A 72,089-nucleotide genomic window follows, 5' to 3' on the forward strand; every position below is an offset into this window, starting at 1 on the left:
TCAATGATAAATTTATTTGCTGATAAGGTCATTGAATCGATCATAGAATTTACGATGACATGATGACATTAAACGAGACTGCTGATATTTTTGTCTCGGCAACTTGTTTGTCAATAACGTGTTCTTGCGTATCGAATCATTTGAGAGATATAAACCCTGTATGCAGGTATATTGCTGCATATCAAGTAAGGGAAGTTGGCAATTGAAATGTTAAAGTCATCTCGTGTGTCATAAAGCTTGGTTGTTAGAAAACCATTGACGTCCTTTTCAAGCAAAATATCTAAATATGAAACAGATGTGTCAGACTCTGTGGTATATTTTATTTCAAGCTTACAGTGATATATCGTATCGACATACGAATGGAAATAACCATTGTCCATGGCACTACGTAGTCGAAATATTAGTATCTAAATGTCGGTTGAAGGCCACAGCAAATGTTTTTCCTTTTCACATACAAGATTTTGGACAAAGTCTGCATCAAATGAATACAAAAATAGGTCTGCTAAACACGGGGCACAATTGGTGCCAAAAGGAATTCCAATAGACTGTTGGAAAACCTGGTCTCCAAAAACCACAAAGATATTATCAATCAGAATCTCAAGCATCTTTTAATATCAGTTTTAGAATACCTTTGTGTACAATCAGAATGTTTTAACAATTCTATTTTGCAAATAACCAATGACAAGATGAGTAAAATTACGAGTTCTATTTTTATCAATGATATCAATAAGCCTCTTAAGTTTTACTGCTGTTGATTTTTGGTAAAATTTTGTGACCTTTCCCAAAGTTTCTTGGAATATTTAAGTATCCGCATCTGATTTACACAACATTTCGAATATATTGTTGCACAGTACTCGTGTAGTTTCCCTTTACTACTGTTAATATTCTAGTGAGGAGTAAAGGAAGAGGCTTGGTAAAACATCTACTGGAACCCGCTATGTATCTTTGTTGGTAAAGATATTTATGAAGTTTCGGAATCCAATATATATAGATATGGTCATTCAAATTCATTTTGGTTGTTTGGAATATTAAAAATAATCAAAATTGACATATGATTTTGAAGAATTCCCTCCTTAGAAAGGGAGCTATGGGTATAAGTTTCTGTTTCATACTTGGATATGTTACTTGAAAAGGACGTGAATGGTAATCTAACAACCAAGCTCTATGATAAACTTGATGACTTTAACTTTTCTATCGTAAACGTCCCTTACTTATGCAGCTATAAACCTTCATCACCTGCATATGGAGTTTATATATCTCAGTTGATTCGAAACCCAAGAGCATGCTTTATGTATGAACAATTTTTAAAACGAGGTAAATTATTGACAAACAAGTTGATGAAACAAGATTATCAGCAGTCTCGTTTAAAGTCATCATTTCGTAAGTTCTATGGTCGATACAATGACCTTGTCAGCAAATACAGTTTATCATTGAGTCAAATGCTGACTGACGTTTTTAATACTACTTGGTCGTCCATTATTTATACACTGAATCGACGACAGATTTTTCCGTTATTTCCCGATAATGACAAGGAGCACACGGTGGGTGTGACCGGTCAGCAAGTGATGCTTAATCCGCCGTGGCATCCCAAGTCTGATGTTTTGGAGGTCCGTGTTTGCTCTGCTCCTATTTTGTATTGTTTTATGGACTTTGGTATTGAATACTGTTCGTCATCTCCATATCCTTCTTGGATAACCACAGGTAGAATTAAAATTAGAGTTCCTCAAAAATACAATTTATATAATGAGCCTTACAAACGAAGACAATGTTGTTACCTGCTTTGTCAGCAGGGACCGGTACGTACTGATCATGTAATCTACGTAATTCTTTTTTTCACTTCTGGTACTGAATACAGAATGGTAGATGGTTTTCATACCCCTCCCCCAATCTTTTAATGCGCAGTTTAACACCTATCTTATTCATTTAATCCATTCTGACAAAGTTTCAAAGTTTTTTGTTCATGTCTGACCCATCCCCTGGCGTAACCTTCTACAGAATCCATAATATTTATCAAATTCCGACGCCAGTTGAAGGATCGGGGTTCCATATACTTATGACCTTTTAAATATGTGATCTAAGGTCCATGCGCAGATCTAGGGGGGGGGTCGGACCCCCCCCCCCCTTGGAATTTGCAGAGATATTAAATTGATACACTAAACCAAGTAAAAAGTTACCTTGGAACCCCCCCCCTCTAGAAAACGGAGACTCCCTCGAAAACGCGGACCTGTGTTAAGTTAGTACTACCCACCACCCCCTCATGAAATAGGATATTCACGTTTGGACAAGGTTAGGTGTTTTTTTTCTTGCTTGTCAACCACTAAACCCCCTCCACACACACACACATATACATGAACACAATGGAGGATTATGTTTCGGATGTTCTATATCCAGCCCCTATAAAGTTTTCTTGTAATTTACAAGTTTGGAAGCAATAGACGATGAATACTTGTAGGAAATACAAGGTGTAGTCTTTAACTTGAACTATGCTGGAATACAAAAATGGACCCTTTTGTAATTAAGAATATCACTTATATTAAGCGCGTCAATTCCTTTGCTGACATATCGAAATTTAAGGAAAAGACGGATTGTTCTGATACATGCAGCTGCATTTTCTTCCTTAAAACGAGGTGGTTTCAAAATTCTCTGATTGGATATCCATGTCGAAGGGACAGATTTCGCATGTCGCAGTAGGTGTTTGTGTCATGTTCTAAATTTTGAATTAACCGGATGGGGGCACACAAAAGATTCCCCACTGCTCAAAGGCCATAAGTGCCAAGTACAGATTTCATTTTGCAGTCCTCCACGGGCAAATGGTTGAATCGCAATAAGAGTGAACATTTCTCAATAGACAAACATTAAAACGAACTAAATTAACATAATCTGATTTAGGATAATACGTTTGTCACTGTACACTTTTTTTAGTTAAACGGTTAACCTGCAGCGTTTAATTATAAAATATTTCAAGCCCCTGAAAAGGTTAAAATAAACTTCTAAGATTATACCAGTTTTTTTCTCTCTTTAAAACAAGAACATTAAAACACAAATTTTATCAACAGAAAGTTGGCAGTTGGAAAAAATTGGTTGATACTCATTTACCACTAGGTGTTGTTTTGATTGTTGTTGCCGGTTTGTGGAAGTCTGAGGTGATGTCTTTGTGGTGGTCTGTTGTGGTGTCTTTGTGGTGATGCGAGGTGGTGTATCGGAAATCACTACAGAGGAGGCCAGCAGGATCTGTGACAGCTGTCTGTCAGCAATATCCCGACACTGACTGAAGGACAACTATAAAAAAGAAGATAAAGATTTTAGGGAAATGTGACTCTTCTCCATTTATCAATTTTTAAACTTTCCTGAGTTAAGAAACTACACCATCTTTCTGTTCAAGCATATGCATAATGTCTATATCCAGTTGGTGCTTAATGTCTCTCAAGTTTGTATAACAGTAGAACTTTTTTATAATGATAGTTATTCTCACGGTTTTCATGGATGTGTGTGAGCATCGTCTTTACATGATTTCTTTTTATACACGAGACTTGATTTTTCATCTCCTATAAGTCATAGCTCCCTTTCTACGGGTAAATTCTATGTCAGTTTTAACGAGGTTGGCTCCTGATATTTAAAGTCTTAAACTTATTTTGTCAAGTATATTTTTAGTTTCTACACATAGCTTAATTGTTTCGCATAATCAATTATTTGACCTTTCTGCACTCACAAATGGGATTTTTCTGGCATCGAAAATTTAATGAGCAAGAAAATTATTTTGAAGTCCAACATTTGCTGAATTTACGCATAATGGTCAGAGTTATCTTAAATAATCAGAAAAGAACATGAAAACGGGGGGGGGGGGGGGAGGGGGTATATGATGTAAATTTTTAGATACATGTATTACGAATAAGGTGTCAATTTTATGTAAAAATTGGCTCAATTTTTTCCTCGACTTCTAGAAAATATATTTCCTATTTTTGCCATAATTCGTTGAAAGAATCCATAGGAAATAATTTAATATATATTTAGTCACTGAAGGAAAAAACAGCTTTGTGGGCAACCAGCATGGAAAAATTGGAAATCTGATTCTAAAATTAACAGTACTGTATAGAGTTCAAAAGGGGAAAATGGATCATTTTCTTCTTAAAAAAAAACAACCTCCCGCCACAAACCATAGTTCCTGGGTTAATCCTACTTGAATGGTATTTAATTGTCTTTTTTTTCATTGAATGTAGTTCAATTTGCATTGTAGAATCCAGATTTGATAATGTTAGAACTTAAAAATGATGCAGAATTTTAGAAATAAAGGTCCAAGCCAAAATCGAATCTCCTTAAAAGAGTTATCACATATACAGCATTTCTACATTTCATAAAAATCCTTAGAAATAAAGATACATAGCCGGTTCTAGATAATGATCTACCAAGCATACATGTATTTTTTACTCCTCGCTTGAATATTAACAGCATTGAAAGAGAAACTTCAGGGGTACAGAATATAAATATTTAAGAAGTGGATGGTTAATGTAAAATAAATATTCAACTTTTACATGTTTTTAAAAAATTGAAATTTTAAAAAACTAAACTAATAACATCAAATCTTGCTACTTTTTAGATCTTTATACAACCATTCACCACAAACTAAAAAGTCCAAGCTTTTTGACATCATTGGCAGCTGCTTTTGCAATAAAATTGGAACTTGTGAGTTTGCTTACCTTGTCATTGGTCATTTGAAAAATTATTTTGTTCAAAACAAATCATACAAGTACTCTGGGGTTGGCATCATAGGGATGCTTGAGATTCTTTGGTCGAAATAATGATATTCTCAGCAATTAATTACAGCTTATTCTATTGAGTCAATGACAATGACAATGACGATTTATTCTCTTACATTGTAGAGAGGAGGTAGGAAAAGATACAAACACATAGAAAAAAAAATATAATACATGTATAATAAACAGTACAAAATATCATGTTAAAGTTCAAGTCAATTATTTTCATCTATAATTTGTTTGACAATCAATAAAAATTTACATAATTTTTTCAATGCTGGACAGTTTGTTGTTGTAAAAAGTTGCTTAAATTTCTCTATATTTGGTCTACATGTGAGAGAGTTTGAAATATATTTTAACCTAGCCTCTTAATGGAATCCATCACCAATCTTATAAAGATCACATGAAGTACAAATACTTTGTTCTCTTGGAAGACCATTCCATCTCCCAGTTTCAATGGGGAGTTTAAAGTTGTTACATCTAAATCTACATAACAAAATTGAAAATTTTCTAGGTAGATTAACAAGATATCTTTCTGGTTCTAGTATTTCTTTATAAATATGATAATTTACACCCTTTGATAAGATAAAACATAACTAAAATTGCCAGTTTTGGATATTTTGGTCAACAAGTATTCTTTTTATTTCATTTTTTACCCATGCTACAGTGTACATCTGTTGTGTTGTCCATAAATAAGATAATCCACAATCATCTATAATGTTTTTAACATAATTAGCCCAAGGCAAATTATGCCTTGATGCTAGTACAAACATTTTTGTAGCAAATTTATCCATCGTTTGAGAAAAATGTAGTTTTGCTGAAAAAGAAATCATTCTCACCTTAATATTAATGATAAGTGGAAATCTGCCAAGTTCCCCAGATACCATGTAATTTGGCGTTTTAGTATTCAAACCTAGTATATATTTACAATATTTTAAGTGAAGTTTTTCAATTAAAGTATTTTTTGTAAATCCCCATATTTCACATCCATATAACAAAACTGGTTGTCAAATGCGGACTGACATTTTTCATACCAATGTTTAGATCATGGATTTTTTTTTCATTTAACCGATCATAACAAGGAGCACATGGCGGTCAGTGTGACCAGTCGGCAGCAGATGCTCACTCCTCCATGGCATCTGATCCCAACTCTGATGTTTTAGAGGTCCATGTTTGATCTGCTTCTGATAAGTAAATGCTTGAATAGACTTTTGACACTCATTTTCAGTTTATCCACCATCGTTTTACTTCTCATGCGTTCTTGACTGTTATTTGCTAAAAACTGTCTTGGTTTGAGTTGTAATATTAAATTCATTTAACTTTGTATAAATGTTATTGCTATATCATACAAATTGTAACATAATTCCTAAATTCAATCCTTTTGGCGTAAATCTTATACATGTAATTCATCAGATTCAAAATGAGTTAAGAAGAGAAACAATAAGTGTTTTTTTTTTTTGCCTGGTAGCGAAAAACAAGACCCAAAGTAACTTTTAAGATTAAATAAAATATTGCATAACTCTGAATGAAGTTCAAATTTATAGAGACAAAAGTGTAATTAATGTTTTTTTTTATTTTCGATCATTAAAGAATTTATTGCAGTTGCGACATTACTTTAAATCAGTGTTCGTGCGTCACAGTAAAACCCTCTATTACTGAAATTATCACCCAGAAGTTGATAATTGGATATTTCTAAATTGCAGAGTGTAAATTACAAACAAAACTATTAAAAGATATTCATATAAATTATTTCTTATGAAATCCTGCTTCTATAATAATTACAATGCCCTATAAATTATATTTATACCCCACACTTGAAAACTGGGAGGGTATACTGTAATCGGTATGTTCGTCTGTCCGTCCGTCTAGCTGTCCGTCTATCCATCCAACCCTCCATCCGTCTGTCTGATACGCTTTGGGGTACCATCTCTTATCCGCAACTCCTTCTATACCACTGAGTGAAATTTAATGAAACTTTCACAGAACCTTTATTACATATTGCCATTGTGCACCTCCTATTTTACTTTTTGATCTGACACATATTTTGGGTTTCCCGGCCACAGCAAAACATGGACTTTGCCATTATAACCATATGGGAGGCGGGGGTATCATTTAGTGAGCTCATTGCTCACAGTATCTCTAGTTTCATCTTTAACCATTAATATGAAGCTATCTTAATAAAAACTTTATTTTATAATGGAATCTTTATAAATATTTTGATATTAACTGTTATTGAAAACTTCGAATAAATTTTACAAATTAGAAAATATGTATATTGTGCAAAATTATAATATCAAATTAATTATTATCAACAAATAATTAATTTTAACTTCATGACTGCAGCAGCAAGAGGTCCAATTAGTGTTAAAAATCACAATAATTTGATTTGATTTTGATTTATTTAAATAATAAAATACAGTAGTGTTCTGATATCATTATAAAAAGAAAACAGCATACTAGTAATTTGAAAAGAAAAATTAATATCATTAATAAAATCAATATAATGTTCATAACTTCACATCAAATGTGAAGACTACAAAGGTCTATGTGAAAAATAAGAAGAATTATTGATGACTATTGAAAATACCTCAATCTGTTGAAATATAGTTCATTCGATCTCCCCAAGTGGAGGAAAGCAATATAATACAATTGCTTTTTTGGGTCAATCCCATGATTTTCACTCTAGCTATCATGGAGAACGGTACTCTCAAAACAAAAAAAAACTATAAAAAAAACCACCCACATTATACTTGTGCGAGGTTGTAGTTTTCGCGTGTTCGATACATGTATAAGGGTCACATGATTTGTCAGAATGTCAAATATAAGGTTTTGTCAAAGGTCAACATGTCCAAAAATTTATTTTTTCAATAGCTCCAAAACTATGTGAGGTATAAAGTTAAAACTTTTACAGTTTATGAATATATCATTAACAGATAGAAAGTATCACTTGATAAAAAATACTTAGAAAAATATCTATCGAGAAAAAATCTTTTTAAAAATGCATATATTTTCAAAAAATACACTTAAGTAATTCTGTGCTTTAAGTGAAAGCCATCATTGCCAAATATGTTTATCAATGAAGGCAAGTTGGACTTGGATAGCCTCTGGAAAGTTGTCAATTAATCATTGATTAATAGATAGAAAGCATCACTTGAAAACAAATATTTTAAAAAAGATATGTTTTAGGAAAAATTGTATCAAAAAAATATGCATATTTAAAGAAAAATGCACTTTAAAAACCTTTTTACTGTATAAATCCACAAAATATCACCTAAACCTACCTGTTGAGTAGGTATATTAGCTAGATCTTCCTGAGTGATATAGACCAGATTTATCAGCTGAACCTCCCTGAGGGATGTTGAGTTGAATGACTCAACATATGACTTGAAGGAGTAGGTTTATCAGCAAAACCTAGTTGAAGGATGTTGAGTAGGTTTATCATCTAAACCTACCTGAAGGAGTAGGTTTATCATCTAAACCTATCTAAAGGATGCTGAGTCCGTTTACCAGCTAAACTTACCTGAAGACCTTCAATAAGTTGATCAACTATACCTACCTGAAGGATATTGAGTAGGTTTCCATGGGCAACAGTCTTTTCAACACCTTCTTGCATTTGATAGGCATATGTCTGACTCCATTCTTTCTGGTACAGTTGTGTGTACATGCTTCTCATGTTGTTTTCTGATTCACCAAGGGTGTGGTGATCTCTTCTATAGGTAAATGAAATATCAAGATAATTAATGAATGGTAATTGTCAAATTAGACTTCTTTAGTTTTTTTTAATTTCACAGGAAATTAATTATGCATATAATAATTATCTTGCAAAGGGGGGATGTAAATAGCAGAATCTCTCATGTAAGTCTTTAATTGTTAAACTTGTATGGTGTAACTTTAAATTTGAACAAAAAAATCGAAATTTAAGGGAATTTGTTGGTTAAAGGAAGCATCAACAATTGCAAAATCATTATTCATTCCCTTTTCACTGTAATCAATGTTGGTAACTTTATGTCTTATTTATAGTCATTAAATTTTGTGAATATATACGAAAACTACTGTTAATCACTTTTATTTATGGGAACTATATTTTGTGCTATTATTTGAGACTGTGTTTGGAAAAATCTCATTCTAGCTTGCTTATTTTATAGTATTCCTAAAGATTAAAAAAAAAAGCAGTGATCACAATTCCTTAAATTTTTTTCCCAGGAATAAAGAGTACATATTTATCTTGAGAAAATAAGGTGTCACGAAAAATGAGTGATCTACAGTATAGAAAAGTAGAGTGGATTTCATACAAGTGTGATTTGCTGGTTCCCTTTGATTGACTGGTGCTCCGTACTTCCAGTTGACCTCTTCCCCTCAGAGCATACACCTCTTCTGACCTTAGACGCAATTCTCTCTGAAGACGCGTGACTTCTTTTCGTAGCTGTTCAATCTCCTCTGTCCTTGTTCGACTTTTCTTGTACACAAACGCTGCGTTGACCCTCGGACTGATTTGCTCTGGGTCCTCAACATATTCATTTTCCCTGCATGCAGAGAGTAATTTTATATTCTATATTTAGCATACAGCTTCAATATAAAACTAAGAGACAAACTGAGGTGAAAGTTAACTAACATGATTTCTCAAACAATGACACTGCATGTCACTATAATACGCTAAAACATGGAGATAACAATCAAAAGCATTCAAGCTCCAAATTCCATTTAAAAGTTACAAATATTCATCCAAACAATACTAATGGGGAACAGAGCACACACAGACCTTCAAGATTGAGGTGCATGGGATCAGGTGCCATGGAGGAGTGATCATCTAATGAACACACTATACAAATTTTAAAATACTTGACAATGCTATCTCTCTGTAGAAAATATGCTTGAATATCAATCAAGATTTTACGTCTATATGTTGAGCTCAATTGCTGCAAGTTATGATCTTGAATATACAACAAAGTATATACCCCTGACATATTTACTATTCAAGATACTGAGGATCAACTGTACTGCAATGGGCAGCATGAAAACTTTCAAAACAGCTCTTCAGACAATAAATGCATAAAATCTCTTTCATTTTATTGTATAGAAAATATTTAATCATTGTTACATCATTAACACTTTTGTAATCTATGAAGAAAAGTACATCATACCAGCCTGGATTCTTTAAGTGTGTTAAACTGTGTCCCTCTCTAATTATTCGTTTTAACCTTTTAACCTCCTCCACCAGCTTTCGGCATTGGTAACATGTAGGATTTGGTCGAACATTAATGTAATCTTCATTGGCATTTTCTGTTATTTCAGCTCGAATCTAACAAAAAAACCCAGAAAATATTCTTTTACAAAATAGGTCCACTCCAAAGAAAATTCCATAATCCCCTTTCCTCCTTCTTTCTCATGGTAAAAACTTAAGCAACAATAATTTTTTATAGAAACTTGAAAGGGGTGGGTGGTGAGGAATTGTTTCAGAGCAATAAATGATATGTCAACCAATGCATAATCTTTAAAAATATTGAACTCTAATGCAAATGTATAATACATAACAGTGCCCAGCAAATGCATTTACCAGTACATGTATATGCTTATTTTTCTACCTGTCGTAATATAGTTGATTAATAACTAACATGCATTGATACAAACCTGTGTATTTTCTGAGACTCCAGCAAACTTTCTTGTTTTCCTATAACGATATAAAATTTCATTTCCAGACATTAGCACAAGTAGTTTCAGAAGTTCACCTCTTTAAAATATTCACATACCTGGGTACTCTCAACAATGTCATTAAATTTATGAACTTGATCAATAAGCAAACATCCCCATATTCAGGAATAGTCACAGTGGATCAATGGGTTTTATTCATCTTATAAAAAAAGATCAAATATTTGACAGAAGGACACCTCACATAATCTTTAAACTTTCTCTATCAATCTATACTTGCAATTCAAATTTCACTTTTAAAAGGAATATTTTAGATGTTATGTGTTTTCTGTATTTCTAGGGAGCAGTTTTATAGGTTTTATTCTTTGCTTTATAGGGCTGTAATCTGCATGTGAAAAATTTGATGAATTCATTGTAGCACTAAGACTACTGAAAAGGTAGTTATGCATAGGTATACCTGAATAAGGTAGACATATTATAAAGTATACAAATATATATTTAAAGATAAAATTCTTATTTCTTACCTTGTCTGTGCAAGGCCTTGCAAAATATTATTCATAATACTCCGTTATTTATATCAATATAGATGTATTTAATTTAACATACTGTTAGATACTCCTATATTTAACTTTGTAATTCATATGCTTTTCTTGGTAAATATCAACCTACACATGTTCCTAAGGTCTAATTTATTCAGTCTTTGTATGGCAGTCAACTTCTTGTATAGACATAATTTTAATGAAACATTTCATGAATATACAGTAATTACTTAGAAAATGCAGCCATTTAAACTCTTTCATAGCTGTGCCACACTTTCCTTAATGTACGTAACATTCGTCAAAAGATTTTAAAATACCAACTATCTAATTTCAAAGAACTTTGACTCAGATTCAATTGAGAACAGGTACTCAGTCTTGAATTACCTCTCCTGGGCCAAGGTAAAAGTCTGTTTTATGTCAAACCGGGCCTCCCCCCCTTTTTTTCCCATGCACACACAAACCTTTCCTAAAACAGAAAAAATGTTACTTTGAGGAGGAAAGTAGAGATGAACCTTGATATGGAAGTTCTAAAAATCTTTTAAGATAAGCAAATAATATGGCCAGAAATATTTGAAATACAGGATCACCACAGATTCTGGGTATAGCTAAACCAAGTCTCTGTCAGAGTTACTGCCCTTAACACAGTTTCCATAACTTCATTAAAATGATGACTAACTGTCTTGATGAAGTTGGACATTACCTTGGTAATTATATTTCAATCCAGATTTTCTCCATCTGTCTGTTATTGTACACAGTAATTTCCCTGTGTTTTATGTCTCTGTTCAAAGCAAGTTATCCATGCATGATGCCGAATTTCCAGGTTTCTGGAACTTGGAGGGTACTATGGTGTCCCCTCCCCAGTTAGCTGGAATAAAATGTTAGGCCCACCATTCTGTAGGGCTGTTTTGAACAAAAAAAAAACAAAAACATTAACATGGTGTAATATACAGTACTCTATAAACATAGCAGCGAGAGAGATATATATGAGTTTTCATACAATTAAGTCATCATAAATTTAAAAAAAAGATCCATGTTGTAGTTTTTGTCCATCTTCTAATTCAACTTTAACAAAATAAAAAATCATTGTGTAAAACATGCAGTCCATATTTATTCATTGTCTGAGATGTAGCTTAAGTTCTGATGAATGAAAGTCCCAACTTTTGAATTGAAATGCTTTAGAACTGTTTGAGCCTAATAAGAGTTATTTCCCTTGTCCTTGTTGATCTCTCTTTTTTTACCCGATATAGTGGAAAGGCAATCAGTTTAAAAATGGCATATTAATAAAATGGCATCTTATGACAATTTTAAATACCTGAAAGTCATCAGACACTGATCCCAAATTTCCAGTTGAGCTGAAGAGTTAGAGAAAATTTTGACAAAACCAATATGTGCAGTCAGGCTCCAGTGCCATAAACCTAAGACATTTAAAGCTTTTTTTGATCAATCTCACTTTTACAGAAGGAATATACAATGGAAAAGTGAGACTGAGCTCCAAATTGAGCTTGTCTAAATTTCATAGACCCGGGGCCTGAAGTGAACTTGACTGTGTTATGGCCCTAGAACCAGATTTTTTTTTTCCAAAATGCAGATCCTCCTCTCACTTCAGTGTTGGATAATCCTACGTTCTGTAGTACAATAAAAGAGGTTATCCAATTAACTTCCAAGAAAAAAAAAAGCAAGCTTTCATAAACAATAGATTTTAAGGTCGATCTAAATCTGATTTTGGATGATTGTGTACTTATCATGTTCCCCTTCCCAAACCACTATGGCACACTGATTATTTTCTTGAGAGTCTCTTACCTTCCAATGTAGCAAAATCTAGAGAGCACTTAAGGTCAGACGATACGTTCCTCAGTTTTCCCTTTTTGTATATCTTGGTAATATATTGTAAACCAACTTTTAATTGCAATGACTTTATTTCATGATTTACCAGGAGTAAACTAGTTCACAACGATTTTTTTTGCAATCAATTCTTTTCTGGATCTATTGTTAATAGACATAGAGACTTAAGGACCTGTTCGTGGTGAGAAACGTGATGATGTGACTCTCGCGAAAACTTCTCGCACACCAATAAAAGTTGGTTTACAGTATAGTACAAGATATTTAAAATTATAATTACCTTGCAATTTCTAAAATGAATTCTAATTGTCTTCTAAAATGCTAAAAATTTTGATTTTGGCAATGTAAGTTATTTTCTTAAGTGCTCGGTATTATAAAGGCAACATCATCCTCATACATGCACAAATGCCTGGTAAGGTATCTCGTTTCTTTTGTGAACTTGTAAAAGTAGCAATATTTCTATGACAAAATCTTGGGGAAAAAATGTATATTATTTAGGAACATATTGTTAGTCCTTAAAAAATTGGCAGTAACTAAGTTTATCCTCCTATAGCAGATATGTACCAAGCATGCTGTCAGCTTCTATATTAGCTTTTTTTTCCTTTTATTACCAGTATGTAGTTGAACTGGAAAAAATAAATCAGAACAAAAACACATTATATTAATTTTTGCTTTAATATGACAGTATTTCTGTACATGTAACAACAAAGAAATAAATGACTAGATAGAAGACCTCCCTAACCTTTTTGGTTTGGAGATACCTCCATATACATTTTAATACAGTCATCTCAAATAAAATTACAATGGAGTTCATATGTTTAAAAAATGTATCTCTTTGTAGATAAAACATATTTTGATACATCTGGAAAAAAAATATTGCTATTAAGAAAATATTTACCCACTGTAGACATTCTATTGTGGATGAGAGGGGGGTAATGTTTGTTTAAGTTTGTATAAGGAATACATTACTTCAACTCATTATTTTGATTAGGAAAAACCAGACTCATCCCTCTATATTTGACATATATTCAAATATAAAGATTAGACATATGTAAATAAAGGCTTTAATGTCTTGCATCAGCACACTTAGCTAATTTTAACTCTTACTAAGTTTCAGTTTTTTGCGTAACAAGAAAACATAGGGTTTATAAAAGAGAAGAAAACAAGACTGTCTTATGCAATTGAAGTCTTTGTTTAGACGAAATAGATGGATTTCTTTTCTTTGTTTGTTATACTCTTTTTGGCACACTTTCTCCTGTGTATAGTTGAGTCATATCTAACTTATGAATTAAATAACCATATATCACTTTACCAAATCTTTTTTTGGTAAAAATTAGCCTTGAGCTTTTTATCTTACAGATCAAGGATTTCACTTTATTTTTTGCCCAGACCACAGATTTGTAGAAAAAATATGTAGTACACATTACATTGTGACATAAATAACTACTTGTCAGCACGACTTTGAAAGAAGCTGGCAAACATTAATTAATGATAGCTTTTCTCATAATCTCTTGACATTCTGGAAAGTTTCCAAAATCAGCGTGACTCAATTCTGTCTGCAGAGAAAATTGATGCACACTTCAAGAACATTATCCTATCACAAAATGGTCTAATGCAATTGATTTTGTAGACGCCATGGTACTGTAACGTTCAATATGGCAGTACTAAATAAAGGGCTAGCACATTACAAATGGAACACATTTTTTTTCTTCTCGGTGAACCTTTCTACGAAACTGAGAAATACGTCAAATTTTCACAAGTCAGTTGTAAACAATTGTAGAATTTCCCACCATTAACACATTGACTCTTCCCCGTTTATTGCCATGAGCTTCATGTCACGACTTTCCAGCTCCAAAGTCAGTTGTTCAACTTCGGCTTCAAGCATTTTGTTCTTATTGTACATTTGCACATAGTTCAGCTGCAGTTGTTTTTGATAACGAATCACTTTATTTTTCTCATCTAACCACTGTTCTTTTTCCTTCTCAAACAACTCGTTTTTCCCCATTAGTCCTTCTTTTAATTCCTCCAGCTCTTTCTGGAGATGTGAAATTGTCTTGTCCTTGTCTGATTCACTGCTCAGAGAGGACGTGGATTTGTTGCTGAGATTAAGGGGGGAGGCGTTTGGTAGTCTGTGATTCACTGGGGAGGTCAGCCTACTGCTGGTTAAGGGAGAAGTCCTCTCCTCAGGGGCAGAGAACTCCTCCCCACTTTGATTAAAGCTACAGTCAAGTATATCCATCACATTATTATTGGACACACGGCGGAGGTTAGCACGTAAGGATTTCAATTCGTCTGTTTTGGCCACAATTTCTCTAAATCGTTCACTTAATTCGTAGTCTTTCTTTTGATTTTCTGACTCAATTTGACACAATTTTGACTCCAGCTCAGAAATTTCTATGGATTTTTCCGACAGGCTTTGGTTGAGAATTTCCACCTGGTGTTGAAGATCTTCCATATCTTCAGCAGTTCTGTCCCCTTGTAGCGAAACATTGACCACCTCCGATCGTAAACTATCATTCTCTTTTTCGTAAGAGTCGCATCTTTGCTGTAGTTTTTTGTATTGTGCATGCATTTCTTCCATCTTCTCATTCAATGTCTTTTTTTCCTGTTGTAATTTGTAAACTTGAAGAGAAAGAGTTTGTTCTGTTTTGTAGGCTTTCCTTTGTTCTAGTTTTAATTTCTTCTCGTATTCATCCCTCACCTCTTTTATTTCCTGACTCCATGAATTCTTTTTCTCTTCATAGACCTAAAAGCACAACATAGTACACTCAATATAAAATATTATATTTCAGAAAAAATTATAACATTTCTTTTACTACATTTGCTCAGTGATCCTTTCCATCATAAATCAGACTATAAAGTTACAACTGAATGTGACTAAATTTTTTTGCCATTTGATCAAGAAGATTATATTGCACATACCACTGTGTACATTATACAATTGATATATACCTGGAATATGGCACGTTCATTTTTATCCATGACATCCCTCAGCGTATTGATCTCGGCATCTTTTTCTTTCAGCATGGCTTCAAGTTCCCCCACCCCCGAATCACTGGGTGAGGGGGTCTGTATGTATCCCTCCATCCTCAGTGAAGAGGCATGACTAATGCAGGAGGAACGGGTGGATTCAGGTCTCTCAGGGGTGTACAGTTTTTGACTATCACTAGAGTAGTTTGTTGACCTATCACTATCAAAATGCAGAGACCCATGTGACATGTCTGCTACATTCTGATTGGTCATCGGGTAGTCCTGTGACCCGTAATAGCCATCGTCCTGTTGCGGAGTCTTGTGGTCAAAGTGACGAGTATTTACATAGTTGTGATTGGAGATGACCACTGGCTTGAAGGCGATTGGTCGAATTATGCCCTTTGCAGGAGACTGGAAAGAGAAAAGAAAAATTTCTGAATACATGTCAACAACACAAAATATTTACAGGAGCAGTGCGAAATCAACTCACACAGGAGAAACTTTCATCAACATGGTCTTCTTACAAACTGTTTAACAGTACATGTGTCAGAGTGTGTCAGTCCATAGTATTTCTAAATAATTCATCAAATGAAACATACCAGATAACTTTCTATCATGTGATACACACTAGCTGTTACCTGAGTAAACAAATGTTCATCGATAAGAAATTGGGCTTTTGCAAGCTTGTTGTAGTAATTGGTTGAAGTTTTACCGTGGAGATACCTGTGCAAAAGGGACAGCCTATTGTCTTTACAATAATCAAGTAATTCTCCAGAGAATGGACATGCATCGATACAGATTTGTTTGGAGCCATGACGATGTCTAACATCAAAGCCTTTTGTATACCTGCCTTTCATCAATGCAGTTGACATCAGGTTTATTTTGGAACAGGTAAAAAAAATTATCAAAAAAGAAAGGTTTGCCATACTTGAGGGGAAAAAATTTTTTGGAGACGTGCATGCAAACAGTTATCAATCAAAACGTTGGGAGGGGGAAAAAGTTAAAAGCATATAAAGAAACAGTTTAAATATCAATTTTTCTTTCTCGAAACAGTAGCCCTTTCATTTCAAAACTGCATGTCTGTCAAAAGTGTTGATTTCACCCCAAGCAAATAATTGCTCGCTATAATCAGATATGAGTTTTAAATAACCCCAAATGACACATCATGTTTGACACTTCCAAAGCACAGAATTGGGCCCCTTTATGAATTATCTCTCTTTATCAAATCTGATAAAGACTTAAATGCATGGCCATTAAGCAGTTAATTGATAAACTTGTGCTTACTTGCTTCAAAAGATCTTAAAGAGAAATGTAAAGTGGTCCAGTATTTGCATACTTTAATATCAACAAGACCAAAATTCAAATAAATATGCCATTTTTGAGTGAGTTATAGAGAAAAGTACATACCCTTGAAACAACAACTTCTTGCTACCAAGGTATATTACAAATAAAATATTCCCTCTTGTTGAAATTATTTATCTGATGTCAAATATATAATTCCAGAAGTTAGATATCAAAATTTTATGCATAGTGAAAGATCTGCGCATTTTGAATTGAAAATAGAACCATTACGTTTTCGAACTGTTTATGTATTTACATTTAGTTTACTTTGCAAAAGAGCTAAAAACAATGGATCAAAACAAGTTCTCAGCTGCTTATTAGTATCATGTTGGTAAATTGACCAATTGAATACATGTTTATATGGCCAAATTAGGTGCTGCGTATATGCTGATGAACATAAAGTGCACATTTGTAAGAAAAATGACACAAATTACTTGCCTTGATACATTGTATTGGATAATTACATCCTATAACTGTCAGTTATATACCATCTTCCAGTATATTAAGAAATTTTTCAGAAGAAAAATGGATTAAAAAAAAACTTTTTTTGGCCAACATTGAATTAATATGAAATAAATTATTTCATTTCAGTCACAGGCACACTTCAGTGCCATGCACTTTCGGTCGGATCACCTAACACCTTATTAAATCAATTATGTAATGTGATGACATAAAAAATCTAAAGAGAAAAAAATCAAATAAATGAGCTAAAAACTGTAACTGGAGATGACAAACATAAAATGTATGTAGTAAAAATGATCAATTTTCAAAAGGAAAAAAAAACTCATAAATCATGGACAAAAGCAAAAAAAAATTTTAATTGAAAGCAAGGCTATATAAGCCGCAGATAATAATGGCTTCTAATGCTAACTGTTTCCTCTTGGATGATGGCATAGAAATTGAAAATTGTCGTGTTTTTTTCAAATGGGGAATGCAGGTGCCTGCACATGGTAAGTGACCCAGAATTCAATTAAATTCTCATACATCATTGTCAAGGCCAAAAAAAAAAAAAAATTAAAAGGAAAAAAATCATTATCCATCCCAAAATTATCAAACCCATCAAAAAACTGTTAGAAAGGTGAAAGGGGCCTCAAGTACATGGAACAACTGCCCAAAGAAATCGGTCAAACGTATGTTTTCCCCACTCCTAAATGCTTGATTATACTAAATGAAGAAAAATTCAATCTTTTTAGGAAACGCAACCATATAAAGTTATTATGTGCCAATGCAAAGATACATTGTCTGTTGACACCCCCCACCAATAATAATTCAGTTGACTTTTTCATTTTCCATCCAACACTTATAACCTTCCAGAGCCTTTTCGACCACTTAAAATATTCAAGAATGTCTCCTTCATGTATGTATATACATACTCATTAGTGAAATTTTACAACATCAAGAGTCTTGACAATATCCACTTGAGAAATATCTACCCCCCTCGAATCATACATTGTATAGCGAATGTTGACAAAATGAAATCGGATTACGTGTCCAAGTATTACTTACCTGTGATTGTCTTGTTGTAAATATTAACCAAGAGATAATGAGGGTCACTCAGGTATAATGAAACATACAGTCAGGTAGATATACCCCAAACAATCCGATTTAACTCCCCAAAATTAAGCCCCGTGTTTGACAACAAAATTCAGACACTGAGACAGGCCACTGAAAGCAGAAGCAAGGCATCTGCCACCTCTCCTTTTTTTGTTGCAAAAAAACTCTCCTGTCAATGGAGGTGAAAATTGATTTTTTATGGCATTATGGCTTCAAATGATACCTGAATTAATATAAATTCAGGATCAATTCTGGGTCTATCATTGATCCATATGACACACACTGGACCTGCATACCGGAGTAATCAATGAGACAAACACTTAATTGAGTCTGAATGTTATGATTTCAGGGTACGGGATATACCGGATTATACCCTGGTCACACAATCAATACTTGGCCTGGTCATTCTTGAACACAATGTTTTAACTCAATTATTTAATAAGAAGTTTCAGACAATTGGGTTAGTTAGCATCCATAGATCAATGTATGAGAGATTTCAGTGCTTGACAGTTTTCAGTGTACACAGTGTGTCACTAATTGATTTTTACAGGTAAAAATAGACAAAGAACACATAAAATTAGAACAAAAATGGTAAAAAAATCTTGCATTGATAATATACCACCCTCTCCATTCTTAAATTGAGCTGTAAATGCACAACATTTAAAGACAATCATGTAACCCACATTTTACACTCAACGGATTCGGTCATACTTTCGCATTTAAGGCTTCATTAACTTCAGATTAAATGACTATTTCTAAAAACTCACCAAATTCACACCTATATTTCTAAATTACTAAGATTTTGTATTCATCATGTTCCCTACCCACTGTTTTTCCTATTGTATAAGGAACTGCTGTAACAGTGGTGTAGGAAGTGTGCAATATGTCCTGCAGCTGAATGAATCAGGACTTTCCACATCAAAGAAATTACCTACATGTGTATTGAAGATACTGCCAAGCACTGACTTAGGCTAAATACTACCTTTCATGTACCACAATTTGCATGATCTTAATATAAAATACTCATTCATCAACAGTTCCGCCTGAATTCTCTAAGGGAACACAAAATCTTCATTTGCTTTCATAGTGAATAAAAAGATTTTTTTGAAGCCCTGATATGGAGATTAAACCCTTTTTTTATGATGATTGCTTTTAAATTTCTTTTTTTTCCAAAACAACAGCTGGCTTATAATAACTATCCTGCCATTTTAGTCATCCACAGCTGCAGCAGAAAAGACCAACGACCTTTAACTAAATATTTCAATTTATGTTTACATGGACACACGAAAAATGACATTAACAGTACTAACTAATTGTTTTGTATAATCAAATAAAAATTCATCTGCGTAAAAAATCCTCCAATAAACTGAAACTAGCAACATTTTTTAAGTTATAAAAGTGAAATTATCTTCTAACAAGTCACAATATATGCCTTAAAGTTTTAAATGACTGTGCAATACTATACATCTGAAACTGCAGACAGTAATAAAATTTTTAATATTTTTCCCCTTTAAATGCAAAAGTAACTTTTAAACCTTGAATAATTTGCATGGTTGAATCAACTGACAGTAAACACCAAGGTGCATCTTTCTCCATTATTAATCAAATAAATATACAACACACATTCCAAAAGTAAATCTGTAACACACAGTAAAGAAGAAAATTAAATTGCAGACCAACAGAAGTACCAATAGGTTTATAGGTGCACCATCACCTGTAGACCTGCACAAAATTATCCCTCAGACCTAAAACTGGACCCTACCCCCTTAAATTACCTCAGAAGTAGGAGACAGTGTGCAGTATCCTCCGTCCTCCTCCTCCATATTGTCTCCACTAGAGGTCAGCACAGGGCCAGATGGAACTCTTCTGTGTTGACAGTCTGTGGCTCGAGCCAGCTGTCTTATCACAACTAATCCTACAGAGCCATAGAGCAGGCTGGATAGCGTGGACCCTCGTTAATGGAGGCTTTTGTGTCTTTATGATGTGTACACCGTCACCTAAGCCCTATTACCTACATTCCTCATCATGACACACAATTTTTACCTACATACACCTGTAAGAGGAATTCCATGGGCTCTAGGGGGAAGTTATGCCTCGATTTCTTGCTCTTTTCTCTCGATATATCAAGTGTCAATGATAGGGGTTGGATGGATTCTCACACTTTCCTTTGATATGGGTCTGATAAAATTCACCTGGAGTAAATATCCCATCAGCTGTTCAGAGTTTAAGGCTGTAATGACCACCTTTAGTCCAGAAGTAAGATTAGGTAATACCTAGGTTTTTCTGACACTGGCAACCCAATTATAGCTGATCAGGGGTTTATATTGACAGACTGTTTAATCCTTCCCCTGTTTACGTTTTGTCCTCTTGGCAGTCACATAAAAGCAGTTATTTGGGACAGGAATGTTTTTCTCCCACCATGCAATTTACTGCAAGTTCCCTGTATAATTGTCACAGTCTCGCCAGCAATCGAGGACACTTTTTGTCAAACTTGCCGGATATACCCATGAAACCGTTCATTATCTGATGAGAAGGCAATATTTATGTGGTGCGTCTCCGATTGAGGGCTCTTACTTTTCTGTAACAACCTCGGCTCGAGAGTTCTTACTGCTCCCCTGAATTACCTAGGAGTTGCCCAAAGAAAGGTGATGGCGCACTAAACAATGGGGAACAGAGGTCCTTTAATGTGTAAACTTATAATGCAGTCGAGAGAAATCTCTCACTTACACCAAGTCATAAATCTATAAAATCAGACAAATTATGACATTGTATTGGAGCTGTCTCCACCCCTTTTATTGACAACACTTGACTCTCGTTAGCGTCGTATATATATACCTTCTCTGATCGAATCAAAATTTATGGCGCATTAAAGTTTTATCATAAATCTCACAAAAAGTACATATACTCTCCCCAAAACAGATGCCTTTTTGTCTAGAGAGCTTACAAGTGATAAAATCTTTTTATTTCTCTAAACCGTTTGCCAATCATACTTTTGTTATTTTCATCCAAAGCCTATCCACACCTAACATAAATACCAGTATTTTCCAGTCAAAACGACAAAAAGAGAAATATTTTACACTTTTTGTTACCTGTACAAAAAAAAATTTTAAGACGTACCTGTGTAAAATTATTGTTGGTGTCTACCTGAAAAATCTCCATTTGAAAAAAAACCTTCAACTAAATGGTGACTTCTTGCCAAATGACAGTGATATATCTATGACCTATTAGTGAACATCTGGTATTGAGTCAATTTTATAAAAGTATAAACTGTCCTTTAGGGGGGTCACCTGTGTTTGAATCATCAAAGATCCCCCTGAAGATTACACCCAGACTGACAATGCCCCACCCACCCACACAATACCCGTCAAAAATGGAACCCTGCCAATTAAAACTTTAATCATAACTAGGTCATTTACTCGACATAATTATAAATCTCATGTGTAAACAAAATTCATAAATCTTGAGAACCATCTTATCTTGTGTGAGCAGATACAAAGGCGTTTTTCATACAAAACATTAAACAAGTCTGAAATTTCAAATGAATGACCAAGAGGGGGAAATTTGAGTCAGTGGGAAATTGCATTTCTATTTTTTTTTGTAATCAGTTCTATTGCTTCTTGTAAAAGCCACAAGCCAACAAAAAACACTCTAAACAGTAAATCATAATATATGGTCTAGAAAAAATGGAAATATTATACAGCCTTGTCTATTATTGTTATAAACCTGTTGTGACAATTTTATGGATATGCTTGAGTTGAAGAATCTATTCTTGCAATGCTTGTAAAAGGGGTATTTTGGGGAAAAGACAATTTATTTAAGATTTCTAACATTTTGATGATCTTGAGAGATAACATTGACAGTATTTCCTGTTCTTTTTACTAGTCCATTATCGATACATCTCAACCACCAATCTTTACATGACATTCCAACTTCACACCTCAGAAACCATTAAAACTTCACTATTCTCAATGAAAACTTTCTGTATCATTCAAATTCTTCTAAAATTAACCCTTTTATCTCTTCATATCTACTGATACTCATAAAATTATACTTTTTTAAGAGCTCGATCTTTCCATTAACCTGAAATAGATTAAAAAAGCAGAGCCATGACAAAGCTTAAATGCAAACTACAGGTGACAATCAACAAAACTCTTGCTTCAATCTTATTTCCTCTCAAATCAACAAAATGATGTACTGAAACCCATTAGCTGCAAGACCATCAAAATCCAACAAAAAATGTTCTGAGCCATTTTGGAATAATGTATGCAAGGAGGGAGGGGTAGGGGAGAAGTGAGGTAATTAATCCTCCATTATCAAAATCCAACTTCTGGCCTTTGAGGACATTAAACTAAAATAAGAATACATTAAGGCCGTATTCACATTTAAGGCCGTATTCACACTACATAAAATTGTCTCCAATAAAAACTACACAGACAAACAAGAATTCTATACAGTACTAATTTTTTGTGTTCTTACTTATCACAAACATGTATAATATTTCGTGTAGTCTTTTAATCTAGGGTATTAGGAGATGTCTACCTAACAATTCTGTCTGCCTGACAATTATACCTGTGTCTGTCTGTGGGACCACAAAGGTATCATGGTGAGACACGGGACTCATGGTGCTATACCTATAAATTACACCTCCTAAATAATCTCATAATGCAGTATTATCACCACACGGTGAGATAAATATTTTTAAATTATCAAATATACGTATATATGTGTGCATGACAAACTTCTTTTAAATTCTTCCTGTCTTAATCATCCATCAATAAGCATGGAACGCGGCCAGATTTATCTATTTTTACATATCAGAACAATATAAGTAGGAAATATTAAGAAAACAATGTGTATATACAGATTATATTTTAAAATTCATATAATTCTGCAAGAATTATTCTAAAGGAAACTTTATCTGTCGTAGTCATGCAACCTTAAATCTAGATGTTTTTATATTTGTTAAAATAATACTAGTATTTTGGGACTCTGCCTGATTTTTCCATATTTTTTGCCTCTCAAAAGGCTAGCCCACTTATTGTGGTTTCTTTCATGGGAATTTGTTTTTTTTACTAGTTTTGGGGAAAAAAATATTTATTAGTAAATTCATAGACATCTACCTTGTTCTATTCTATCATAATTTGTAGAACCTTCATTTATCACTTAATTATATTGAGATCTAACTCAACTAAGAAAATTATGAAAAATATGGATTCAACCAAAAAATGATCAAACCCCACAACAAGCCAGTATTATACACTATAGTATGAACTTTGAAGTCATTTAATTACTTTAAACTGTTTTCTTTCAATAGCTTGACTTTATAAGCACCTAGCACCTCAGTAAAGATATGTCGTAATCCTGACAGCACTCAATAAACCAACAAATTAGCACTGAGGAATAACAGTTCTCTTAACTCAAGGGTGATTGACTTACCAAATCTTGACAGCATTTATATGGCTTAATTACAGATTAGCAGAACAAAAAAAGTGATTAAAAGGATAATCCATTGACACTCACCCATCAGACTGAGACAGAAAACAGGAAAAATGCCCCCGGGTCATCGGAACCTCCCAAAAGCCTCGTAAATCCCTTCCATAAATTTCATCCTCCTTTTTGGAAGAATTAAAATTTGTGGATCAGAAAAGCATTTTCAAACAATGAGAATGGTTATTTATGACCAGAACACCTCTGACTTTTTGCTATTTAATAATACAAAATAAATGGAGATTTCCTTTATCCTGGGGTAAGTAGTCAATTATTTGTAATAAAGATGTGTGAAACTTGATAGGTGTCTGTTAAAAAACACAAAAAGGATAGAAAACTGGTGCCTGGTTTTATTTGGAGCAGAAATCCTTTCGCCATGCATACAAAAGATGTTTTAAATCAAAAACCATTAAAGAGTTTGTAAAGTACCAAAGAAAATTTTAGAAGATATATTGAGTGAAAACAACAAAAAATAAGACTTCAAGGGGGACAACTCTATTGAACCCCCAAAATTCTATATTAATTTCTATTTCACGAAACTAAAAAGTTTAAATTATCAATTCAGACATAAATCAATTTTAAAATAAATCATAGAAGTTGAAAACTAATTTGGTGAACATCATATGAATACTTAAAGGAACAAAATTAATGACAGCTAGACTATGACTGACCTTGGAAAATGAAAATCTCTTAATAATATGGTACATTTATGTCAAAAAACATTCAGGTGCATCTAGACTACTTAAAAGGCATCCAGACGTTCATCCGAGTTTACACACATACAAGTCTTGCAAATGTTTGATGTAATAAACTGTTTTGACACAAACACACATAAACAGATTTAACCTGGACCTAATTTTACTTGCACTCCATCATTAACAAGCCGTGCGCTAATGAACAAATCTAATTCTTGTCAGCACTGGAATGCAGGGTTCACACTTAGGAGCATATCATTTCAATACACAGTTTCCCCAAATAAAGAGAACCACTTCACAACATTAAAAGGTGGATAATGAGGGTCGTTAATTATTCCGCATGTTTTTTCAATCAAGATAACACATTGACGGCTAAAGGGGAATTTTTCTGACCTGATGGGCATGTTATCTTCTCTGTGTTGCGTAATTAATACAGGTTATCACAGAATTCATTATGCAAATAGCCAGGCCAGATGTGCCAGGGAAAAGAGGGCTTAAATACTAGGCATGACAGAGATTATAATTGAGTCAAAAATCACAGATTATCCCAAATGCCACCCAATTTTCTATGATAATGGACATAATATCTGATAAACTGCATTCAGCAGTGCAGGCAGACAAGCTGTTCCACATGACCATCACAAAATGACTGAATTCAAGAAGCATATATAGCTAAAATTATATTTCATTAAAAGTCCTTTTTTTCTACACACGTATACTGTGAAATCACTAATTTTTTGTGGAGTTGGGGTTGGGGTTGGGGGTTAATTTTCATTGTTTTCGAGGCATGGAATAACCCATGAATTTATGACCACCTCAAAATTCAAAAATTTCATATGCATTATGACTAAAAAAATCAAGTCCCAGAATCCCCAAAGAAGAAATGATTAACAAATTCAATGCCTTTTATTTTGAACATCATGAAATATACACTGTCTATTCTAAATTTATTCGGACTGATAGAATATGCTTTGGACTGGTAGAAGGCATTAAGTCATCAGTCCAAATGACTGATAGAAATATTTGGTTTTCGAAAACTCTGAAAAACCAATATTTTTTCCTTAAAACTGGAAAATTTGACACCACGAAAATATGTGATTTTACATTATCCATTGTATAGAGAGAAAGCATTTAAATTTCAGACAGACCATGCAACCAAAAGGACGTTTTTAGTAGTTACACAACACCATTCAACCAAAAGGACATTATTTAATTGTACCTGTAGTTACACAATGCCTGAGACATGAAAAATGTGGTAAACTGTATACAATCCTCAACATCAGTACCTGACAGATGTTGTTGAACCCTTTTATAATCTCAAAATCAACTGTCAACAGATACTTATGTGCACTTAAGTCTATACTTACATAAACATGTAACATGCTGAATCAGCAAGCCAATTACACTGAATAAAACATCTTTAGTATTTAGATGTGGCTGGATTCAACATAGAGGTGCCACCATATAGAATAGGGTACACCATACACTAGTGGCCTCTCTGAAGTCACCATACAAAGTAAATTCCCACCTTCCCACCCCAGTCGCAGGAAGTCAGATGGCCTTATAATCTGGTTCTATCTGAAGGGGAATTTTACTGTTTTTATCTTTTGTTTGTTTAGTTTTAATCTGATTGTCATATCTAGAGGGGACCCAGGACCTGCAATGATCAGGTCCCAAAACTTCAAGCCGGCCCTGGGGGACAGCAATCAGGTTTTTCCTTTGTCCCACAAAGGAAATATTTGGACACCAGAAAAAAGCTGTGATTTTTCAGATGAGGTGTGGATTGAATCGCTACATCAATTGAGCTAACCCCATTCAATAATTGTTTACCTTTCTACTTGTTTTATCCATAATGCAGTTCATGCGGGTCAGTGGTGTTTACTTTCACGACTATTACATCTTGGTGATGTAATGCCACCCAGAAATTTTACAGATGGTATAAATGAGGGGAAGACAGGCAGACTTTATATAAAACGTACTTTCTGTTCCAACCTGGAGCTTTTCCATTTTGTGTTTGCCAGTATATAAATAATTTCAGTTTGATGGCTAGATTGATGACTAAAACACAGCTCCTTATCTACCTTTGGGTGGCGGCCAATAATCCCAGTATAATGTCTGCTGATACATGCACACCTCCTCAGGTACATGTATTCCAAACAGGCGTGAAAATGGCCATTAATTTCACGCTACTTATCTTTTAATTTGATTGTATGAAAGTTGAAGCATTTCTTTCCTTCATTAACTTAAGAAAAATTAAACTCCAAAAAATCATAATAAATGAGAAAACTAAAATATTTTGTTCCTAACAAATAAAGGTAAGGGTAAGATTTTCATATTTGTCATTTGAAGATGGATGTGATATTTTGGACTAAATTCATCAAAGAAACTTCTAATTAGCTGCACAATATAAATTAAAACTTACTTTTGATAGCATTCCACTGAAAGGAGCCAGCTTTGGGGGTCCAACCTCGTTGTCCTCCGACCTTCTGACCTCGTGACCTTCAGGCAGCAGATGACCATGGGTCAGATTCCCATGAAGTCCTCCTGTCATTTCTTTCTTTATTTGAGAAGGAGTCCAGGTCTTCCTTCTGGTTTGGCTATAATTGTGCTGATTACTATTGCTGCGATGGCTATAATACTGCTGGTTGTTGCAAGGGTATGACCTTTGCATGTAGTCAGAGTTGAAGGACATCACACTACTTGTTCTGAGGGGTGGATCCGGAGCACCACCCCTGGCTTTTCTACTCGGAAAGTGAATATGAGAATAGTCATCATAGTCACTAGATTTATGATCAGGTTGTCCTATAGAAATGGCGTCGTGTCTTGGTGAAGCAAATTCATGCTCCGAGACTGAGAGATCGTGGAATCCACCATTGTGACTTCCCGAGTATGAGGCATCATGGGAAATATTGGAGTAGTTTGAGAGTGGGGAATAAAGGTGATGTAGACGAGGGGAGAAGTCTCTATCCGACACACCCAGATCTGAGCTGGAATAGCTACGATTCGTCATTGCAACCATTTATTCCGCAGCTGAAAAAGAACGGAAAAAATTATTTAACATAAAAACACTTTTGAACTGAAACACAAAAAAATTATTCAGAAATAATATTTGGAAAGTCCTTGTACAACATCTGCTGAAAAAAGATAACGATTTATGCCAGGCAGATGAATGTAACTTACAGCAGGAGAAAGTGAGCCATTAGCATCATGTACATAGAGTGGCCATTTACCGAATGACACACCATATGTCAGAGAGATGAGTGGAATCAAAATAATGAGCTAAATAATGTGTATAATGTCAATAGTACACCACACTGGTAACTATATTTACACAGAGTTCAATTTTGATCACACTGAATAAATTCCATTTCAATGATCCATTTAACACTGATCCTGAGGAAAACAAAAGGCGTGTGTAAACCCAATTGTCAGCAAAAACCTGGTACTGAATTGATAATTTTTATAATTCATCAGCAAAATGCATGACTTTCTAATTAGCTTAATTAATTAAAAACCTCATTTTTCATTCAAAATTGTTTACAGATCACTGCTCGAGTGACATAAATAAATAATTTCTTAATTACCTCATCCTGAAATGAAAAATATGTCTAACATTTACACATAAATTTACCTCAGATGTAGGAGAAGCGATTTTAAGTGTATATATGACATAAAAGTAGTGAGGAGAGGCATAATGAGGGAGAAAGAATAGTGCAGAAAGTCTACAGGGACTGTATTAATAAGTATCAAGTAACCATGAAAATAATCGCCAGAATCGGCAAGCTTCAGAAGTGGACCCAAGGGACGAAGAGGCCATTATGAAAATGATTACCATACATCACACCTCCAATGGCATGAAACTAGAGTAGGCTAATGTACATTAGGATCAGACAGTAAGGGGAGGTAATAAAAACACCATCAAAGGGAGACTACTGGTATCCAGACAGAAAATAATTAGGTGGCATTCTCATTTATGCAATGTGACTTGGCAGGACAGCACATCAGTGCCATTTATTAAGATGATCCTTTTTGAGAGGCACAATATTTGTTGATATGAATACTACGAATTGTGTGCATTTTAGCAATTTGTAACAAAACCTTCCTCTGCATCATGCAACTGATCATCACGCTGGGCAACACTGTTATATCTCAATCTGCAACTAAATCTCAGAGCAGTAACATATGTCAAAGCTTCAAACATGTTGATGTATAATATTAATATCTAACTTACAGGCAGCAAGATCAGCTGATACATGAAATAAAATACTATCCAGTGAAGTTGTTCATCTCAAATGATAAATTTATTCCCTGACTTTGAGCCTTTGACACAATTTTCATTCATCAAGGTCTGCCTTTATGACTTTACATGTGCAGGATGAAAAAAAGTTACACTCATGGTTTAAAATTATACTACTTTGCATTTATACTTTGATACAATTTATGCTGCTATCATTTTCCAAATATGCTACCTCAGCTATGTAGAATATGATACAAATTCAATTGACTGAAATTGAAATTCTGGATGGTCAAACTATATAAATTTAGTATCTTGCAACACCTGTTGTTAAACATACTGTGGGAAAAGTCTCCAGCATGTCAGAAATTAAGTAAACACTTGAAACTTGTGTAAAAAAAGTAAAAACTGAACTCTTCAAAGACCTGTTTCCTGTCCTGCTAATAAGTGTAACATTTTCCCTGTTTCCTTCCCAAAATATCACATTACTGAATTAACATAGTTATCATAACACCCCCTGGGGCAGAGAAAAACATGATGAAAATCTGGATTTTTTCCCCTTCAATTTTATGCATTTCCTGTTTCATTCAAGTGGAAAAACATGCAGACATGGTTCTATAATGAAAGAAAAATGAACTCAGTATGTAGTAATTACTGTTTGGCTTGCCTACCAGGTCACATGACCTCAGACCCCTGCGAGGGGCATCTGTTTGTTGTTACCAAGGGACTGGAATTTCAACACCATACTTGCCAGCTATGAAAAAGAACTTGTTTCTAGATTTAGCCATCATGAGATGAGAGAAAAGAAAGTATGGCACCGAATCTATATCACAATACAAAACAGGTTTCTTTCTGAAAGTTATGCGTTTCTCGAGCAATATAACTATCACTCTCTTGGGCAAAAGACTGTACAAGAATTCTAAGAATTATATGCTACGTGGTTAATTATAGAACAGAACACCAGATATTCACCAGAAATCTACACAGAACTCAATATAGAGACTTGCCAATGAAGACGCCTAACTCAATAACTGCTATCCAGGATTTTCTTTCTGAATTTTAACAAATTCCTTTGGCAGCTGACCAAAGTTCAGAATATTCCTCATTAAATGTTTAAATTTTTTATAATTCTGTGAGGTTTTTAAGTGCGTTTATCAAAAGATAGCATGTCATATCAGTTACACATTCTGCTCAAAAACCGGAAACTAACGGGTAACGCAATGATACTAATAACAGAGTATCATAAATATATACATTACACCAAATAGCATATACAAATATCCACAAGAACGAAATTACTTTTGCTTGAATTATGGACAATAAATGAAAAACACACAAAATAAACATAAATGAAGTCACAGAGCAACAAAGAACTTATGTTTCGGAAGTTGTACCCATCATTTATGGTGATCCAGTTACCTACGATGAATAATTGGAAGAGTTTATAAACTGGTATCTGATCTTGATATATTCGGCAGTACCAGTCTACCTTTACATCCGAGTGACATTCCGACGGATTTCTCTGGATAACACCAGCAGATCAGCTGTCAGTGTGATAAATTGAGCAGGTGAAATGCTATCCAAAAAAGTGAAACCAGTGCAAACTGTTTTCAGAAATTTGAATATGATGTACATCTTCCCTCGTTTTTGTATAGACTTTTTTTTTGTTCTAATTTCTCTTTTTTCTTATATTCGGAGTCAGAATACCATGAAGTGAGTGAAGGTCTAGCCTGTTATTAAAGCATAAGAACTTTTGATAATTGCACTGTTCTCTGTCATTACAACACGAGGGTAGCTCATTAGTTGAATAACTCCACAGTGTCACGAAAAGGAAAAAGGTACAGAACAAAAAGAGAGAGGCAGGGCTGAAAGAAAAGACAGTCTAAACAAGAAGACAACTAGCCGACTATAGGACTCTGAAGGTGAATTTCTTAAACTAAACTGCGACAGACTGAAATCACAAATAATATTCAGTATAGGGAAAAACTTCTTTTTTTTATTTTGATAAAAGTCTGTACTTTTTTCATCTTCTTAATTCAGTCTAAGTCAGTTTTACATCTTGAAATATCTAATACTGTACATGTACTATAGTGAGCATAGGAGAGGTTCAGCTCTCTTTATCTGTTAATTATACAGAATGGAAAAATAACCCATGTTCTAGGAAATGTGTAATATCTCTTTACTGTATGAAGTACAAGTCTGACACTATATCAGCATTTGGATTGCAGAAGAATTAAAGCACATCTTCTCAAGAAATATCTGCGGGACTCTGCTGTGAACAAAAAGGACATATCATGCAATTTCTGAGTCTTTACAAGGGCTATTGCTCTGCATGTACTAAAGGTGAAATTCAAACAATGTGGTAGACTATTTTCACAGCATAGACAATTTTCACAGCATACATATGTGCAAGGATTCATGTATCGTTAATATTTGTTTATTTATTTATGCATATTTATAATAATCTGCTAAAAACAAACTTAAATCTTATCAACAATATTAATAATTCATGTGGGTTTGAAATTCCCATCTCCCACTCCTGAATGAAATTAAACTATAAACACAATCTTGAATGTATTTGAGTTTACCCGGTCTTGAGATAAAGACACTTCAATGCCTCTTATGAATTGCACACTGACAACTCATTAAAGAAAGACTTCACCTTGTCTTTCAACCATTTGATGGAATGTAACACTATAACCCCTCAGTATTGATTTAAACAAAGACAGGGCTGACTGGAAAATTAAAGGTTTAACATGTCTAAAAGATAAAAAACAAAAATGGAGCTAATATACCACACCAAAACATGCAACTGAGAGATATGTAGGCAGATAGCAATGAAACTCATTTTAGGTGTCACTTACATAAGTTTGTAAAATGAAATTAAAGTACATTCATTATACAAGAAATTTAATTATCAGCTGGAATTTTCATTATCAATTATAAAATTTTTCAATTAGTTTGTGCTAATTTTTAAAAATTATATAAGCTTTAAAATTGCAGTTTTGTTTCCTTCTAGACGGAGAAAGAGGAATTTAAATGTTTCCGTGTGTAGAAAAAACAACACAAACTGAAAACATACCCATGCATGTAATGAAGAACATTGCACAGAAAATCCTAACAATTCTCCCTCTTTATCACATCCACAAGAAAACATTCACATGTCCTTCTCTTAAAGCTCAGAATTCAATAGGCCACTGCCTGCAGCATTTATTTTCCCAAAGAAACACAGGAACTGAATTTTCTGATAAAATCAGACATTTTTTTCCTCTCCCTGCACATCAAGAGTTTTCCTGCGAGCCCCCTTGACATGCACCTCCCACAAATTGGAATATTCCAAAGATAAACAGAACGATATTTACCCTTAGTGTCAGTTAGCTGGAACAGTTCACTTTAAACCAGGAGATTGTCAAAAGACTCAGCTCGCAGCTTCCAAAAAAAATTTATCTTCACACAAGTTTCTCTTTTTTCCTCAACAGGAACAATGCTTTGTAACAATTTTGCTTTCCTTTAATCTTTCTTTCTTTAGAATGAGGGGTGAAGCACTTTAGAAGTACCAAATAGTTAAAGGCTACCTGGGTACCTTTAATTTTCCTATCAAAGTATAGCCATTAAATTATAGGATGACAAAATGCAGCCTAAGTGTATGATGTCGATATTGTTATTTAATGGCCACCTGATGGGCTAAGAAAAAAATATCAAGTCTCGAACAACGGTTAGTGGAGAGAAATAATCGAGGAATTCAGAAACCAGCCAACGCAATAATTCACGCAAAAACTGTTTTATACCTCAAACCACAGGGTTATACACTCCCTTTGTGAAGAAAACATCCCAGTTTAATATTACCTTCCAGTGTAGTCAAAGAGTCTTGTAGCATTAAATTCTGGGGGTAAAATTAAAATGCATAATGATGACAGTTGTAAAGAAATTTTGCGCAGGTATGAGAAACATCTTACATCTTTAACATTACAACTGGCTCGTAAATTCAGAAGATATAAGATCTTAATGGGAAGCCACTTTTTCTTTTTGTCATTCCATTAAAGGGAAGATGGCCATGATTAATTAGATCAGATTTAATGATGTCATGCTAAATTTAACATCACAAGATCTAGAAATGATTAGAAAAAAATCTTGTGAATTAAACTTGAGAAACCAATTTCAGGCCCCCACAGAAACATATAGTTAACATTCGAAAAAACAAAATTTAAAATTGACAAATACCATACCTGTGTCTACAAGAAACATCTGAAGAAATAGCAAAGATTTTCTCTCAGCGAAGTTTAAATTAACCTAACTGTCGTGGATGAGTGTCTTTTTAGTTAGATTGTCTTACAACTGTTCAAAAATGTAATCCCGTATGTCACCTAAAAAAAAGTGTACGGTTTCCAGGACAACGACTCAGGTGTGATTCCCAGGTGTACATCCATTTCTCCAGGTGGATCTTCAGTCTTCTCCGATTTCCAGGTATCAAGAGTACTCAATAAAACAAATTCCTTGGACGTACAGCAAAAACGAAATAAATATCCAGTTAAAGTTAAAAGATCTGTACGCATTTAAAAGAGTTACTTCATCACTGCTGAGTATAATACACAATAGGTCGGCCACCCAGTCTAAGAATCTTGAATCAAAATCACAGTCTTCTAAGAACACTTCTAGAGAAAAGTTTGACAGCTAAAATTCAAGGACTTTTTTGACAAAAATAAATTTGCTGACTTTGTAAAAGTTCAAGTAGGGAAAAAATTAGAGAAAACTTCAATGAAAAATTCAAGTAGGAAAAAAATGAATGACAACTTCAAAAAAAAAACCACTTTCTCCAGAGGCACAGTTAATTTTCCCACAAGAAATATTCAGAAGTTCTTAATTTTCTCCTGTCACTTTTTGCCAAATCTGAAACTGGACTTCCACTTCAGACAAAGTTTCTGTAAGTATATTCCTGATATATAACACTATATAATACTTGGACTTTATCTGATAACAGTCCAAAAGTAAAAGAAAAAAAAAACAACACTTGGTTAAGGGTGTCAAAGTAAACAGAAGTTAGAGCCCTGCTGAGCCTAATCTTTTTCTATAATCCTGGGTAAATCTTTTGTAAGGGCTACGTCTGATAGTAGTCTGGACAGAGCTGATTAGTGCATGACCCATGACAATGGAGCTCGGATCAAATTTAGATTCATGCCCATCAAAGCAGAGGGCTGGACAGTGGACATCATTTAATGACAGTAAACTAAAAAAAAAAAATACCCATAAAATTAATCTGTCTGCGTTATTAGATTCTGTTCATAAAGGCACAGTTCAAAAAAATGTTATTTCACGTCTCACTCTCCGGAAATTGAAAGGTGAAAAAGCTGAAGACACTTCAAGACAGGATTTTTCTAAAAAGGTTCAGAGATAAAAGCTACACAAGATTACAAAAGCAGGAAAATCCCCCAACTGCATGAAAAGGTGATAGATAGCCAAATAATGCTAAAAGAAGCCAGAAAATCTGACACATAGCCTGGGCTGAGATGATAAATATTTAAAGCAAACACTGAGTTGTAAACACTGCCTTTTGTCCACTTTGATATTGAAATCTTTGGCAACAATAATCAACTGCTAAGACATTTCCTTCCCTGTTAATTTGTCCCCCGAGAGCACCTGATTCTTTTTTTTAAAAGTTTAATAAACTCCTTCTTTACACAAGTAATAAATAAATGTTAGTTGGCCAAACACAAGGCAATAAAGTGCCAAATCAAACACTTGGACAATATTCCATAGGGTTCCTTACTAGGTATTTTCATCGTGTTTTAAACAGTTTATGCAAAGAATTACGAATTTATACCAATATTATTATATGTGTTACGATATTTCAATAATGGTTAACTTTAAAGGTACAGAAAAAGGACTTGAGAATTTAAAGATTGATATCTTAAGACATCAATATAAATCATAAATTACATTTTCCCTTTTATATAATAAAAAAATATAGATACTGGATGCTGAGGATATTATAAGTGGAAAAATATATATTTGCTCGCAATAAATGAATTCCAAAAAAAAAAGAAAATATCATATATTAAAACATCATATTTACATGCTGAAGACATGTTAGGTTAACATGTACAAATTCAACTTTCCAAAACTGAAGGGAAAAAAGCAAAATCATATACCAACAAATACATGTACATGTCGTAATTATTTTGTTTGATGTTGAATGCAAGAAGACAACAAGGCAGCTACAATTTAGCAGGGTCATGCAACTCTGAAGTATTTAATACATGTACAATTGAATACAGAATTACATGCAAACAAAAATTATTTAATTCCTTTCTTTTTTTAATTTTCAAATTATTTTTATCACAAACCTGAATCAATTAAACTCCCTTTAATGCACATATCACAAACATCTGAGTCTACACCATCTTGAGAGCGATAATCGTAACATTAGTACCATTATACCAAATTTGTAAAAGTGCAAATAAAATATTATCATATGCCTTCAATCTGAGACTTCACTCTATGTGATCTCTCTATCATCTTTAAAAGGCATAAAATATTGTGTAATCAAAGTCCTTTTTTGCTTGGTAGAGAACGGGGCCTAAGTCTTGATCCTATAAGGCAGGATCAAAGAGTTGTATAAGAATGAATGGTAAAAGTGCTTCCTTAATCAGCCCATTCAACAACTGTGTACACAAGCAATACAGAGCTGTTTATTCTGCAGATTTAATAGCCAGACTTTTATAAATACCCAAAAAATCAGGCGACATTTTAATCAGTAATTAAAATCTAAAATACGCAAATCCAGTGCAAGTCATCTCACAGTACCGAAATCAGACCAAACTGTTCTGAATCAACAGAACATGAACCGCTGACAAAGACAGTGTCAATTCAGGCTAAAGGTTTAATTAAAGTCTGTTGACTTTCATTCTCAGCTTATATAAAGCCTTGAGAAGTTTTTATTTTTGATTAACATATTATGTTTTGCAAGGCTTTAATACATGTGCTTCTGTAAAATTAATTGGAGATATATTAGCAAATTGAGCCAAACAGTTCCTGCAACCAAATATCCCCTTAGCAATCACTGACGTTATTCATCAACAAAACTGCATCCCACTTTCTTTCATCAGAAAATGTAGTATTTATTTTCATAATACTGGTTCTGTAATGCTTCATTTTTCCTTGCTCTGCCAAATAATTGCAACATATAAAAAATTAATTTAAAGGTTTTATGAGTCAAACTTAAGCCACAAAAATCTTTCATATCTTTAATAGATATTCAGCTTTTACTTTTTTATGTACCCTTTACATATAAATATATATTTATAGAGAGAGAGAGAGCTTATATATAGCTACCCAGTAAGTAAGATCTATTTCTTACGTCGCCCTCATGGCGCATTGTTAAAGTGTCTGCTCTAGAGTCACGAAGTAAGGAGTTGATCCTTAGTCGCAGGTTCAACGTGGAGACCCGTCCTTTTCGGATAAGACCGTATAAACTGAGGTCCCATGTGGCAGTTGGTGCTGCCATGAAAAAGATCCCTCACTGCTCAATGACCCTGAGTGCAGACAAAATGTGTAGCTCTCCACAGGCAAGTGGTGGCATCTCCATATGAGAGTAATTTTCTTGAGAGGGACATTAAATAACATACATACAATCAATCAATCCTATTTCCTACCATAAATACAATTCCTTTATTCATAAATTAAAGGAATGTCTGCATGCTAGGAAAAATTACACTGTTATGAGTAATTATAAGTTATTATGATGTTTACATTAACATAATTTTTATTTCCATCTTATTAATCTTGCATGTATTTTGCATAAATTTTAGCACAAGATATCTCCTTGAATTTTTTTCTCTCATTTGAATACTGTATACCTTGTGTCATTTTTTCCCACATTCAACAACCCTATAATTTTTTTTGTTCACTAAAGGGGCATAACTTTGATGAGGACAAAGAAAAAGAGACCACCAGTGAACTATTACCTGGAAAATTGAAGAACCCTAGACCCCAGTAATCTCTTTCTGAATCCATTAAATCTTACAAATGCCTTATTCTAAAGTTAATCGGTGGTTGACTCCTCATCTACTGGGTTAGTGAGTCTGTGAAATGTCTGTAATGCAACACTGTGTCTAGGTACCACCAATGGACTTTTTTTGTGAAGGATTCCTATTATTTAATCAATGTCTGGTCATTCCCCCTCTATTTTTACAGTTTGTCAAGTTACTGGTTATTAATGTAAAGGCCCTTTTTTCATTTATTTTCTCCATAAGTGGCTAGATCAAATTCTTGTCGTTTTCTACATATATTTACATTTTTCAGACATTATGTGGTTTTGGTCATTACCCCTGGCTATAACAAGCCGTTGATAAAAAGGAATTTATTGCTGAAATTATTTTCTGCCAAGTATTTTATCTTTTATCACAAATTGCTTTATTTCCAGAGAAAAAAAGATAAGGTATATTACATGGAAAAATCACTTTCTCCCCCCAAAGCCAAGAATATGCCACTTGCAATAATCCCAAACATCTATAAAATACAGAACGTTGATTGCATTTTCTGGTAAAAATAAACCTTTCGATAAAAAAAAGAAAATTACAGCTCACCTTCGAAAGCGAAAAAGTTTTAGCACTTTGCATCCTTCCAAAAAACAACCTCATCTCAGCAATCTTCGAAAGTTATTACTGAATTTTTACCCAGCCTGCATTTGTAATTATAGCGGTAATTTGTTTCCATGACAAAACTGCAGCCAGTGCAGTGAAGGGAAAGCCTCAGAGATTATGATGTGAATCACAGATCTGTATCATAAAACAGATGGTAGATTGGTAGTGGTAGGTCTACTTGTACAAACAAACAAACAGGCCAACCCTGACCTGCAGAGCTAACCTTGTCATCACTCAGCAAGCTTAACCAACCAGCTGTTTAGTTAATGAACACAAGGGAGGCAGTTGACAATATGATATATAAACTGTATATAAATCAACTGTAACAAGGCTAAATCTCACTCTATGATTAACTTTACAACAAGGAATGTAGTTCTCATGATGTCAGACAAATATTAAAAAGGTTAGTGTTTCATGCTCAGTCTCTTGTTTAAAGGAAATGCATTCCATTTCTGAAACAGTCCAACATTAGACTTTACTACATTTGCAGTGGGATCAGGTGGGAGAAATTTGAAGTTGAATTTAGAAAAGATTTAAAATTGAAGTTGTCAACCCTTGTTAATCTAGACCCCTGTATTCATGAGCAAATTGTCTGGATTAATGAAGCACCCAAATTACTGAAACATACTTTTTATAATTTGTATATATGAATAAATTAGACTCCCCACAAAATTTATTGGAAGATGAATCATCTGGATTACTGGTTTCATGTTAACATTGCTTCACTGTATTTTACTAAGAATTTTTTCTTTTCTTTGTATGAGTACATGTAGTGTTAGAAGTAACTTTAAGTACTGTAGGAACACAAATTTTCATGGGCATTATATTTAGTTGATTTGTCATCTAAAAACATTTCGTCAATATAAAATTTCATTGTTTCGAAATTTAACCAATGAAAATATAGCCATAGAAAAATTTCCTGTGGGATTTATTTTCATTGATAATTGTTAAGAACGAAATGAACAAAATTTAATACCCCACGAATATTTCTGCTTCTACAGTATATTTGGTTGGGATGCCCCCAGTCTGACTAAAGCCAGCCCCTACTATTTCACTTAGTCAGACTAACGAAGTGAAATAGTAGGGTCTGGCTTTAGTCAGACCGGGATGCCCCTCACCATTTTAGCATATACAAAGAATTACTCCATAAAAGGTCCCTGTACATTTGCAACCCACCGTACCAATTCTTAAATTCAAAAGTAAACCGTTCCAGTTTCTCATCAACAAAGTTAATATTCAGTAAAAAAAAAATAGAGAGAGACCTACCTTGGAGTGAGAATTTCAACTTGTCACAAGAAGTCTAGTCTTTCATGTCAAACTCAGACCTGCCAACTCCCAAGTTAAACTCCTAAACAGAAAGAGCAGACATGAGAACGACCAAGAAAAGAGAAACATAATATCGCTTATGATAGAATCTTTTGAAAAACTCTAATCTGACACCCACATAATAAATGAAGGCAATATATTTAGGTATTGAAATATACATTTAGGCTGTGAAATGTATATGTAAATATCCAGTGACTGCTAAGTTGCCAAGAATGCATCCATTTATATAAAGGTCTATAGATCCATGATAAACTTTATATTGTATACAAAAACCTGCCGATGGTTTTTGAGAAAATAGGGCCTCCGAACCAGTGTACAGAAGTTTTAAGTTGAGAAGACATGTCACATTGTGATTTTGAAGTGATCACACATCTTTATCATTAGCGAATATCAACACCAAAATTAATACTTACCTGTGATTTTAAATTACAGGTGTCTGATGCCCAAATCCTGTCGCATTCTCATATAAGACATGTATCATAAATCTTACAACTAATTGGCCTATTAGAAAATTTACTATCAAGAGAAATATAATTAGGGCCTTTTAAATTCAAAATTTTTCAAATTAGGGGTTCCATCTTTGATAATAAGCATATACTTACAGCTCTATTTTTACAAAATAATACTTTTCTCTGTTCACTTCTTTGTTAAATCCAGTCAAGTGACAGTTATTTTCAAGCAGTCCACCCTCAAAAACTTGCACGTAAAGTGTCCATCTTTTAACAGATTTAGGTCCTAAGGGCCCGTGGCATGGTTGACCGAACTTGTACCTGGTCACGTCGTAGGACCTTTATCGTTGTTGGGTATACAGTGGCCTTCTGGCTGATTCTGTCACCTATCAATACACACAATGATCGGTCAAATTAGAAATCATTAATATATCCTTAAAACCTGTCAACAAAACAAGTGTCCTGGCCCACACCTAGGGATACTAGGAATGAGATTTAATCTTACCCCTGCCATATGTACAAGATTCAGAGACCAAAGTGAGCATAAAATTACGAAAAAATTGTCTTGCGATAGCTCAGATCAACCAAGGGTTGGCGTTCACGCTTGAGCAACGAGGATAAAGCAGATATCAAAGGCAGAAAACTGCATTTTAAACTCAAAAGTACACACCATCCATCTTCTGAAGAGCTATTTAATATTCAAATGAGGAAGTCCCAGACATTCAAATTAAGATTTCTCATTCACCCTTCTCTTTCCTCTGTAACCATTATGGCTCCCTTTAACAATGGCCTGTCTTGTCGTAAATACTACACTTTTTTTTTTACCCTTTTAGAAAAAGATAAATGCTTATAAAGATTTTTTTCTCTCTAAATTTTCTTCAAGTAAAAAAAGCAATATGATTTTCTATAAAAGTTATTTCTGAAGCCCATAAAACAAGGCTATCGATCAATCTTCCTCTATAGTAATATATGTGTCTTCTAGATTAGCATTTACTAGTAACACTTTCGTAATGGATGTCGGATGAAACTAAGTTATACTTTTTTTAATTAATGTTCATTATTTCAGCTTTCATTTTTTTCTACCTATCCATTATCTTTGATAATAAGAAATATAGCTACTCTGATGCTTGTAAATTAATTAACTAAAACCTAAGTTAATTTAGCTGTAAATTCAGAAATCCATTAGTGCCATTCATAATTTTTTTCAATTACAAATCCAAGAATCTCTAAATTTATTTGTTTTCAAGAGTCACTTACCAATTATAGAGTTTTTTTAAAGTTGTTGTCCCTTGATCAGTAGCAAGCTCGATCCTTCTAATAAACAGTTCATAAATCCTTTGTCATAAACTTTTTAATGAAATTTTTTCCCAAATCCTTGATCAAAGACACAGAAGTTTGCATGCTTACAAGGATAGATCAGTTATTTTGACACACCAGTCATCAGTTTGAGGTTTGCACACTCGGTGATGGCGCAATAAAAGACGGACAGATTGAGGTTCAAACTAATAAGTTTACCAGGCAAAAAATAAGGTTTACGAGTACGCAATAAATTTCAAAGACAAAGCATATATTTTACATGTATATTATTCATGTAAGCATATAAATATTATAATAATGACATTAAATAAAAGTTAAGAGGGGAAATTGGTACATACAATTTGTGTGAACATTAAAATTTATGGACTAAAACTGATTTGTGTGAAATCACAAAAATGTAAATCAAAATATACAAATGAAAATTTGCTGCAAAAGTGCATGGTTGGAGGTTTATGTCAAAGTAGTTTTTTTTTTCTTTATAAATTTCAAGTGCAAAGTTATTACTGTTACATTTTGAAATTTATACTATGTAATTTTATTTGATTATTATGTGTCGCATATGTAATGATCAAAGTAGCAAAACTTGATCAATTATGTAAGCATAAGAAAATGAATTACAGAGACTTAACATGCATTGTAAAGCAATTAAAAAAAATATTAACATACAAGAAATAAACATGATTGATCAAATTAGTCACTAAAATGACACTTACCAAATGGCGTAATCAAATAACTGCTTTTTCCAGATGACTTCATTTTGGCAAATTCAGTCAATTAAAACCTCCTAGTGCCATCTGTCAATATAACAGATAGCATGCAACACTTCTGTGAAATAAAATAACTTTTAAAAACTACACAACTGCCTAAACATTTGTGTGCAGTTTATTTATCAATTAACTGAAAAGAAGCATTATTTCTATACAGGCCACATGCACTTTGCTTGAATAGCCTATTTACTCTTTTTTTTCCTCTCTACAAAAACATCTCCCTTTTCTTAAAAAAAAATTCAAACAAAAGAGAATGTGCACAAAGGCTGACATTGTGTAATTAGTTTTCCTTCGTTTGATCTCATTTTGAACACACTGTGATTGACAAGATGATCTAGCTGATTTTCAAGCCGCACAGCTCCCTAGGACTGATTTCATGTCATGAAGTACAGACCGTAATTGTCACTATAATGGAAAACCAAAGTAATCTGGGGAAATCTTCGTAAATGATGTCAATGAGAGATTTTAATATGATGCCATTTTGATCTCTGACCTTAAAGTCCTTTTAACAATTTGTCAACCTACTGAGGTTTTTATGATTAAAAACATGACAAGAGAATATCTTTGTGAAGAATGGTAACTAGAGAGATGATTATAATGAAAAAGGCTAAATATACCATTTGTGTCATTAACCATGAACTTTTTCACTATGCTATCTCAACCCAGTTTTATCTGATAGAACTTAAGCTACATATTGTATCTGAATTTCATTCTCAGCTTTTCACTATTTTGTGTTAAAACATTAACTTAATTTATACAAAACTGTAGAAATGTGAAAGAAAGATCAAATCTCATCTGTAAGAAAAATAGTAAAATTAAAATAAGGAAAAGGGTATTTTAAAAACAAGAGGCCCAGGGGCCACAGCGCTCACCTGAGCACATCAGCTAGGAAAAAGCACATATCATGATTTGGACAAACTTGAATCTACAGTACTGTTACACTACCTGAGGATAATTCTACATAAATATTACTAATCATGGCTTTGAAGTACTTGAAAAGAAGATTTTAAAAGGTTTCCCTGTATATTCCTATGAGAATTAATTTTTGGTCGGCCATTTTGGCCCCACCCTACCCGGGGGTCATGATTTGAACAAACTTGAATCTACACTACCTGAGGATAATTTCACATGAGTTTCATTTTTCTTGTCTAAATGGTTCTTGAGAAGAAGATTTTTAAAGATTTTTCCTATATACTCCTAGGTAAAGCTTTGATCAGCCATTTTGGCCCCACGCTACCCCCGGGGGTCATGATTTGAACAAACTTGAATCTACACTATCTGAGGATGAATCCATATGAGTTTCATCTTTCCTGGCCCAGTGGTTCTTGAGAAGAAGATTCTTAAAGATTTTTCCTATATTTCCTATGTAAAACTTTGATCGGCCATTTTGGCCCCACCCTACCCCCGGGGGTCATGATTTGAACAAACTTGAATCTACACTACATGAGGATGATTCCACTTGAGTTTCATCTTTCCTGGCTCAGTGGTTCTTGAGAAGAAGATTTTTAAAGATTTTTCCTATATACTCCTAGGTAAAGCTTTGATCAGCCCATTTGGCCCCACCCTACCCCCGGGGGTCATGATTTGAACAAACTTGAATCTACACTATCTGAGGATGATTCCACATGAGTTTCATCTTTCCTGGCCCTGTGATTCTTGATAAGAAGATTTTTAAAGATTTTTCCTATATACTCCTATGTAAATCTTTGATCGGCCATTTTGGCCCCACCCTACCCCCGGGGGTCATGATTTGAACAAACTTGAATCTACACTATCTGAGGATGATTCCACATGAGTTTCATCTTTCCTGGCCCAGTGGTTCTTGAGAAGAAGATTTTAAAAGATTTTTCCTATATATTCCTATGTAAATCTTTGATCGGCCATTTTGGCCCCACCCTACCCCTGGGGGTCATGATTTGAACAAATTTGAATCTACACTATCTGAGGATGATTCCACATGAGTTTCATCTTTCCTGGCCCATTGGTTTTTGAGAAGAAGATTTCCAAAGATTTTTCCAATTTATATTTCCTATGTAAATCTTTGATCGGCCATTTTGGCCCCACCCTACCCCCGGGGGTCATGATATGAACAAATTTGAATCTACACTACCTGAGGATGATTCCACATGAGTTTCATCTTTCCTGGCCCAGTGGTTCTTGAGAAGAAGATCTTTTAAAAATGGCAATAATTTTTCTCAAATTCATAATTATCTCCCCTTGGAAAAGGGCGTGACCCTTCATTTGGACAAACTTGAATCCCCTTTACCCAAGGATACTTTGTAGCAAGTTTGGTTGAAATTGGCCCAGTGGTTCTTGAGAAGAAGATGAAAATGTGAAAAGTTTACCAAGACAACGACAACGACGACAGACAACAGACAAATTTTGATCAGAAAAGCTTACTTGAGCCTTCGGCTCAGGTCAGCTAAAAAAGCATTAAGTTGAGCTTATGCCTAGATTGATATCTACAATTTAAAAACCTTGGATAATATATGTATGTTAAATTTTAAGTTTGAAGTCACCTTATAATTTAACTTTAAAAAATTAAAACAAAGTTATTTCTGGTCCCCATTGCATTCAAGATAATAATCAAGATTTATTTTATTTTTGAAGAAGAGGATTATATTTTTTTAAATAAAAAAATCCTCCTTTATAACAATCTGAGAGAATAAGACATCCAGCCTTAGGCTGTTTCCTGCTTGTGTCATTGCCTGCAAACTCAGTCAACAAATTTATATTGTAAAAAAAAAATCCAACTAGAACTGTCCAAAAGGGACAAAATAACCCCCCCCCCCCTGCTGAGTTTTTCAGAGGTGCCAAATCATGAATATTTTATGGATCTAAGAGAAGAGAGAAATGCTAAAACATTTTTAGTGCAAATGTAATTGCTCATTATATTTTTATGAATAAAACGTAGGTGCAGCCTAATAATAAAATGAAAACTAAAGATACAGACCAGACAGAAATTGTTATGAACTTTTTCTGTCAGTGACCTTGAACTTGCATAAATGACTTTGGTTCAAAGTCATGACACAACCTCAGGTCATAAGCAATCTTTGTGTAAAATGGGAACTCACCACATTTATCCATAAGACAGATATGGGCCAGACAAAATTATGATTTTTTATGTCTGTGTCCTTGAACCTGCACAAATGACTTTGGGTCAAAGTCATGACACACCCTCAGGTCATAAGCAATCTTTGTGTAAATAAGGAATCCTCCAAGTTTATCCATAAGAAAGATATGGACCAGGCACAATTTATGAAAAAATTCCTTTCAGTGACCTTAAACTTGCACAAATGACCTTGGGTCAAGGTCATGAAACACCCTCAAGACATAAGCAATCTTTGTGTGTAAAACAGAAACTTACCGAAGTTTTTTCCATAAGAGAGTTAAGTACCAAACATGAATTATGAATTTTTTCTTTCAATGACCTTGAACTTGCACAGATGACCTTGGGTCAAGGTCATGACACACCCTTAGGTCATTGGGAATCTTTGTGTGAAATAGGAACTTACCAAGTTTATCCGTAAGCAAGATATGGACCATACATGAATTATGAAATTTTTCTTTTCAGTGACCTTGAACTTAAATGACCTTGGCTCAAGATCATAACACACATTCAGATCATAAGCCATCTTTGTGTGAAGTAGTAGATTCAAGTTTTTCCATAATAAAGATATGTACCAAACATGAATTATATAATATGTTTCTTTCAGTGACCTTGAACTTGCACAGATAACCTTGGGTCAAGGTCATGACACACCCTTAGGTCCTGAGCAATCTTTTGTGAAATAGGAACTTACCAAGTTTATCCATAAGAAAGATATGGACCAAACACAAATTATGAAATTTTTCTTCCAGTGACCTTGAACTTCCTCAAATGACCTTGGGTCAAGGTTTTGACACACCCTTAGGTCATGAGCAATCTTTGTTTGAAGTACGTTGTACATGTAATAGATTCTAATATTCCTCTGTAAGAAAGATATGGACCGGACACGTTTGCACAGCTAGACAGACGGACAAGTTGATTCCTATATACCCCCTAAACTTCGTTTACGGGGGTATAAAAAAGGATTTATATTTTATTAATCTTAATCTCGATTTTAGACTTACCTTCTATAGCAGAGGTCAATTCTCCTTAAATTCTAATATTGACTATACCGTTATCCTTGTCTTGGGGAAAAATAACAATTCCTATTAAAAAAATTTAAAAATCATTACACAACATGAGATGCCATGTACATTGACAATCACACCAGAAGACAAACATAAGTTGCTGTTTACTTTCATGTATCCTCATCCCAACTTTTATTGATGGTGTAAAGGTGTATAATAAAACAAGAGGCCTTAGGGCCTTACTGGTCACCTGTGGAAAATAAAACATGAAGGATCACAGAAGTATGAACTATATATACCAAGATCAACTGATGGATTATATTAAGCTATGTCATCCTAAAGCAATGGAATTAGGATAATTAGTGTAATGTAGTAAACTCTACAGTACATAATCCCACAGGCACCTAGAATTTGGAACCCAGTCACCTCTCTCTTCCAAATCACGCAATTGGTTTCTTTCAGTTTTGTGTTAAATGATGATAACCTACTCTATTAATAGCAGTTTTGTGGTAGTAAGATGGAGATTTAACAGGTAGTAGGACAAATAACCTGATCTTGACGTGGCTTTGTTACGTGTCAACGTCATAATCATGTTGATTGAAAACCATTCAGGGCCCTCTCTGACAATGGTTAAGTCAATCTAAGGGGGAAAATTTACTAGGGACTGCACAGCATGCTGTTGTTGCCTTTGTCCTTTTTTAAACAATGTAAAAGCCAGACCCCATGGAACTTCTGTCAACCATTAAAAGATTGCAAGAAATGCATATCATCTACAAATACTGAAAATCAATGTGTATATCTCAAGTGGTACAAGAAGATTGTTGTCAAACTTGTCGTCATCAAGTTGCACATGTTTTTGACGTTTAAGCATTTTTCTGATGTGATGTCATACATTTCATGGTTGAGTAATTCTGATCAGTGATTTTGGTGCATAGTAACCAGGATTCTCATCTGACCAATTTTCATAATTTTTGGTCATGCAGTCAAAAAAATTTCGCACATTGTTACCCTGTGTTAAAGAAATGCAGCCTAATTAAGTATGTACGAGCAGTTTGGCTCATCCAAAACCTAGACAAAATAAAACATTTTTAAGGTATAGTATGCATGAACGCAAGAAAAGGCTCGAGGTAAAAAGCTAAGTGAAGTGGGCAGCCGGAGTTTTGTGGAGTCATATATAGAGAGGAGTCTGTATTCAGAAATTCTGAAAACAAATTGATTTATCTTACATACAGGATCTTCCCTGCAATGTCAATTTTGATTTGTGTAAAAAAAATTAGGTACAAAAGAAATCCAGCCAACCAACAGTCATAGAAAATACATATATGCATTAGTATTGGTATCACAGTCAAGAAATCTAGTTCATAATCCAGCACATTGCAGGTGTTCTGACCTCCAATCCTGCACTGAATAGTAAAGATGTGTAGGCTTTTTATGAGTACATAACAATTATATAATATATCAGGGAGTTGTACAATGTTTTGACATTTTTGAAGAGTCTCAGGAGAGATGAAGATTGTCATTCACAGTTTGTCATCAACACCAACACAATATTTATTTGATAAACTACCTGTAAAGGGTCAGTACCTTACCAATAAACACTAACTTGTTGTACAATATATATACTTTTAAAATATGATCATATGATATATTTTTGAATGCATGTTTGCTTGTTTTTATAGTGTCCGAATAGCTACAAAATATTACTGTCAACGCTCTGCAAATTGAACCAAGAGGAATAACTCTTTTCAAAAGAAAACAGATTTTTGACTGCAGCAACAATTTTTTTTTTACTGTTGCTACAAATAGGGTTTGTAGAAATGACTATATATCCAGCAAGGTAGGAAAATTCAATGCCCTTTTGATATGAAGGCATTGGCATATTAAAGACCCAATTTATTTACCGTATGGTTACCTGAGGAGAGGGAGTGGTCTAAGTAACAGTGGTGTTATTTACCTGGAGACCCCCAATACTCAAGATGTCAAAAACCTGTGTAAATGTTGCATTTCACACGAAGTCTGTGTTTGGTAATCAGGGTCAACTTTACTTATTTCGTTTCTAATTTTGAGTGAAACTACTTAAAATAATTTAATCATTTCCATATAAAATTTGATTGTAAACTAAATGCTTTCACCATAATCTTTTGAAGGATTAATTAAATTATAAAAAAAATATCGCTTTATTATTTTTTTGTAAAATTTAAGAAAAATCAAGTGTAAAAAAACAAAACAACTAAATATATACGTTTTTTTTTTAAATCTTCAATAAAATAAATCACCATGGTTTTAAAAAGTGTGTATATTGAAAAAAAAAATTCCATTCATCCGTCGTGTGAACATTTACTGCAATCGGATGATTTTTTTTATTTTCTGGTCAACAATGTTGTCCATAATATTCAATATTTCTGCGTGATTGTGTGTTTACAAAATTTTATTGTTTGAAGAATTTTTTCTTAAGATCAATCACATTTCGTTACCTTTACCTTTTAATTATGAATACATATAGACGATAAAGGAAATTCGAGCAATAATTCTCATATTTCTTTACAGCCACGTCTCTGTTAACAGCATCATATAGATTGAATCCCTTATACAAAGATAAGACATTTTTTGTAAGCCATGTCGTTAGTGCTGGATATCTTATAACTTATATAACTTATTTGTTATATTCAATTTTTTTTTCATAATTTTAATTGGTGAACTTCCAATACTGCGGCGAATAGAAAGTTTCTGTGAACAACCTAAATTCCTCAGATATCTCGTATATCACATATTGCTTAGGCCTAGAAAAAAATATGTTTGTTTCCGCTTTCAGGCTGAAAAAATATAGGGTAGGTAGGTACACAATTTTTTTTTTTTGAAAAAATTTTTTTTACTTCTTTAATCAAAACGTGTATAGAAGTAACATTAATGACAAAAGAAATGGTGTTTTCAAGCATTTCTGTGACTTAAACTTATAAAATAAAGGTCACTCAAACTTCTTTCTGTCCTGAAAAGCTTGCAAAGTTGGAGACTATAACTCCCTGGGTGAAATCTTGCACTTCATGGGACAAAAGCATTACAAAAAAATTTAGGGTCGGCACTATAAATTAGGGTCGGTCGGGAAAGCGGAAACAAATTTTTTTTCTAGGCCTTACAAGTACCAACAAACAGTCACGAGGAAAACAAATATTTTATGAAATCAGTGTTTTGATTATCTACTCTTAATTATTTTTTTAAATAAAATTACCAACATTAGACCTTACAAGTACATGGACACAGAGTGGTTTTTGTAACCCGCGTGTATCAGCTGTGTATACAAGGCGGGTACATGAAAGTGTCTGATGCGTGACCAGGCATCAGGTAGTGCAGGTAGCTGGCCTGTCAATCAAATCAGAAGCTATTGTGTTTTTAATGATTGACAGGCGGTAATTTATTGATCTTGAATTCTTGATTCACATAGATTTGGGAGGAGTTATTATAAAATTATGTGTATGTAACAGGAAAAGAGGAAAATGTGACAGACCAGATATAAATTTAAACTCAGACCCCCTGACTGCTCTTAGACTTCCAACTGAACTATCTGGCCACCAGTGATAGCTTAATCATAGTTAAACTTAAATTTTAACGAGTGCATCTTCAGATATCACACTCAGGGGACAAGCCCCCAAATCTGATATTTGAAGATACACTCATTAAACGGTACTCTATATATTACTTAACATGAAAGCTACGAGGTTTCATATTGGCTCAAACATGCCAGCATCGAGGTATTAGGAAATCTACATCTAAAAATTTTAAAATGAATTTTACCTGTAAGTCACCCTCAAACTGGAAGTGTCAACTCGTAAGTAAATGAAAACTCAAACACACAATTTTTGAAATTCCGGTTTAATTTTCTGAAAGATTCATTTCCAGTAGGAAGCACATTTCAGTTTGAAAGGTTGGGGGAAGTGCTGTGCATTTTCAGTTGGGGGCACTTTTAAGCTATTTCTTAGCTAATAAATTCCTTGACGAGCAAAAACGGTCATCAGGCCATTCTAATTGGCCTCTGCCGATTCGGAGTTAAAAAACGAAGTGATTACCTTCTGTTTAAGAAGGCGGGGATTTTTTTTCCTAATTCATAAAATTTAAAAATATTTGTCGACAAGATTCGGGGGTGGAATAAAAAAAACCCCGTAGTTTCCAGTCTGATGAGGAGATTTAAGAAGTTTTGAGTCGGTCCATTTAGCTCATCGTCGAACAATTTGTTAAAGGTGGTCTCAAACCTTCTGCTGAGGGGCATTTAAACAGTACTGTAGTTATGTTTTCTATAGAATTCTATATTGGCAAAATTATTTGTTGGAGCCCCCTTCCTTCCGGTTCTTACGATCATGAGGTCCTCGCAATGCGTGGGGTCCTGACACAGGGACTTGAGGCAATCTTAGAAAAATCGGGTATATATATAGTTATAACGATAATTTGTGATTTTTTTACTGAAGAAGGTTGGTAGATTCAACACCTTTTTTTATGATTTGAGAAAAAATTGTGTAAAGATTTTTTATAGATTCGCGCGTTGTGCAATGTTGCGTTAGCGCGACGGCGTGTTGTGTTTAGCGCGACGACGCGTTTATCTGAACGCGATATCGCGCCAACGCAAATGGCCCTATCCGGACACCATAATTATAAGATCATAATGGCCCTATCCGGACACCATAATCCGGACACCATAAGTATAAGATCATACTTCTCTATGTTATATATTATGGCTATTGAATATATTAGGGGTATGTACTCTAAGATATGTTAATTGTATGAAAATAAGCATTCAGAGCACAGGCACTTGATTCAGAGATATGGTTTTATGGACATTTTGGATAGTTTTGGAGTTATTAAGAGCGTTTTAAAGGTGCATAGACACCGATTTGAAGTTCATATTTTCTGTATTATTTTATGTATAATATCACGAGATATTGTAATAGCATTTCACACGAAAATATATTGAAATCTTTTTTTCATCAAAATGTTATTGAAACTTAAAATTTTTGGATGGGTGTGATTGACACATCCTTGCTTAATAATAATAATAATGCACCTTAGAAGGCAGGACCTACCTTAATTAAATGTCATACTTTTTTCTTTCTTTCTTTTTTTTAAAGCAGTGCGAAGTCACCTAAACCGAAATGTTTTGAACATGTTATAAAATTATGGGTTTGCTTATTACATGATAGGTTTATTCTTAGAAAAAAATATCCCCCACTCAAAGGGAAATGAGTAAAAAGACGTGATCATCCGTACATGTAAGTATCCGACCGACGATTTTGTAGATCACAGTTATATATACGTATTTTTAGCCGGGCTTATTGCTCAAAGAGCAATTGCCGGCTTATGTGATCCTGTTCAAGGCAGGAAGTCAACCCCATAGTCGCCATTTTAAAGTTACGTGCAAAAATATAGTTCTTACTCTCAACCGCTTTTGAGATAATACAAACGCTAAATAAATCAACAAAAATAAAACGAAGTTTTATCTATATAAATAAACATTAGTAGTAATGACTTTGAAAACTTCAGTCCTAAGTCAAAGAACATAGTTCATATTAGCGTAAGGATTTTTGCTAATCAATGTTATCGTAGTTCTCTACATATACGAGGTAAAGCAGGAGAGGGAACCAGACTGGCCTGTTTGTTTACATTCAGCTGCGGTACCAGATTAATTCTGATTCTTACAAAATCGGACCGTGGTATTAGGATTGAAAAACTCACTGTCAGTGTCTTATCATTTATATTGATAGTTTTAAAATAATTTTTTCATCAGAATATAAACGTGGTTCATGTAAGAAATTCATTCTACTCTGTAAATGAGCCCGGCTCTCTGTACTTCTGAGTACTTTGATTATACCCCTCGCTTGGAAAGCAGGGAGGTATATGGTGACGTAATTGACAGTTCGTCCTCCCATCTGTCATAACGTCCGTCCGTTACTCTTAGGAACGCTGCAGAACTGTAGCATTATGGTTTTATATATTATACATTTATTGCATGATAGTGAGGGATTAGGGCTGTCACGGTTAACCGAAAACTCGGTTAACCGCTCCGAAATGGCATTCGGTTCGGTTCGAGTCAGGTTTTCCGGAATTCGGTTCGGTTTTTTTTATCTTTTATATAATACTAATTTGCTTGCAACACGCGTTGTGATTGGTTGTTTATTTCAATGAAGGGTTCTTTAACCAATGAAAATACAGGTAACATCGAAGACATTTAAACATGGCATACACATGTGGAAGGAAAACCAAATCACAAGTAATTGTTTTGTCAACCACGTCCCCTACTTTCAAAAACGTGAAGTATTCCCACACTTGTGATTTGGTGATAATTCTAGTCAATAACTATATTTATTTTATTTTAAACAAGAAGTTTATTACTTTGTTATTTTTTTTACATTTAACAACTTGTTCTGTTGAATAAAATGGATAGAAATTTGTGTCAGCAAAATAGAACTTTCTAACATGTCCTTAATCCTTATCATCCTTTGATATATATAAAGATGTTTTAATTAAATTCTCAAAATGAAAACCGAACCGAAAAAACCGAAAACCGAGAATTTATTTTCTGAACCGAACCGAACCGAAAAATGTCTGAACCGTGGCAGCCCTATGAGGGATATATGAAGACTTATTCAGCCAAGAAAAATCATATTCTCCGAGGGCTACGCCCGAGGGGAATATGATATTTCTTGGCTGAATAAGTCTTCATGTTTCCCGAACATTCATGCAATGCATTGTTTATTATACCGAAAAAGCAAAACCTTTAAAATAAACATAAACTTTCAAATTCGGCACCGCTCTCAAATTCACTATCATTTTTTACGTAAAGTTACTATAAAATCCTTTGGTCAACACATTATCATCAGTTTTGTGACGTAAACCAGGCTATTGTGAAGTCTACTCCTCTCGGAAGTTTTTGTTCAACGAACAAGAACTATATTGCGGGAAAATGCACTAGGTGTTCCGAAGAGGTGGAATATGATGAAAAGCGTGCCGACGGCCGGGAAATATGAAGTTTTACGGCCCGTTCACGTGATTACTTCGAACCAATCAGATAACGCGTTGTTTAGAATATTTATAATGAGGTATGATAATAGTCTTTGACGTAACGCTGTTTAAGATCCCGCAATGCAACAAATGTGCAATTTACGGCGCAAGATTTTTTGCACACTGTTTGGAAGAATCTCCCACTTTCCAACTTTGGTAAATCATCTACCTTTCATTCCCTAATTCCAGACACATTCTTAGATCAATTTGTATATTTTATCCTCTTCTCAACCCTTGATTCGAATTGTCTAAGATTGCAGAAAATTCTAATTCAAGCGAGTTTATAGGGTTGGGAGGTGTATGAAATATACATATTTATTAAACAATGTGTCTAAAATTATGGAGGGAAAGGTAGACGATTTACCAATGTTGGAAAGTGGAGAAAATCTCCCAAACAGTGCGCAAAAAATCTTGCGCCGTAAATTGCACATTTTTTTTGTATTACGGGATCTGTACAAAGCGTTATACATGGTCAAAGAATGATAGTATATAAAACCATAATGCTACAGTTCTGCAGCTAGCTTTAAGGCACCGTACCCCTTCTCTTACCCGCAACTCCTCTAATAACACTGAATGAAATTTAAAGAGATTTTCACAGGTTCTTTGTTACATAGTGCCATTGTGCACCCCGTCTTTTACTTTTTGATCGGACTTATAAGTTATATTTTTGGTTTCTAATAGCAAACCATTGACACCACCATTCCCTCCTTAATATTGAGGATACCCATCTCTTATCCACAGCTCCTCTACCCAGCTGATACCACTGGTCGCCCGCGTGGCGCAGTGGTTAGAGCGTCTGCTCTAGATAGAGTCGCAAAGTAAGGAGTTGATCCTTACGTCGGAGGTTCGAATCCCACTGTGTGACATGGAGATCTGAGTGCCGAGTATAGGACGAAATTTGCAGCTCTCCGTCGGCAAGTGGTGGCGTCTCCATATGAGTTGAAAATTCTCGGGAGGGACGTTAAACAACATAAAATCAATCAACCCTATATCACTGAAAGAAATTTAATGAGACTTTTACAGATTCTTTATTTCATAGCGCCATTGTGACCTATTTACTTTTTGATCGGGTACTTATTTTGGGCCTCCCATAGCAGAAAGGGGGGCTTCGCCATTGTTATAAATTGGAGTAGGAGGAGGGTATCATTTTGTGAGCCCAGCGCTCACAGTACCTCTAATTTTCACTTACAATATAAATAAATTAAATTAAAAAAAAGAACATTATTAGCATTCATAAGATTTCCTTGTACTTTTCTTACATAATTCAATATGCTTGATACATTTTATTTTGAAAAAAGTTCCACAACATTGTCATTTTTGCTGTGACTGGGGATGAACTGTTAATATACATATGGCATAAGACCGCGGAACATTAATTGGCAAAATTGGAAATACACAGCTTACGTCATTTCTATCTGTTACAATCAAAACATTCAGTGACAGACAATGAAATGACGTGGGGAAAACATCGGATTGAAATTGCAGATCGAAATTCATATTTTCAATCCACCTCAGCTACGCTAGAAGGCACATTATTACTGATTGACCCAGAAGACAAATAATTTCAAATTTGGTACAGTTTGATTTTTTTGTCCAGTGTTTTAAATAAATTAATATTTAAGGGACAAATATTTCATTTCTGTTTGGTAAATATGTGTATATGTTTGTGTTGGAGGGGGGAGGGGGTGATTTTTAAATAAAGTTGTCCAACAGTTTTCAGTGAGAATAAGTATAAAACTCATGCACTGTTATAATCCTAGAAATAAAATATATTGTCATGTTAAGCCATGACCTGACTCAATAATCCCCCCCCCCCCCCTCTAGAATCAAATATCTCCTAAAAAATAATCTTTGTCTTCTATGATCTTTCGCGTTCTTAAAATTATAAGCTAAAACTCATATTAATGTGAACTTCAAACAATATGTATTTGGAAGTTGAAATTAGTTGATTTTTGGATCACACATTCACTCTTTGCTTTGAAAACAGCTACGGTGGATTGAAAATGAATTTCGATCTGCAATTTCAATCCGATGTGTTCCCCACGTCATTTCACCATGTTTCACTGTCTATTACTGAATGCTTTGATTGTAACAGATAGAAATGACGTAAGCTGTTTATTTCCAATTTTGCCAGTTAATGTTCCGCGGTCTTAATTACTGACCAGAGTTGAAGCGTTCTAATGTTTTGAAATAAAAAAATTTTATAGAAAATTTTTTCTAAAACAGTAGCAAAACTCTGAACACACAATTGTCTTTAAAACTATTGCAAAAAAAAAAACTGTTGTCATGAAATACAATTGCAAACTCGCGGGGAAAATTTGTATTTAAATACAATGGCAAAACGCAGAACGACATTGTCTTTAAAACAATTGAAAAAAAAGAAAAAAACTGTTGACATCAAATATAGTCGAAAAGCTCACCAAAAATTTTTCGGTTGTCTTCAAGCTTGAAACATTGTCACTGAGTAGCAAAACTAAACCAAAAACCCTTGTCTTTAAAACAAAAATAAAACTGAAGATATACAGTTGTCTCGAAAAACAGTGGCAACACTCAGAAACAGCAAAAACACAGTACTTTGGCAAAACGGTTGTCTTTAATTTATGTATTCGCAAAACTCAAGTGAAAAGGTTTTCTATTAAAGCAGTTGCAAAACTCATAACAACTTTTGTCTTAAAATCAGTTGCAAAGATCTGTCGTCATTAACCACAGTTGCAAAATCCAGATGAAACAATGTTGTCATTTGATACAGTGTAAAACTCAGAAAAAAATTTTCCTCTTTAAAAACAGAAGCAAACCCAGCATAAAATGTTTTCTTTAAATACAGTAATAAAACGCATCAAAAACTTTTTTAAATAAAGGTGGCAAAACTAATTTTGACGACGACCTATACTTTTTAATGGCGATTTTGCTCAAGAAGAATTATACGCTTATATCTTTGTGTTCTTTTTCAACTTCAAAATATGACGCAAAAACAATTAGGTATCCATAGTAATGCCAGCCTACTAGTATGTGATTTTTCTTTCAATCAAAATTCAGTCTTGTTTTGCAAAACTTTAAAAGTTAATCCGTTTAAAAGATTTGGTTTTCCAGCATTACTATATTTCGTTTTTTTATATACGTCTTGGGTTTTATAAGACCTTGATGATGAAAGCGAGTGTATTTGACATGGTTTCGTCATGCAAGGAAACTGTGTTAAGAACATCCAATGCTGGATGTCATATTCCGGTGTGAAGTAGAAGTCTTAATCCTGAATCTGAAATCTGATTTATAAATCTCTGCATCGAACGGACATATGACATTGAAATTATTGATTTTTGTCGCTAATCAATTCTGTTGCTCATAAAACGTCTATATGTATTTGGGAGTGTGTACAATAATAAGAAGATAGAAACAAGAGAAAAGCGGGGGCGTAAAACAACGGGGATGGGGTAAGGAAAGAGATGGAGAGGGAAAAGGAGAAAGAGGGGCTGTACCTCTGTCCACCAAACCTGTATGGTTGCTGACGAAAAGTTACGAATTTCAATGCGTGTTTATTTTCTTACGAGCAAAAACAGATAAACTTTGTAATAAATATTGCAAGCTTAAGACCCAAAACTATCAGCAACCAAGCAGAGAGTCTTTTCTCCAAAGGTTGAAGTACGAGTTGTCAAAAAGTGGCAATAAATAATTTTAAGACGTTATTATTTTTTTTTTTTTACATAAAACAGCTAATATATTTATATAATTTATAGTGAACACATTTCGTTGAAACAGACGAATATAATGAATTTTTCTCAGCGTAAAAAATATATAAGAACATCGGGTAATAAAAAAGGCGCAACTGCAAGAATGGTTACCATGACATGCAATACTGTTTCTATGTCTACAGTAAACCTATAGTCCCTTATTACCCATTATATATTGATGCAGTGTTGAAGTTACATATATTGACGAATTTAATAGTGAGGTAATTATCACATTCACCATGCGACCAATAACTCGGCAGCATTGCGCATATAAGATAGCGATGCTGTACGGTATCAAGTCATTTCACTATGAATGATTCCACTGGTATGACAATCTCTCAAGACTCTGTGTACGGGTACTCAGACAAAGCTAGTCTGACGATTCGAATACGGTTGGTTGTTATGCCAGTAATTTTCATTGTTGGCTTTTTAGGGAACACGCTCACTGCTTCTGTTTTCCTGGGGAAATCCCTGCGAGAGAAGTCCTGCAGCATCTACCTTGCAGTCAAAGCTATCTCGGACAACGGTTTTCTTGTGTCTCTTCTAGTGGCATGGCTGGACTTCGTCGATGTTCGAATCTTCCACACGCAAGTCGTGTGTCATGTGACATTGTATCTTTCATACGTCTGTGGATTTGTGTCCGTCTGGTCTGTCGTGATGGTGACCATTGAAAACTACGTCAGAATATGTCGCCCCTCTGATTCTCGATCTCTTTGTAGCCGCTACATCGCCAAACGGATAACAATTCTTGGAGTGGTTTTTGGTTGTATGTTGTACAACTATCCTCTGTGGACCATGGACATATCCCCTCCACAACCACCACAACAAAGGTTTTGTCATACGCTGCATAAGTTTGAACGCTTTGAAGTAGTTATGACGTACGTTGACACGATTTTAACGCTCGTTATCCCCCTCGTCATCATCATTATTCTCATCTGCATCATCGCCGTCAGCTTGGTAGATGCCGCGAAACGTCGCGATCGTCTTCGGAAGACCTCGTCTTATTCCAGTGTAAATTCTACAAAATCTAAAATCCGCCCTGTATCCACTTTACCACATTCCAAAGTCACCAAAATGTTGTTAAGCGTGTCACTTGTCTTCGTCTGTCTGCATACTCCGAGCCATGCAATCAGAATGAAGGCAACTTTGGAGAATATACTTGGACAAACATCTGTGACATCACACATGGACAGAGTGTTGCAACATTTCTTTCTGGTGCTTTACTACTTTAACTTTTCTATATACTTTTTTATTTATATTTTATGTGGACAAAATTTTAGAAAAATTTTGAAGAAGAAAGTGAATCAGTTGTGCAAGAGAAAGGAACATGTGGCTAGAACCTCGGACAGTGTTCTGAATTATCGAACCGTGGACATTGAACTTGAGACATCGAACAACACCTTAGATATGGACTAGGATTTCTTATTAGAGAAATATACATCTTTATTTATTTTCTCATAACAGGGTTTGGTCGTTTGTCCGCTTTCTGAATATTGCAACCCTTATTTGTATGAAAGGAACCAAACTCTTGTTCACGCATAATTCAACATTCCCTGTTAATTGTATACCCTTAATACAACGACATAAATGTGTGCCTCTAGTATTTTATGATTGTGTATTTAAAAAAAATTGTAAATACAAATGGAGAAAATTGTTGGTTGTACTAATTTATTGTTATAAAATTAATAAAATAATTTTAAAAATTAAATATACACGAAGTATACTTTTTTCATTTTGTCTAGCAACATTGTTTATCATCTGCATTGAATTGAAATCCTCCACCAATTCATTTTCCTTGTTAAAAAATCAAATCCTGTTTGCAAAACTTCTTATTCATTCAGCCACAGGAGTGTGAAGTTTTTCACTGTAAAAACAAAAGCAAGAGGTCCGGGGGCCGCATCGCTCACCCGAGCACTGTGGCTATGAAAAATGCAAAAATCAATCCAGTATTGGAAAGCTTAAATGCATGTGACCACAACCTATCCCAAGGGGGGGGGGGTGACTTGAATTAACTAGAATGTAAACTAAGAATGCTTACATATTTCTTTGATTTTCTGTTGCCTTTTCCCTTTCAGTTTGAACTTCCATCTTGGCCCCACTCTTTTGCAGGAGTCATGATTTGAACAAACTTAAACCTAAACTACCTTAGGATGCTTCTATATGACTATGACCAACCATGGCTCTGTTGTCCTTGAGAAGATTTTTAAAAAATTACTATGTATTCCCATGTAAAACTTTGACCCCCCCCGTAGGGGACCCATCCTACCCCCAGGGGTCATGATTTGAACAAACTTATATCTTCATTACCCGAGGATGCTTCAAAATAAATACTGTTTAACAAAACATAGGGCTTTGTTGCTCTTGAGAAGATTTTTCCTTAGTATATATTCCTATATGTAATACTTTGATCGTTCATTGTGACCCCACCCTACCCCCAGGGGTCATGATTTGAACAATCATGAATATACACTACCCGAGGATTGTTCCATATAAATAAGACCAAACATGGCTTTGTTGTTCTCGAGAAAATGATTTTTAAAGATTTTTCCTATATATTCCCATGTAAAACTTTGATCCCCTATTGTGGCCCCACCCTAACCCCTGTGGCCATGATGTGAACAGACTTGAATCTACACTGCCTGAGGATGTTTCAATATACATGTAAGTATGACTAATTATTACTTTGTTGCCCCTGAGAAGAAGATTTAAAAAAAAATTCCTATACATTCCTTTGTAAAACTTTCATCCCCCAATGGGGGCCCCATCCTACCCCGGGGGGGGTCATGATTTGAACAAACTTGAATCTACATTACCTGAGGATGCTTCCACATAAGTTTTATCTTTCCTGACTCTGTGGTTCTTGAAAAGAAGATTTTCCAAACATGCCACTGTATTTCTTAATTATCTCCCCTTGAGAGAAGGCGTGGCCCTTCATTTGAAACTTGAATTCCCTTCAACCAAGGATGCTTTGTGGCAAGTTTGATTGAAATTGGCCCAGTGGTTCTGGAGAAGAAGTCGAAAATTTGAAAAGTTTACAGACGGAAAGACAGACGAACGGACGGGCAGACGGACTACAGACAAATTGTGATCAGAAAAGCTCACCTGAGCTGAAAGCTCAGGTGAACTAAAAAACCAAATAAAACAAAGCAAAGCAAAAATAAAAAAAAAAAAAAAGAAAGAAAGAAAGAAAATCCCCTCAACTAAAAAAAACCTTTTTTTATATATAGTTGAGATTTTTATCGTTTAAGATTTTTATAGTTGATGGTTAGGAAATACTTTTTACTCGCTTTTTTAGTTTTTTTTTTTTATTCTTCACAATCGCTCTATTCTGGATATCTCCACGGGGGCCGGTAACATACTACGTTTTTACGTAATCACTATGATATACAAAAAGGAAACCTTAACGTATTTACATAAAGTACCGGTAATAAAGAATCCGTAAAAGTCTCATTAAATTTTATTCAGTGGTATAGGAGGAGTTGCGGATAAGAGATGAGTACCCTCGTTTTTAGATCTTAAATGAGCACTATTAAGTTATATATATGTTGATGTAAAATACATGTTAATTGACAATATGAAAATTTGGCAACAATGAATCGGACAGAAAATCAATATCAGATACATGTAGTATCTTCTCAATGTACGAGGGCTGTTCAATAAATAATGCCTATGACATACAACACAGATATCATATGACATTAAGCTTGACTTTCTCTCATGATTGAATCTTTAATGAATTGATATCAAAGTGACATCACCTTTAGTGATCTTGGATGTCAGCAAGTCATCGACTTCCCAACACGTGGTAATAATATCCTTCTTATCTTTGCAACAAATAGACCATATACCTTCTCAATAAATGATCATGATATACACGTAGTATTAATTGACATCAACAGACACTGTGACTATTAGTTCTGATTTGACAGAGAATCTGCCCAAATTTCAGCATCATGCCATCAAGAATGCACCAGTAGATGGAATGACTTCAAGAACATCTGCACTCATTCCATCAATACCATCAAAGTTCACTTCAAGTCGTTTTGATCAACCATGGTGTGATAGAAACACCCGGAGACTCAGTAGAAGGAAACGACGTGCACATAGGAGGGCCCGCATAACAAACACCCTGAATGATTGGAGAAAATATCGCGAGGCCCAGAGTACCAACAGGAAAGAGTGTAGAAAGTCGTACCTCAAATATATTAACAATATGTTAGGAGAGGAGAGCCCTTCCAGCAAGAAGCTTATACTCTTACATCAAGAGTAAGCGCTGTGACAGTTCAGGTGTCTTCTCTTTGCGGAACGAGGGTTTGCTTCACCATGTCCAAAAGATAAGACAAAGATCTTGAATCAGCAGTTTTCACCTGTCTTCCATACAGAGTCACTTCGTAACCTACCGGACCTCATCTGTCTTCTATACAGAGTCATTTCGTAACCTACCGGGCCTCATCTGTCTTCCATACAGTCACTTAGTAACCTACCGGACCTTGGTCAATCAACCTATCGAGAGGCAAATAACACCAACGTCACAGAAAAAGGTGTCCTCAAACTATTGCATAACCTGAACCCTAACAAGGCTAGTGGACCAGACAACATCTCAGCCAGATTTTTGAAGACAATGGCAACATCAGTGTCTCCTATACTAACCATAATATTCCAATCATCAATAGACCAAGGGTAAGCCCCAGATGAATGGAAAACGGCATATGTCACTCCATTATTCAAGAAAGGTGACAAATCCAAAGCATCTTACTACCGTCCAGTGTCTCTCACATCTGTGTGCTGTAAGACCACAGAGCACATACTCAGCTAATAACAACTATCCATGATCTAGCAGGTAGTCTCTACCAACATCAACAGGTAAATGCAGTCTTACTTGACTTCAGCAAAGCCTTTGACAAAGCCTCCCCCATCGACTAGCCATCAAACTGGAGCACTATGTTGTGAGAGGACAGACCCTGGAATGGATCAGAAGCGCCCTAGTTCACAGAAGCCAACAAGTAGTTGTTGATGGGGAAATGTCATCTGCTGCTCTTGTAACATCGGGAGTACCCCAGGGCACAGTGCTCGGCCCACTGTTGTTTCTCGTTTACATCAAGGACCTACCATCCCGAGTCAAATCAACAGCAACGCTCTTTGCAGATTGAAGCGGTACAACGAATAGCTGCACGATACATCATGGGTAATTACAGCAGGGAGAGCAGTGTAACATCTATGCTCCAATACCCTACAGTCTATGCGGATAACAGCACGAGCAACCATAATGTACAGGATTGTAAATGACTACATAGACATACCATCCAGTCATTTACATCCTATAAACATATGTAACACCAGAGGACATGATTTAAGGTTCTTACAACCATTCTGTCATCTCAAATGCTACCAGGACTCATTCTTTCTAGTCGGAGTAGCGATCTGGAATTCTTTAACACTATCCGTGGTCACAGCTGATTCACTAGAGGCCTTCAAAGCCGGAATCAGCACCTACTCTTTTTAGAATTTAATGATTTTATCCAAATTTTAACTAGGCCTTCGTCGACATGATTTTAACCTTTAAAACATGTGCGATAATGCCCAGCATTGGTGCAAGGCACATTAATGGAGGACGAAGATATCAGTTTGTGTGACCATTTTTCATCTTATATTTTCATTGTGAGAAGCTAGAAACAAGGGCTTTTCGAGACACTGCTTTGTAAACTAGAGGTACTGTGAGCAATGAGCTCACTAAATGATACCCCCGCCTCCCATATGAATATAATTTCAATGTTCATGTTTTGTTATGAGAAACCCAAAATATGGGTTCGGTCAAACAGTAAACTAGGAGGTGTACAATGGCAATATGTAATAAAGATTTTCATGCAGGAGTGTATAGTAATGATATGTCGGGCATCAAAAATGAGTACCGTCCTTGGCGACAAGAACTTACAGCAAGCAATATTCTGTTTGCCAAAATTCAACAAATTATCACTTATGATGTTTGATTGACTTTTTAAGACACATAGCAAATTGGATAGGCATTAATTTGGGGGGTAGTTCACACTATTTTAAAGAAACATATGACAGTAAAAAAGCTTAGTACTCAATGGTCACCCTGTTTTGAAAAATGAGTGACAACGACAGCGTGTAAGAATATCTAAACAATTATTTAAAAAAAAAAAACAACAGAAAATGTAGTTATCCAAGTTTGTCTGTTATTCAAACAGATAATGAAACTTTAATCCATTGCTTTGAAACCTAAAACAAAAATTACAGTAGGATCACTTGACAAAAACAGCAAAGGTCTGAAAAGAATTGCAAGAGGACGAAGGCAAGTTTTATATGCCATTTTCTTAAATATTAGCGGTCTTCTTGTTCAAATTTCTGGAGGAGTCTAGAAAGCAATTTTTTTTTCAAAAAATCGAAAAGTTTATGAGATGAAGGAACCAGAATAAGGAATCCACTACAATAAATTTCTTCTTGACAGCGTCCAAACCCACACTATCTGAAGAGTAAAGGTGATTGGGGATAAAGAGAAAGATCATATTTTGTCACACCAATAATATTCGCCAGATCTATCACCTTTTGACTTGTTTCATTTTCCAAACTTAAAAAAAAACACCTTTCAGAAAGAAGAAACAAGTCCAGGAAATCATAGGATCTGCCATATTCCAGTATACGGAGGAACATACTAAAAACGAGTTCTAATAACAATCAGAAATTTGATAAGAATGTTACGGACATGTGTTCTAATTTAAAGAGAATACATGTATTTAAGTTAAATCATAAAGACTAAATCATTGAAAAGCGTCTTTTGCTTCTTTCCGAGCACCGAGGACATTATTTATTGAACAACCCACGTAAAACGATTGATAATTTCATAATTTCTGTAAATAAATCGAATCGAGACAGGACAAAACACCACAGGTGGAATCAGGTGCAAAGGAGGAGTAGGCATCTCCTTTTAACCGGACACACCTGCCGTGAGAACGTTATTCTAGTTTTAGTACTAAGTATTCATTCATGTTTAGCTAATTTTCAAAAAAACTACAGTGTAATCAAGATATTTTCATGAACTTCATCTGCTGACACACTTTGGGGAGTGCCTTTGAACTGCGTCAATATATTTTGATGTTAACATTCCTTTTGACCTTGACTTTATTTTTCTTAAATCCGCATTAACTTCAATTTTAAAGGAACTATTCAAGATATTATAATCTAAATATATGCATGTATATTGAATTATTGATGCATACTGGCGACAACTACATGAACTAGCTTTAACTGTTTTAAAAATTCAAAAAATGGCCCTGGCCTTTCTTTGGAAATATTTTGCTTTCAGCTCGTTTCCAAGAAACAAATGAAGATATTTTTACACTCCCCCCCCCCCGCTTGAAAAGTGGTAGGGTATATAGTAATCATGATGCCCGTCTGTTACGTTTTGGGGTACAAATCTCTTATCTGCAACTCCTCTCAAACCACGATTTAGTGAGCTCATTGCTCACAGTACCTTTTTATGTAAATTATGCATTGAAACATAATTTTGTAAGAACTTTCAAACAGTATGCTTATTGCTTTTTTACCTTGACCTTTCCAATGATTTTTTTAAATTAAATTACATTCCATAATTGACGCACCTGACCCATTTTTTCTGTCGTTGATCGAATTTTAGCTTTTTAGGTTCCTAATTAAAAAAAATGAAAAAAAACATATTCAATTCTTTTTTAAAATAGAAACGGTATATACAATTATATTTCACCCATAAGCATTTCTCAAATGAAGCCCGATAATTAAAAATGGTAATTAGCTAGAATGTGCAGAGATAAACAATATTTTTTTTAACTCTATGAACAAGGATTTTGAATAGGTTCAGTTACATTGTATAAAGGATTGAAAGGTCATTTCTTCTTAGATATTTTAATTAACAATTTGAACAATTTGAATTTTCAATTTTTTTTAATTTAAAAACAATATTAGTGATAAGATCAAAGGTATAAAGGAGAGGCGAGGTGGGGGTAATGTTTACCTTTTTAGAAAAAAGAAATGTTATGTGCAGGGATGAGTCTGGTTAAGGTTTAATAAATTGAGGTTGCATGTATTCTCTTTAATTTCAGTTGAAATTAAATGAAGTTTAGAATTAACACATTCTACTATTTCAGCGTATTGTTCCCATTTCTTGATTTAATTAGTTTGACATTGTTATTTTATTTAATTTGTTGTTCTCCAATTGTTTCTTTTAGATCTACCCATACAAATTAACGCTCACCCACCATATTATATCAACTTTAAGTACATCGTATTGACGCATCACCCTGATTTGCCTCATAATTTTATTTCTACAGCACCAGTGACGTCCGGATTACACAAGTTTTTCTTTTTATTAACTTTTAAGGTAAACTAACAGGATGCTCACTGAAACGCCTTTTTTTTCAACAGCACGATTTTTTAGCAAACGTGACTCGTGTAGAAAAAATTGTGATGATGATACCTGTATAACAGGCTAAATGTTACATGTACATACATGTATATCTTATATAATCGAGGTGGACTACAGTATAAGAAAATTTACTCGATTAAGCCTACGTATGATCCTTGCATTGAACGCTACCCAGACAGACAATTAATCAGACGGACGAAATATGGCAATGAGGGGGGAGGGGAAGGGCAACAACAATCGTAAATTGGACAAACTTGAAAATCTTTTTTTTCGGGGAGGAGCACAGGTACTTGTGGACAGGACCGCCCCCCCCCCACCCCGATATTCAGCCCCGGTGCTTATTGGAGATATTTTTCACAAATTATATTTATTACACTTATTCACCATGTTTACAATAGGAAAAAATCGTAAAAAAACGAAAATAATCGCTCCACAAAAAATATACTCCACTATACATTATGAGAGATTATTTTCGGGTTTTTTTTTTGGTTATTTTTTTTATTTTTTATTTCCTGTCCACAAGTATAATGTTTAGTGAGGTATATTATTTTGTCGAGCGATTATTTTCAGTTTTTTTACGATTTTTTCATACCATAGCAAAACATGGACACTCATTATATTCAAATGGAAGGTGAGGGGTGTAACATTTAGTGAGTTCATTGCACACAGGACCTCTAGTTCAACGGAACCAAAATACAGCTATTTCTAATGACATTAACAGCATCCAAAACCACACTAACATTAAACCACACCCTGTATACTTTCTCTCTCGTGTACATGTGATCTATACAAAACGTGTGGATTGTTGTGATTTTTCTAGTAAACCATTGGCGTCGGAAGCAAATTGAAAGGGGGCTAAGTGGAAGAGACCCCCCCAGGACCTGGGGGGCGGGGCCAAAACCACTAAAATTAATGCAATCTTTAAAAGTCTTCTTCTTTACTTCTGGACATCAAGCTTTAATGATTACTAGTATATAGTTAAAATGCATGAATTCTTTGAAAATCGTTTCCTTTGCTCCTGGATAATATACCAATGATCTAAGTACATACTGATGACGAACAAAGGTTCCTCTTCCAAAATGATTAATTTCAGGGCACCTGGTTCAGGGGTACCGGGGGGGGCGGGGGGGGGGGGGGGGGGGGGGGGGGGGGGTACTTAGTCTGAAAATAAATAATGCTTTGAAATCTGCTCTTTGTATGGCATGTCAAACGTTGCAATATTCGATAATCTTGTGATTTATATTCAAAATCTTGTGATGTATGTTCGAAATCTTGTGATGTATATTCAAAATCTTGTGATGTATATTCAAAATCTTGTGATGTATGTTCGAAATCTTGTGATGTATATTCAAAATCTTGTGATGTATGTTCAAAATCTTGTGATGTATATTCAATATCTTGTGATGTATATTCTAAAACTTGTGATGTATATTCTATAATCTTGTGATGTATGTTCGAAATCTTGTGATGTATATTCTATAATCTTGTGATGTATATTCAATATCTTGTGATGTATGTTCAAAATCTTGTGATGTATATTCAATATATCTTGTGATGTATATTCGAAATCTTGTGATGTATATTCTATAATCTTGTGATGTATGTTCAATATCTTGTGATGTATGTTCAAAATCTTGTGATGTATATTCAATATCTTGTGATGTATATTCGAAATCTTGTGATGTATATTCTATAATCTTGTGATGTATGTTCGAAATCTTGTGATGTATATTCGAAATCTTGTTATGTATATTCTATAATCTTGTGATGTATATTCGAAATCTTGTGATGTATGTTCGATAATCTTGTGATGGATATTCGAAATCTTGTGATGTGTGTTCTACAATTCAGTGATGCGTGCAATAAAATTGCATGACGCAACAGAAAAGTAAGGACAATTTTCATTGGTTAGAAATAACGAAAGTAGCTGAAGCGTCGGGAAAACCATGCAGGTGAGAAAAAACACAATCATCAGTTTGTTTATTGCAGCACTTACTTAGTATTACGAGATGCACGAGTGTTGTTCCTGGTGACATGATGGAGATATTTCGGCCTGCTAGGGAAAAAACTCAGTAAACGTAGATATATTGACAAAATTTGTAGGTACTTGTAACGATATGTCACGATGCTGCATTGTCAGATACAGTATTTAGCTATATACATGCATGCTAAAAAGTTAAATCTCGTAGTAATCAATATAACAGAAGAATAATGAAGAGTACATACTACAAAAACTGTGCAATTTGTAGCAAGATTAATTTTTGTTTAACAGCTGTTTTTATTACATTTTATTTCGTATTATTACTACCAAATACTGCTACCGTTTGTTAATGTTATGCACATGGTTATCTTGTACTTGCAAGTAAATGAAACATTTAAAAAAAAAATAATGAAAAAACAAGTCATTTAGGCTATTTGATAATAACATGCTAAATGAACAGGGTTTGCTTTTTAATTCTCCTTCACTCAGTCTTTGTATAATGTATATTTTTAGACGAGCTGATCGCCAACCAGGAGATCAGAATGATCGCATCTGCTCCTGCCACTTTAAGGATGGTAAGAAGGAGGGGGACCCTGCATATTTTGCATGGAATGAAGGAAAGGCCTGATGATGGATTTCTCTGATCCTGAATGTACAAAAAGGTGAAATTATTTTTCAAAATGTGACCGACATCTTGTTTTTGGATAGTGGGTGGGTGGAGTTTAATTGAGAATATTTTACTAAAAAACTTTAAAAGGGTACATGTATAAACAGAGTAGCTTACAACTGAATAAAAAAATAATTCAAGTTTAATTATTTTACAAAGGAGGAAAAAACTCAAAAGTGAGGAGTCCCTGTCATCTTCACAGATGGACCAGTTGCAGATTCCACAAGCACCAAAATGTCAATATCAAGAAAAAGTAAAGCTCATTTAAAACACCAATGATGACAATTATGACCAACACTGAAACATTTTCAATAATTTTTAATAATATATAAAGTTCTTTTAACTGTACATGATTTACAATATATTTTCAGTTGATATCAGAGCACAACTACTCAGCATCCTGCACATTTAACTGTACTCAAGAAATGCAGCGCCTCTCAACAGAAATACAACTGGAAAAGGAATTGCTTGCCCTAAAAATAGAGTCTAGTAAAAGGAAGCCAATATCAATCCACGATATTAAATACAACGAAGAGAAGGTACATTTAAAGGAATTCCAATTGTGATTTCCTATTTCCTATCAATTTCAGTTACTGTAATAAAAACTTGTTGCCATTGAGGGATGAACATCTTAGATTGACTGTTATGTTAACATATTTTGTTATTATTTGGGAGTGTTAGGTCTCTGATCAGCAGGGGCATTTTCTCTATATAAGAAGAAAATGGAGACTCCCTACCCACCCGATGTATTTTGTCGGACAGTTTTCTGTACATTGCAGGTAAATTTTTTATTTATTAACTTTCCAGCCTCTTATTGTATAGTACATTTTGGGGTTTGAAGTCAGTTTTTGCTTTTCTTTAATTTTTAAAAAAAATTATTTAAATTCTCCTTTTCTTAGAATAAAATTCAAAAAGTAGCTTCTGATTGTAATGTATAAGACTACAGACATTGAACTTTGATTTGTTATCAAAAGGATTGATTTAAACTTGTCTAAATTAATTGTAAACAAAAATAAAAGGGGGCACCTGCTATTTCTTTAAGTGTTTTTCACTGGGGGGTGGGGAAACTTTTTTGTACATACTTGAGCAATAGGAGGGATTAGATAAGAATCAATTAGTATATCAGAGTCTTAAATAATATCCTTTGCATAAGCATAAAAAAATTCTATATCAGTCTTTTTAAAACCTTTGAATTTTGCTTAATTAACTACGATTTATCCAATTTTGGAGCTTTTTACCTAATTCTGGGTAGAATCCACCCTTATGAAATTATTGACTCAATTTTGACTTAATATCACTTTATTAACATTAAAGCACAAAAACAATTCATTGTACAAATATTTTATTTATTACAGTCACCAATATATCCAAATATCATCACCGGCCCAGACGTCATTCACTCCTTTGAATTGTGCTGGTAGCAGTAAGGTGTCATCATTTGAGATGGTCACAGTATCCAATACACTGAAGTCACAGGACTCAAATTTCATACATGTTCACAGGTAGGTGTATAGTCTTTGAAATTACCACAATTGACTAATTCTGGGACAGGTAAGTATGTAAGTATAGGAATGAGAGCACCAAATCCCTGGATGCACACATGGCTTTGTTTGTTATGGAACATTAAACTGAATACTGAATGGGTAGGCGTTACGCCATTGGCTGAAATCAGGTATTTAATTGTTTTCATTTTAAAGTAAAATTAATGACCTTTGAAATAAATGATGGGATGAGGGAATATTACAGAAACTATAGAAATGCCAGGGAAGATTTTAGGAATGGGGGTTGATTTTTTATGCCGCGTGTTATTTACTGCGAATCTCTAAAAGTTGAAAATAACTGCAATTTTGACCTATAAACGCCATGGGACCATGTATTTTTTTCAGTATTTTTTGTTAGGGCTTAGAACAAAGTTTGAAATGATGCTAAAGATTTTTCTGAAATTGTCATAGTAAAGTACTGAGAGGGCCTAAGGTTTGTATGGAGTTCTATGGGAAAATAATTAGTGGTCTTTTCCCTATACAAGATGCTGTCTGATGGCGTAGTGTGGAATGTAGCGTAGAATGTTTTCCAAGTCAGCTTAAATGCAAAGGTTTGTTTTAAAATTTATCATAATGACTTGCAAAAATTTAATGCAGTTAAATTTATTGTATTCTTGAAAGATTGACTGTAACACAATTTTTTTACACAATTACAAATAATCAAATTAATTTTTTTCCAACTTTTTTTCAGGGTCTCTGCCAAAATCTTTTGAGGATTTTTCCTCTGCTAGAGCATCCATGGATGCAATTGAAACAACCCAGGACATCCCAACACATATGGATAATCAGGCCATGGCCTACAGTATGTACAAAAGTTGCCATACTTTTAAAGTAGTAACTTGCGTGCCTCCAAATGGTGCACTTACATTTTGCTCCATGCTGTACCCAGGTTCTACTTCTGATGTAGCTATTGTACGTCACAGCCAAGTTTTACGAAAGTTCAAAGCTGGAGACCTTATTTTGGTGGTCAAAGGTTTCACCATTCATGACCAGTTGCCCCAGGGTGTCTGCTTAATTATAAAAGCTCTTTTATCGACACTAGGCCAGTTTACCATACAAGAAGCAGCACTGTGTTACAAGATTGCTAAAGCACTTATTCATGTGGAAAGAGCCAACGAGAGGATAAAGAATTACGAGATTCTCCGTCACATACCATCTACTTACAGACCAATCTCAACAAAAATATTTCAACTCTGTTCTTGTCTTGTAAACTTGCAAGCTCCACTTTTGAAAGAAATCACTTAAAGATACATGTACTTATTATAAATTTGCATTGGCGTGTGACAGTATACACTAAACAGTGAAGATATTCATACCAAAGTGCAAGGGATAAGCAAATTTTGATTTGTTATCAATGTCAATCGTTATATTTGTTAACTTTGTAGTATGTTGTAATACATATACTTCATAAAATGAAAATCCCTTTTGTTAGCATGGATTTATTACAAGAATGTTTGGCAATTCCATTCTTCATTTGACAATATAATTTGGAAGAGGGTTTACTTATAATTTTAAATCTCTAGTTTAAAGTATATTTACCTTTAAAGCACAACTCAACAAATTCATGTTTTCAACAATTTATCTATTAAGAAAGACAAAAATGTTACATTTTCACTCTTCAATTCATTAATAAAATGATTCTAAATTTTGATATTCTTTTTTTATGTAGTACATAGATTTTATTAATCATCATTGCTATTTAAAATAGTCTTATAAGCCAGAAGTTTTATGATGGATTGTGACATATCATATCATACATTTATGAGACTTAGGAACATTCAACACATTTAACATGATTACCCATTTTCCATTGTTAGAAAATTCTAGAGGTACAAAACTAAGTGTCAAGAAGTTCAAACCAGAACTCAGTTTTCCATCAGTGCTGGAATGAAAATGTTAATGTAGAAATCTATCAGCTTTGGAACATTTGCTGTCCATTCAATGTCTTTTACTATTCTAATCACAATGCAGTCTACTCTTGTCCACACAATTAAGTCGCAGAATGTTTTGTTACATATGTGTAGCTGGCCTTGAATTTGATGATAGTATGGGTGACTGGTTTTCAGGCACAGGGTATCTTGTTTAAGATCTAAAAAAAAATCAAAAAACACTTAAGTTGTGTTATACCAGTACATATCCCCTCCTTTTTCAATATCTTCATACCATATTGAACAGCTGCACTTGTAAATTAATACATGTTTTGAAATCATTTACTCACCAAGATTTTTAATTTCAAAGTACTGGACAATACAGATTTTTAATGTTATTTACCTATGAAAAATCCTTCAAATTTTGTGCCCCATCTGCTACTGTTGAAGACAATGCTGTATATGGACACTTCACCTCTACAATATCAGGAATGGCGTCTTTGGCTTCTGGGGTTTGATAAAATACACTGCATGTTGGTGGTCGAACAACTAACCCATCAGGTGAAGCTCCCAACACTCCGGATTCATGCAACCATATCCTTTTCAGAAAAAATTATAATACTACTGAATGCAAACAAACCATAATACAATTGATTTTGTAATGCAAACAAAGTCTAAGTAGAGCTTTTATAATCCTTCCACTTCAAAAAGCAAATTTTCTAGAATATGTTGGTAACTGAATATTTATGCCCCGCCATGAATATGGCCGGGGCATATAGTGTTTGTCATGTCCGTCTTCCGTCCTTCTGTCCCACTTTGTGTTTAGCTCTGTTCAAAGCTAAGTTTCTAAGAAACTATCCAAGATATTTTCATCAAACTTCATATGCTGATAGATATTGATGAGAGCTATGCAACTGCATTAACATTTTTTGACCTTGACCTGACTTTTCTTAAATAGTGTTTAGCTCAGTTTTAAACATACCATTCAAGATGGTGTTATCAAACTTTACATGTTGATACAAACTTGCATAGATGATGCATCTAGAGATGAACACTACCGGACATGCTTCGGATGCTGGATCTGACCTACATTTTCCAGATGAGTGACCAAATTAAAGTTTTTGGAGCAGGTCCATTCTTAAGGAACTATAAGCCCTACTTAGACCAAACTTGC

General features: G+C 34.3%; 4 protein-coding genes and 1 long non-coding RNA gene across 13 annotated transcripts in view; 2 read left to right on the forward strand and 3 right to left on the reverse strand.

The window, feature by feature from the left end:
- Window positions 1–3,096: 3,096 nt before the first annotated feature.
- Window positions 3,097–10,451, reverse strand: LOC134266681 (uncharacterized; the record flags this gene model as incomplete). Its single annotated transcript, XM_062748898.1, has 5 exons — window positions 10,380–10,451; window positions 9,893–10,050; window positions 9,044–9,274; window positions 8,308–8,461; window positions 3,097–3,279 (listed from the first exon to the last, which is right to left on the reverse strand). Coding segments are annotated over exons 1-5 (798 nt in total), but the record flags the coding sequence as incomplete, so codon positions are not given.
- Window positions 10,452–13,431: 2,980 nt separating this feature from the next.
- Window positions 13,432–41,574, reverse strand: LOC134266682 (leucine zipper putative tumor suppressor 2 homolog). 3 transcript variants are annotated; one of them, XM_062748900.1, is made up of 6 exons: window positions 41,501–41,574; window positions 39,624–39,856; window positions 38,962–39,043; window positions 27,245–27,852; window positions 15,728–16,156; window positions 13,432–15,521 (listed from the first exon to the last, which is right to left on the reverse strand). In XM_062748900.1, exons 4-6 carry the CDS (start codon window positions 27,839–27,841, stop codon window positions 14,568–14,570), a joined length of 1,980 nt encoding a protein of 659 aa, XP_062604884.1. In that variant the 5' UTR covers window positions 27,842–27,852; window positions 38,962–39,043; window positions 39,624–39,856; window positions 41,501–41,574; the 3' UTR covers window positions 13,432–14,567. The 3 variants fall into 3 exon arrangements, with proteins under 3 accessions (XP_062604884.1, XP_062604883.1, XP_062604885.1); XM_062748899.1 differs by lacking the exons at window positions 38,962–39,043; window positions 39,624–39,856; window positions 41,501–41,574 and adding an exon at window positions 37,639–37,809; XM_062748901.1 differs by lacking the exons at window positions 38,962–39,043; window positions 39,624–39,856; window positions 41,501–41,574 and adding an exon at window positions 32,139–32,332.
- Window positions 41,575–56,748: 15,174 nt separating this feature from the next.
- Window positions 56,749–57,855, forward strand: LOC134266680 (kappa-type opioid receptor-like). Its single transcript, XM_062748896.1, has one exon. The coding sequence runs from the start codon at window positions 56,749–56,751 to the stop codon at window positions 57,853–57,855; it is 1,107 nt and encodes a 368-aa protein (XP_062604880.1).
- Window positions 57,856–66,569: 8,714 nt separating this feature from the next.
- LOC134266690 (uncharacterized) lies at window positions 66,570–70,550 on the forward strand. 6 transcript variants are annotated; one of them, XR_009992016.1, is made up of 7 exons: window positions 66,570–66,810; window positions 67,353–67,501; window positions 67,666–67,759; window positions 67,878–68,045; window positions 68,188–68,285; window positions 68,862–69,008; window positions 69,739–70,550. XR_009992016.1 is itself a non-coding variant. In XM_062748915.1 (7 exons), the coding sequence occupies exons 2-7, from the start codon at window positions 67,467–67,469 to the stop codon at window positions 69,758–69,760; spliced, it is 564 nt and encodes a 187-aa protein (XP_062604899.1). In that variant the 5' UTR covers window positions 66,865–66,961; window positions 67,353–67,466; the 3' UTR covers window positions 69,761–70,550. The 6 variants fall into 6 exon arrangements, 1 of the variants encoding a protein (XP_062604899.1); XR_009992015.1 differs by lacking the exon at window positions 66,570–66,810 and adding an exon at window positions 66,833–66,936; XM_062748915.1 differs by lacking the exon at window positions 66,570–66,810 and adding an exon at window positions 66,865–66,961.
- A 149-nt stretch (window positions 70,551–70,699) lies between these two features.
- Window positions 70,700–72,089, reverse strand: part of LOC134266691 (uncharacterized) — a 158,812-nt gene continuing 157,422 nt past the window's right edge. For both annotated transcript variants that reach the window (XR_009992021.1, XR_009992020.1), the window contains exons 2-3: window positions 71,319–71,514; window positions 70,700–71,136 (exon numbers count right to left, since the gene is read on the reverse strand). This is a non-coding gene — a long non-coding RNA (uncharacterized LOC134266691). The remainder of the gene's footprint in view (window positions 71,137–71,318; window positions 71,515–72,089) is intronic.

This window comes from Saccostrea cucullata, unplaced genomic scaffold (genome assembly GCF_032062105.1).
Source record: "Saccostrea cucullata isolate Sc308-1 unplaced genomic scaffold, CSIRO_AGI_Scuc_v1 ctg433, whole genome shotgun sequence".
NCBI lineage: Eukaryota > Metazoa > Mollusca > Bivalvia > Ostreida > Ostreidae > Saccostrea > Saccostrea cuccullata.

Coding starts and splice junctions, on each gene's coding strand:
- LOC134266682 (XM_062748900.1), bottom strand. CDS start 27,841: ATGGTTGCAATGACGAATCGTAGCTATTCCAGCTCAGATCTGGGTGTG. Junction 16,157..27,244: donor TCAGTGGAATGCTATCAAAA/GTAAGTTTTAAT, acceptor TTCTCTTTCCAG/TCTCCTGCAAAGGGCATAAT. Junction 15,522..15,727: donor ATGAACGTGCCATATTCCAG/GTATATATCAAT, acceptor TTGTGCTTTTAG/GTCTATGAAGAGAAAAAGAA.
- LOC134266680 (XM_062748896.1), top strand. CDS start 56,749: ATGAATGATTCCACTGGTATGACAATCTCTCAAGACTCTGTGTACGGG.
- LOC134266690 (XM_062748915.1), top strand. CDS start 67,467: ATGATGGATTTCTCTGATCCTGAATGTACAAAAAG. Junction 67,502..67,665: donor GATCCTGAATGTACAAAAAG/GTGAAATTATTT, acceptor TATTTTACAAAG/GAGGAAAAAACTCAAAAGTG. Junction 68,046..68,187: donor TTAAATACAACGAAGAGAAG/GTACATTTAAAG, acceptor TGGGAGTGTTAG/GTCTCTGATCAGCAGGGGCA.